Source organism: Hyperoodon ampullatus, assembly GCF_949752795.1.
Source record: "Hyperoodon ampullatus genome assembly, chromosome: 5".
In the NCBI taxonomy this organism is placed as follows: Eukaryota; Metazoa; Chordata; class Mammalia; order Artiodactyla; family Ziphiidae; genus Hyperoodon; species Hyperoodon ampullatus.
Genome location: NC_136918.1, coordinates 66,548,688 through 66,620,776, shown reverse-complemented (window position 1 = coordinate 66,620,776; position 72,089 = coordinate 66,548,688).

Below are 72,089 nucleotides of genomic sequence, written 5' to 3'. Positions count from 1 at the left end.
TTTTTCCTGTAGTTGATTTCTGATCTCATAGCATTGTGGTCGGAAAAGATGCTTTATACAATTTCAATTTTCCTAAGTTTACACAGGCTTGATATGTGACCCAAGATGTGATCTATCCTGCAGAATATTCCGTGTGCACTTGAGAAGAAAGTGTAGTCTGCTGTTCAGATAGAATATCCTATAAATATCTATTAAATCTATCTGGTCTATTGTGTCATTTAAGACCTACCTTGAAAACTTGTACTTTCTTTACAAGCAGAATATGTTTCTGTATTTTTGAGGTATATACAATAGTAATGAATACTGCTAAGGAGGGAAAATCCTGTGACCAATATCTTTGCAGTGTCTAAAAATATGCAAATACTCTCTGGAACAAAGTTGTTGCTTGGGTGTATTGCTATAAGTAAAATTATTTCCCATCTGCATGACAGTTGAATTTTGGTGGCTGTTTTTCCCCACCCAATCAATAACTTTGACCTTTTTTCCCCTGAAATAAGCCCCCACTATGTAAAAAGTTATATTGGCTCTATGATATAACTGTGAAATCTTAGGCTGGCTTCTAAGGCTGGGCTGAATTTCCTCATATTTCTCAAAGTAGGATTGACAAATGACACTCCTGACATTCATATCTTTGTGTTTAAACAAAGTGGGGACTAACTTGAAAGTGAAGCTCTGTAATGACTAGTATACACTTTATTATTGTTTCTGATTGTTATATATAAAAGATAAAAAGAATCTATTAGTTTTATTTTTTCCTTCTTTTTTATACCACAAATTTACTAGTTCAAGTAAGTGCCAGGCACTTACAAAGCTCCAAATGATGCTTTTACAATTTATAAAATGCTTTCATGTATATTATAACCTTTAATATTCCAGATATTCATGAAGTAATAATGAATACCAATGACACCAAAAAGTATATAGCTAATTAAATAATTATTTGGCTTAATTTTCTATTTTTATTTGTAGTTTTATTTGCTTCTTAATTGTTTATTGCATCCTGGCTAATTTTCACATCTGAACACCTTCTGGGTTGCATATTTGGACATGACTGCGGTCAATTTTAGAGTTGACAATTTAAAGATTGATATAAAAATGAATAGGATTTCCTCAAGAAGAGGATTAGGATTTTGCCTGAGGAAAATTGGTATTTTCTCAGTCTGTGATTTCACTGGTGAAGCCTAGAAAGTAATTCTAGGCTCCTGAATATATTTCTATATAATTCTTGCTCTAGGGAATAAGAAGACTTTTGTGGGTCCAGATGGATTGTACAGCTGATGCACTGATGTGCACCTTCAAGGAAGTAGAAGGGTAGCTGTGGAAAGTGCCCTGTGAACTGTGGTAGAGACAGAGACCCCCAAAACAAGGCCAGAGACACGGGGTTGGGGCCGGTTGGGCAGACTGCAATATTCCACAACAATGCATTTTACTTCTCTGAAGAATTTGCATTTTTATATCTAAAATTAAGAACAGGAGAAAATGTGATAAATTTTTTTTTCCTTGAAACTGTGAAGGAAGCATCTCCTAAATATGAAAATCATAACAAAGCATACTTTTGCAACAGATAATAATCCAATAAGGAAAAGAGCTTGGATTGCTGGTAATGCTGATAGTTTGGCTTTACTATACTAAATATTCAGATAGGGATATTTATTTCTTTATAGTGGATAAAGGAATGCATTTGTATGTGTTGTTTCCTTGAGTTCATAAACAAAATATACAAAATGTGACTGTTTTCAAAATATACGTTGGATTGTGGAGGAGTGTTAAATTTATTTCTTTATTTTTCAAAGCTGGAAATGTGCCTATGGACACCTTGAGTGCCAGTGGAAGAGAACAGTGCTATTTCAATGCCAGGGGCCATCTCTGATGACTGTTAACTTATGAGACACAAACTAACTAGGTGTATTATTTTTCAGTGGAGGGGAGGAAAAATGAATAGCCTAGAACTTCTGTAACCCTCTAGTGCCTTGGCACAATGAGAGCTCCCCACTGGAGAGACGATGGTTTAATGCAAGTGGCTAAGCATCACATGATGCTAATGAATTAAAACATTTGGGATTATCTGCTCTAAGTTAATTATAAGAGCAAACCTCGTGTTTCCATAAGAAACGTTTATATGTGTTTCTCTCTTCCTAAATTTTATGACAAGGTGTGCAATAAAAAGGATGTCTGCTAGCACATGGGCAGACACAAGGAGACACGGGAAGAGGATACTACAACACAGGTGATAATAGAGACAAAACATCTCTGTCTTATCAGACACAAGAAAGGGTTCGCACAAACAATAAAACTGTTTTAGAAAATATCTGTCACAATTAAGCAATCATAACTATTACCTATAATATTATTTTCTCTTAGAAACAGATCCCTAATGCAAAACACTTTTTTTGATACATACACTTAATAACCAATACATGTCATCCATAGTTTTTATATACAGTTTTGATACAGGAGAAGTGACACTAAATCTAGAAATTTAATTCTGACCTGAGCTAAGTCAAGTTTTTCTCAACAGAAGATTCTGGGGGAAGTGTAAATAATAAAAACCAATAAATAAAAAGATGATGTGGATTAATCAGATCTGGAGAAGGAGTAGGAAGTATTCAGGATGGTTGTAGCCCATAGATAGCAGGAAAATTAAAAATGGAAATACAATACCAGAAAGAGAATATAAAAAAGAGAACATTGTGACCTCATCTATATTAAATTTTTTAACTTAAAATGAAAATAATCTGAGGGAGGTGTATTTTGCCAGGTGTAGTTTGTGGCAGTGTGGAATACAAAGGAATATTTTGTTTTTTGATATGTGAAAGAGATATAATCATAGATGTCCATGTGAACAGAAAAATAATTAAAAATAGAAAATTCTGTTTTCCCTATGCAAGTTGAAAAATTTTTCCCTAGGCCTTTTGTAGTGGACACTTTGAAATTCCAAATCTCTATGCCTGTAAAGCTTTAACTTTATTTCTGCTTATGATTCACTTTAAATGTTTGGCTGACTTATTGGACCTGTAAAGAGTAGCAACTTTTATTTGGGTATCACATTTCATTTCTTAAAATGATTTTGCTTAAAATGATTCATTTCTTCCCATGCATCTCATTAGACTTACTTGTGATTAAACTTAAAGGAATATATGCTATGTTTATGCAACTTCAATAGAAAAAAATATTTGTGGGCTTGCCTTAAATTAAGTGAAGTAAGGTGAAGCATGAATGGGACATTAATGAGGTCATTAGCATTTCTGGGAATAATGCATTTTCAGTCAATATAGGAATGATTATTTATGGTTGGGTTTATCCATGAGGTAAAAGAAGCCAGGGTATCTATTTCAATGGAGGTTATAACTGCCTTAATTTAAAAGTTTAAAATAAAAAGAAAATACAGCAATGATCTGTATTGAAGGTAAATTTATGGTAGACATGAAATTATTTGGAACAATAATGTGGTTATGTTGGAAGGCAGTTTAACTTTTTCCCTCATATTTTCTTTTTGAGTTAATTAGGTATAAAAAGTCATGTGCTAGTGCTTACATTTTAGACTTTAGACAATATATTGGACTTAAACTAGAGACTGTTACTAGTGTTTTATTTAGTTTTGTAGCAAAAACAAACTTTAAAATGATAGTGTGTTTAGAAGTATTTTTTGTAAACCTACGTTTTTAGGGTTCAATTCCTAGAGTTTTGGAGATGTAACTTTGATCTAGAAAGATGTTACTTCTTTTTTTTCCAGAAAAATGTTATTTGTTGAATTTGACTGATTCATCATAAAACTGATAAGGAAAATGGGGTTTGTAAGCACATGATCTGTATAATGCCTCAAATTACACTTAATTCTATAAGAAATGTTGGGCCTTTTTTTTTCTTAGAATATAACAAATTTAATTAAGGTTCTTGTTAAATCTTAGCCTCTTATGGATAAAAAGAGAATGAGAAACTCCAATTACATAAAAGGGTATTTGAGTAAGCTTCAAAGAAGTGATTCTAACAGGGTCAGCAATGGCTGTGGAGTTGGCAGATGTCTGGTCCCTCCCCTAAAAGTCAGCCTGAATCACTAATATTCATGATTTAATTGTGTCTAGGAGCTTTTTGGGTAGATACCTCAAGGAGGAGTAGTAATTAACAGTTGGGGCGACTGGAGGGGGAATTCAGTTGGAGGAATTTGAATAAGGTGAAGTAAGTTGGAGGAATTTGAATAAGGTGAAGTAAGGCTCCCAGACACCCAGGCACCAGGTTAACAAAGCACCAGCTAGTGATGACCTAATTGCAATGTGTGCAGGTTAAGTTTCAAAGTTTCTGGCAAAAAGAAGTAAAAAGCAACTAGTAACCATCTGTTGACTTGACTAGATGAAGTGCTCTATGAGGGTAGTGGCCATGCCATTTACTGCTATGTACCCAGCAGTGCCTGGCACAGAGATGTGTTCAGTAAATGTTGAATGAAGGAGAGAAATACCAGATAAATGAAGCATCAAGTATGGTTAACAAATCTACTTTGCTGAGTGCATTCTGGGAAAAATAGGCCTAAAATTAGTGATTTGGGATTTGAGTCCTACCAGTAGCAAAATCAGGCTAATAACATATTAAAGAAAAAAACACTGAACCAATTCAATGCTGTAATTATTCTGGACCAGAGCTCAATTAAGCTCTTTAGAGTTGCCCTACTCCAAGTGGGGTCTGCAGACCAGCTCTGGTGTGCAGTGAGAGTGAGTGTTTGGAGAGCTTTAGAGCCATTTGAGCAATTTTATGTAACTTGGATCTAATAATGAAAAAAGTTGGGTTTGTATTTTACATATATCTATTTTTAATTATTTTTCGAGTAATTAATTTTTATTTAAATTTACAGTTATGTCAGTCCATGACAGATTTGGGGAAAAAACCCAACAAAAGTGTTCCTTCATAACTGATCATTAAAGAAACAAACTCTGAAATCATTATGCTATTTCCCCGTACTATTTGCAATTAAAAAATCCTAAACGTTAAAATAAATTTTTTTTTGAAATGGTACAAAACTTAAATTCTTCCTAGGTGTTCTCCTCTCTCTATGTCTCTCTGGGTCCCAAGGACATGCTCTGTCTGCCTCTTGGTTAACCTAGCCCTGCAAGGTGATCCCTGAATATATAGGAACAGAACTACTAGTGACTTGTAATATTCTATCTGACTGTATTATATTTGTTAGCCACTGAAGCAGTTCAAAAACAACTGAATCCATGTGGGTGTCTGTTCTGTCTGTAAGTAGGAGGTGCTTTCTCCTTCTGCAGGGGTCCTGAATTCAGGGCATATTGGGGTTAGTCTTTTTTTTTTTTTTTTTTACATCTTTATTGGAGTATAAATGCTTTACAATGGTGTGTCAGTTTCTGCTTTATAACAAAGTGAATCAGTTATGCACATACACATGTTCCCATATCTCTTCCTTCTTGCATCTCCCTCGCTCCCACCCTCCCTATCCCACCCCTCCAGGTGGTCACAAAACATAGAGCTGATCTCCCTGTGCTATGCGGCTGCTTCCCACTAGCTATCTATTTTACGTTTGGTAGTGTATATATGTCCATGCCACTCTCTCATTTTGTCACAGCTTACCCTTCCCCCTCCCCATATCCTCAAGTCCATTCTCAAGTAGGTCTGTGTCTTTATTCCCGTCTTACAACTAGGTTCTTCATGACTTTTTTTTTTCTTATCATCAATAGATGCAGAGAAACTTTTTACCACATTTTACCACAATGCATGAATTATAGGGGTCCCAGAAGAAGAAGAGAAAAAAGAAAGGGACTGAGAAAATATTTGAAGAGATTATAGTTGAAAACTTCCCTAATATGGGAAAGGAAATAGTTAATCAAGTCCAGGAAGCACAGAGAGTCTCATACAGGACAAACCCAAGGAGAAACATGCCAAGACACATATTAATCAAACTATCAAAAATTAAATACAAAGAAAACATACTAAAAGCAGCAAGGGAAAAACAACAAATAACACACAAGGGAATCCCCATAAGGTTAACAGCTGATCTTTCAGCAGGAACTCTGCAAGCCAGAAGGGAGTGGCAGGACATAATTAAAGTGATGAAGGAGAAAAAGCTACAACCAACATTACTCTACCCAGCAAGGGTCTCATTCAGATTTGATGGAGAAATTAAAACCTCTACAGTCAAGCAAAAGCTGAGAGAGTTCAGCATCACAAAACCAGCTTTACTACAAATGCTAAAGGAACTTCTCTAGGCAAGAAACACAAGAGAAGGAAAAGACCTACAATAACAAACCCAAAACAAGTTAATGGGAATAGGAACATACATATGGATAATTACCTTAAATGTAAATGGATTAAATGCTCCCACCAAAAGACACAGATTGGCTGAATGGATACAAAAACAAGACCTGTATATGTGCTGTCTACAAGAGACCCACTTCAGACCTAGGGACACATACACACTGAAAGTGAGGGGACGGAAAAACATATTCCATGCAAATGGAAACCAAAAGAAAGCTGGAGTAGCAATTCTCATATCAGAAAAAATAGACTTTAAAATAAAGACTACTACAAGAGACAAAGAAGGACACTACATAATGATCAAGGGATCAATCCAAGAAGAAGATATAATAACTGTAAATATTTATGCACCCAACATAGCAGCACCTCAATACATAAGGCAAATACTAACAGCCATAAAAGGGGAAATTGACAGTAACACAATCATAGTAGGGGACTTTAACACCCCACTTTCACCAAAGGACAGATCATCCAAAATGAAAATAAATAAGGAAACACAAGCTTTAAATGATACTTTAAACAAAATGGACTTAATTGATATTGATAGGACATTCCATCCAAAAACAACAAAATACATATTTTTCTCAAGTGCTCATGGAACATTTTCCAGGATAAATCATACCTTGTGTCACAAATCTAGCCTTGGAAATGTAAGAGAACTGAAATTGTATCAAGTATCTTTTCGGACCACAATGCTATGAGACTACATATCAATTACAGGAAAAGATCTGTAAAAAAATGCAAACACATGGATGCTAAACACTACACTACTAATAATGAAGTGATCACGAAGAAATCAAAAAGGAAATAAAAAAATACTTAGAAACAAATGACAATGGAGACACAATGACCCAAAAGCTATGGGAAACAGCAAAAGCAGGTATAAGAGGGAACTTTATAGCAATACAATCCCACCTTAAGAAGCAGGAAACAGCTCGAGTAAACAACCTGACCTTGCACCTAAAGCAATTAGAGAAAGAAGAACAAAAAAACCCCAAAGTTAACAGAAGGAAAGAAATCATAAAAATCAGATCAGAAATAAATGAAAAAGAAATGAAGGAAATGATAACAAAGATCAATAAAACCAAAAGCTGGTTCTTTGAGAAGATAAACACAATTGATAAACCATTAGCCAGACTCATGAAGAAAAAGAGGGAGAGGACTCAAATCAATAAAATTAGAAATGAAAAAGGAGATGTACAATGAACACCACAGAAATACAAAGCATCATAAGAGACTTCTACAAGCAACCCAATGCCAATAAAATGGACAACCTGGAAGAAATGGACACATTCTTAGAAAGGTATAACCTTCCAAGACTGAACCAGGAAGAAATAGAAAATATGAACAGACTAATCACAAGTAATGAAACTGAAACTGTGATTAAAAATCTTCCAACAAACAAAAGTACAGGACCAGATGGCTTCAAAGGTGAATTCTATCAAATATTTAGAAAAGAGTTTACGTCTATCCTTCTGAAACTCTTCCAAAAAATTGAGAGGAAGGAACACTCCCAAATTCATTCTATGAGGCCAACATCACCCTGATACCAACACCAGACAGATACTACCAAAAAAAAAATTACAGACCAATATCAATGATGAATATAGATGCAAAAATCCTCAACAAAATACTGGCAAACAGAATCCAACAACACATTAAAAGGATCATACACCATGATCAAGTGGGATTTATCCCAGGAATGCAAGGATTCTTCAATATATGCAAATCAATCAATGTGATACACCATATTAACAAATTGAATAAAAACCATATGATCATTTCAATAGATGCAGAAAAAAGTTTTGACAACACTCAACACCCATTTATGATAAAAAAATCTTCAGGAAGTGGGCATAGAAGGAACCTACCTCAACATAATAAAGGCCATACATGACAAACCCACAGCCAACATCATTCTTAATGGTGAAAAACTGAAAACATTTCCTCTAAGATCAGGAAAAAGACAAGGGTGCCTATTCTCACCACTATTATTCAACATAATTTTGGAAGTTCTAGCCATGACAATCAGAGGGGAAAAGAGAAATAAAAAGAATACAAATTGGAAAGGAGAAGTAAAACTGTCACTGTTTGCAGTTGACATGATACATAGATAATCCTAAAGATACCATCAGAAAACTACTAGAGCTAATCAATGAATTTGGTAAAGTTGCAAGATACCAAATTAATGTACAGAAATCTCTGGCATTCCTATACACTAACAATGAAAACTCAGAAAGAGAAATTAAGGAAACAACCTCATTCACCATTGCAACAAAAAGAATAAAATACCTAGGAATAAACCTACCTAAGGAGGTAAAAGACCTGTATTCAGAAAACTATAAGACACTGATGAAAGAAATCAAAGATGACACAAAGAGATGGAGGGATATACCATGTTCTTGGATTGGAAGAATCAATATTGTGAAAATGACTATGCTACCCAAAGCAATCTACAGATTCAATGCAATGCCTATCAAATTACCAATGGCATTTTTTACAGAACTAGAACAAAAAATCTTAAAAGTTGTGTGGAGACACAAAAGACCCTGAATAGCAAAAGCAGTCTTGAGGGAAATAAACAGAGCTGGAGGAATCAGACTCCCAGACTTCAGACTATACTACAAAGCTACAGTAATCTAGACAATATGGTATTGGCACAAAAATAGAAATATAGATCAATGGAACAGGATAGAAAGCCCAGAGATAAACCCATGTACCTATGGTAAACTAATCTATGATAAAGGTGGCAAGGATATACAATGGAGAAATGACAGTCTCTTCAATAAATGGTGCTGGGAAAACTGGACAGCTACATGTGAAAGAATGAAATTAGAACACTCCCTAACACCATACACAAAAATAAACTCAAAATGGATTATAGACCTAAATGTAAGACTGGACACTATAAAACTCTTAGAGGAAAACAGAGGAAGAACACTCTGTGACATAAATCACAGCAAGATCTTTTTTGTTCCACCTCCTAGAGTAATGGAAATAAAAAGAAAAATAAACAAATGGGACCTAATGAAACTTAAAAGCTCTTGCAAAGCAAAGGAAACTATAAACAAGATGAAAAGACAACCCTCAGAATGGAGAAAATATTTGCAAATGAATCAATGGACAAAGGATTAATCACCAAAATATATATACAGCTCATGCAGCTCAATATTAAAAAACAAAAAATCCAATCAAAAAATGGGCAGAAGACCTAAATAGACATTTCTCCAAAGGAGACATACAGATGGCCAAGAAGCACATGAAAAGCTGCTCAACATCACTAATTATTAGAGAAATGCAAATCAAAACTACAATGAGGTATCACCTCACACCAGTTAGAATGGACATCATCAGAAAATCTACAAACAACAAATGCTGGAGAGGGTATGGATCAAAGGGAACCCTCTTGCACTGTTGGTGCGAGTGTAAGTTGATACAGCCACTATGGAGAACAGTATGGAGGTTCCTTAAAAAACTAAAAATTAAATTACAATATGACCCTGCAATCCCACTATGGGGAATATACCCAGAGAAAAGCATAATTGAAAAAGACACGTGCACCCCAATGTTCATTGTAGCACTATTTACAATAGCCAGGTCATGGAAGCAACCTAAATGCCCATCAACAGACAAATGGATAAAGATATGGTACATGTAGACAATGGAATATTACTCAGCCATAAAAAAGGAATGAAATTTGGTCATTTGTGGAGACGTGGATGGATCTGGAGACTGTCATACAGAGTCAAGTAAGTCGGAAAGAGAAAAACAAATATTGTATATTAACACATATATTTGCAACCTAGAAAAATGGTACAGATGAACTGGTTTGCAGGGCAGAAATAGTGACACAGATGTAGAGAACAAATGTATGGACACCAACGGGGGGAGTGGCGGGGGGTGGTGGTGGTGGAATGAATTGGGAGATTGGGATTGACATATATACACTAATGTGTATAAAATAGATAACTAATAAGAACCTGTTGTATAAAAAAATAAATAAAATTCAAAAATTCAAAAAACAAATCATGATTAGCACTCCAAAGTTAGCTTATCAGAGTATCTTATAGAATGTTGTTTCTAGGGTTTTCTTTGTGTTTGCCCACTCCAAAAGGTAGATAGGAAATTGTCTGAATTAACTACAATACCAGTGGTGAATAGATAGAAGCTACAGCTTCTCTTGTTTTGAAAATACAAGGTCAAAGTCATACATTTATAAATTAATTTTACTTTGTGCCAATCCAAATTTAATATTAGAGAACTCAAGCAAGTCAGGGAAGTACTGTGTTGCCATGGATCATCAAACATATTCCATTATTGAGCTCACTCAGGGGAAGGGTATATTTCATTGTTTGTTCTTTCCAGAAGTTGGCGACTCAAGGGAGTTACCATCCTACATTAAATCAAAAACCTCTAAATACCTTCATCGTAATGAAAAAAGTCTTTCACAATGGGCAGTTTGAAAGATGTAAAAGTTATTCTCTGTCACTGAGATTTTATGGGGAAAGCTGGTTCTAAGCACTACCTTTCTAAGCTTTCTAATAAATCAACACTATTGAAAACATTTAAAGTGTCAGTGGGGCATAGAAATTATCCCCATAGAAAATTATGACTTTTTTTTTTGCTTTTCTATTGCTTTGAGAACACTTTACAATATTGCCAATGCCTGCTACTCCTCTAAACCCTATAGCAGATGCGAACAGCATCACATATTGGAAAACATATATGGAAAGTTGGAAAACATAAGAAAGTCTTATAGAACAAAATGCATTAATGTTTCCTAGCTGCATTGGGATTTATAGTAAATCACCAGGAATCATATTCTGTGGGATTTAAAAGAGACTTAGAATCTCTTGATTTAAAAAGACATAAAGAGGAGCAGCTATGGGGATTTATAGAGTTTTCAAATTTGCTAATACTGAAAAGTGTTGTTATTCTAGAAAGTCTTTATTAAGCAAAATAAATAACACCTTTTATCTTTCCAGAGGGAAACTTTAACTTCTACGAGGAAAGTACTATGTAAGGAATAAATGTTGCTTTCACATTCCATTCAATCAAAGAAGCTGGCTAATGACACGCTAAAGTTTGATTCTTTTAAGAGGCCCATTGGTGAGGGCTTATTTATCCTTGTTTGATATATGAGTTAATCTTGGAACAAACAAAGATTGGTAGGTAAACCTATATCAATTTACGGAGTAATTAATCCACAAACACCTTGTAGTGAAATATTAAAGTGTTTTGATATTTCTGAACCTTAGGATAGGTTAAGATTCCCGGGGGGAAGCTAGTTTCGTATTTCTAAAGTGCTTTAATTATGCACTTGATTCTAAACAAAGACCTGAGAGAACATTTCTTTTTTTTTTTTTTTTTTTTTTTTTTTGCAGTACATGGGCCTCTCACTGCTGTGGCCTCTCCCGTTGCGGAGCACAGGCTCCGGACGTGCAGGCTCAGCGGCCATGGCTCACGGGCCCAGCCGCTCCGCGGCATGTGGGATCTTCCTGGACCAGGGCACGAACCCGTGTCTCCTGCATCGGCAGGCGGACTCTCAACCACTGCGCCACCAGGGAAGCCCCTGAGAGAACATTTCTATTTTTTCATTAAATTACTGAGTTGGGAGAGAATTTAGACCATTAGGTTCAACTTCCTAATTTTACACATGAGAAAACTGGAACCATGGCTTGGCCAAGGTTAGAGGGTGCAAGGTAATTATCTCATGCGGAAAACACTGATGGTTAAATTTGATCTAACCGAAAGTGGCTTATGTGAAGTTCCCCCCAATTTTAGCCTATTGTTTGGAAAATGAAAAGTTTAGTTTGGGAAAAAGAGGCTTTAGAATTTAATGGTGTAATATGTATAAATTTGATAGTGTCATACCAGATATGTACAAAATAGAACTCTGTTCTTTTCGAATAATTTATTTTCCTCTTTGAGTCTTCATTACGGCTCATCAGCAGAAGATTGAAAAATTATTTTTTAACTGAAGCATCGTTGATTTACAGTATTATATTAGTTTCAGGTGTACAACATAGTATTTCAAAGTTTTTAAAATATTTTAACATCTTTATTGGAGTATAACTGCTATACAATGGTGTGTTAGTTTCTGCTTTATAACAAAGTGAATCAGTTATACATATACATATGTTCCCATATCTCTTCCTTCTTGCGTCTCCTTCCCTCCTACCCTCCCTATCCCACCCCTCTAGGTGGTCACAAAGCACCAAGCTGATCTCCCAGTGCTATGCGGCTGCTTCACACTAGCTATCTATTTTACGTTTGGTAGTGTATATATGTCCATGCCACACTCTCACTTTGTCACACCTTACCCTTCCGCCTCCCCATATCCTCAAGTCCATGCTCTAGGAGGTCTGTGTCTTTATTCCCATCTTACCCCTAGGTTCTTCATGACATTTTTTTTCTTAGATTCCATATATATGTGTTAGCATACGGTATTTGTTTTTCTCCTTCTGACTTACTTTACTCTCTATGACAGACTCTAGGTCTATCTAACTCACTACAAATAACTCAATTTCGTTTCTTTTTATGGCTGAGTAATATTCCATTGTATATATGTGCCACATCTACTTTATCCATTCATCAGGTGATGGACACTTAGGTTGCTTCCATGTCCTGGATATTGTAAATAAGCTGCAATGAACATTTTGGTATATGACTCTTTTTGAATTATGGTTTTCTAAGGGTATATGCCCAGTAATGGGATTGCTGGGTCATATGGTAGTTCTATTTGTGTTTTTTAAGGAACCTCCATACTGTTCTCCATAGTGGCTGTATCAATATACATTCCCACCAACAGTGCAACAGGGTTCCCTTTTCTCCACACCCTCTCCAACATTTATTGTTTCTAGATTTTTTGATGATGGCCATTCTGACCAGTGTTAGATGATATCTCATTGTAGTTTTGATTTGCAATTCTCTAATGATTAATGATGTTGAGCATTCTTTCATGTGTTTGTTGGCAATCTTTATATCTTCTTTGGAGAAATGTCTACTAAGGTCTTCTGCCCATTTTTGGATTGGGTTGTTTGTTTTTTTTTGATATTGAGCTGCATGAGGTGCTTGTAAATTTTAGAGATTAGTCCATTGTCAGTTGTTTCATTTGCAAATATTTTCTCCCATTCTGAGGGTTGTCTTTTGGTCTTGTTCACGGTTTCCTTGGTTGTGCAAAAGTTTTGCAGTTTCATTAGGTACAATTTGTTTATTTTTATTTTTATTTCCATTTCTCTAGGAGGTGGGTCAAAAAGGATCTTGCTGTGATTTATGTCATAGAATGTTCTGCCTATGTGTTCCTCTAAGAGTTTGATAGTGTCTGGCCTTAAATTTAGGTCTTTAATCCATTTTGAGCTTGTTTTTGTGTATGGTGTTAGGGAGTGTTCTAATTTCATTCTTTTACACGTCCCTGTCCAGTTTTCCCAGCACCACTTATTGAAGAGGCTGTCTTTTCTCCACTGTATATTCTTGCCTCCTTTATCAAAGATAAGGTGACCATATGTACGTGGGTTTATCTCTGGGCTTTCTATCCTATTCCATTGATCTATATTTCTGTTTTTGTGCCAGTACCATACTGTCTTGATTACTGTAGCTTTATAGTATAGTCTGAAGTCAGGGAACCTGATTCCTCCAGCTCTGTTTTTCGTTCTCAAGATTGCTTTGGCTATTCGGGGTCTTTTGTGTTTCCATACAAATTGTGAAATTTTTTGTTCTAGTTCTGTGAAAATTGCCAGTGGTAATTTGATAGGGATTGCATGGAATCAGTAGATTGCTTTGGGTAGTAGAGTCATTTTCACAATGTTGATTCTTCCAATCCAAGAACATGGTATATCTCTCCATCTGTTGGTATCATCATTAATTTCTTTCATCAGTGTCTTTTAATTTTCTGCATACAGGTCTTTTGTCTCCTTAGGTAGGTTTATTCCTAGATATTTTACTCTTTTGTTGCAATGGTAAATGGGAGTGTTTTCTTAATTTCACTTTCAGATTTTTCATCATTAGTGTATGAGTGCCAGAGATTTCTGTGCATTGATTTTGTATCCTGCTATTTTACCAAATTCATTGACTAACTCTAGTAGTTTTCTGTTAGCATCTTTAGGATTCTCTATGTATAGTATCATGTCACCTACAAACAGTGACAGCTTTACTTCTTCTTTTCCAATTTGGATTCCCTTTATTTCCTTTTCTTCTCTGATTGCTGTGGCTAAAACTTCCCATACTATGTTGAATAAGAGTGGTGAGAGTGGGCAACCTTGTCTTGTTCCTCATCTTACTGGAAATGGTTTCAGTTTTTCACGATTGAAGACAATGCTGGCTGTGGTTTTGTCATATATGGTCTTTATTATGGTGAGGAAAGTTCCGTCTATACCTACTTTCTGCAGGGTTTTTCTCATAAATGGGTGTTGAATTTTGTCGAAAGCTTTCTCTGCATCTATTGAGATTATCATATGGTTTTTCTCCTTCAATTTGTTAATATGGTGTATCATGTTGACTGATTTGCATATATCGAAGAATCCTTGCATTCCTGGAATAAACCCCACGTGATCATGGTGGATGATCCTTTTAATGTCCTGTTGGATTGTTTGCTAGTATTGTGTTGAGCATTTTTGCATCTATGTTCCTCAGTGATATTGGCCTGTAGTTTTCTTTCTTTGTGACATCTTAGTCTGGTTGTGGTATCACGGTGATGGTGGCCTCCTAGAATGAGTTTGGGAGTGTTCCTCTCTCGGCTATATTTTGGAAGAGTTTGAGAAGTACAGGTGTTAGCTCTTCTCTAAATGTTTGATAGAATTCGCCTGTGAAGCCATCTGGTCTTGGGCTTTTTTTTTGTTGGAAGATTTTTAATCACAGTTCAATTTCAGTGCTTGTGATTGGTCTGTTTAGATTTTCTATTTCTTCCTGGTTCAGTCTCGGCACGTTGTGCATTTCTAAGAATTTGTCCAATTCTTCCATGTTGTTTATTTTATTGGCATAGAGTTTCTTGTAGTAATCTCTCATGATCTTTTGTATTTCTGCAGTGTCAGTTGTTACTTCTCCTTTTTCATTTCTAATTCTATTGATGTGAGTCTTCTCCCTTTTTTTCTTGCTGAGTCTGGCTAATGGTTTACCAATTTTGTTTATCTTCTCAAAGAACCAGCTTTTAGTTTTATTGATCTTTGCTATTCTTTCCTTCGTTTCTTTTTCCTTTATTTCTGATCTGATCTTTATGCTTTCTTTCCTTGTGCTAACTTTGGGTTTTTTTTATTCTTGTTTCTCTAATTGCTTTAGGTGCAAAGTTAGGTTGTTTATTTGAGATGTTTCCTGTTTCTTAAGGTAGGATTGTATTGCTATAAACTTCCCTCTTAGTACTGCTTTTGCTTCATCCCATAGGTTTTGGGTCATCGTGTCTCCATTTTCATTTGTTTCTAAGTATTTTTTGATTTCCTCTTTGATTTCTTCAGTGATCACTTCGTTATTAAGTAGTGTATTGTTTAGCCTCCCTGTGTTTGTATATTTTACAGATCTTTTCCTGTAATTGATATCTAGTCTCATAGCATTGTGGTCGGAAAAGATACTTGATACAATTTCAATTTTCTTAAATTTACGAAGGCTTGATTTGTGACCCAAGATATGATCTATCCTGGAGAATGTTCCATGAACACTTGAGAAAAATGTGTATTCTGTTGTTTTTGGATGGAATGTCCTATAAATATCAATTAAGTCCATCTTGGTTAATATATCATGTAAAGCTTGTGTTTCCTTATTATTTTCATTTTGGATGATCTGTCCATTGGTGAAAGTGGGATGTTAAAGTCCCCTACTATGATTGTGTTACTGTCAATTTCCGTTTTTATGGCTGTTAGTATTTGCCTTATGTATTGAGGTGCTCCTATGTTGGGTGAATAAATATTTACAATTGTTATATCTTCTTCTTGGATCGATCCCTTGATCATTATGTAGTGTCCTTCTTTGTCTCTTGTAATTGTCTTTATTTTAAAGTCTGTTTTGTCTGATATGAGAATTGTTACTCCAACTTTCTTTTGGTTTGCATTTGCATGGAATATCTTTTTCCATCCCCTCACTTTCAGTCTGTATGTGTCTCTAGGTCTGAAGTCGGTCTCTTGTAGACAGCATTTATATGGGTCTTGTTTTTGTATCCATTCAGCCAGTCTGTGTCTTTTGGCGGGAGCATTTCATCCATTTACATTTAAGGTAATTATCGATATGTATGTTCCTATTCCCATTTTCTTAATTCTTTTTTGTTTGTTATTGTAGGTCTTTTCCTTCTCTTGTGTTTCTTGCCTAGAGAAGTTCCTTTAGCATTTGTTGTAAAGCTGGTTTTGTGTTGCTGAACTCTCTCAGCTTTTGCTTGTCTGTGAAGGTTTTAATTTCTCCATCAAATCTGAATGAGATCCTTGCTGAGTAGATATTTTTGTTGTAGGTTTTTCTCTTTCATCTCTTTAAATATGTCCTGTCAGTCCTTTCTGGCTTGCAGAGTTTCTGCTGAAAGATCAGCTGTTAACCTTATGGAGATTCCCTTGTGTGTTATTTGTTGTTTTTCCCTTGCTGCTTTTAATATCTTTTCTTTGTATTTAATTTTTGATAGTTTGATTAATATGTGTCTTGGCATGTTTCTCCTTGGATTTATCCTGTATGGAACTCTCTGTGCCTCCTGGACTTGATTAACTATTTCCTTTCCCATATTAGGGAAGTTTTCAACTATAATCTCTTCAAATATTTTCTCAGTCCCTTTCTTTTTCTCTTCTTCTTCTGGGACCCCTATAATTCGAATGTTGGTGTGTTTAATATTGTCCCAGAGGTCTCTGAGACTGTCCTCAGTTCTTTTCATTCTTTTTTCTTTATTCTGCTCTGCAGTAGTTATTTCCACTATTTTATCTTTCAGGTCACTAATCCGTTCTTCTGCCTCAGTTATTCTGCTATTGATCCCTTCTAGAGTATTTTTTTTTTTTTTTTTTTTTTTTTTTTTTTTTGCGGTATGTGGGCTTCTCACTGTTGTGGCCTCTCCCGTTGCGGAGCACAGGCTCCGGACACACAGGCCCAGCGGCCATGGCTCACGGGCCCAGCCGCTCCGCGGCATGTGGGATCTTCCCAGACCGGGGCACGAACCCATCTCCCCTGCATCGGCAGGCGGACTCTCAACCACTGCGCCACCAGGGAAGCCCTAGAGTATTTTTAATTTCATTTATTTTGTTGTTCATTGTTGCTTTTTTCCTCTTTAGTTCTTCTAGGTCCTTGTTAAATGTTTCTTGCATTTTCTCTATTCTATTTCCAAGATTTTGGATCATCTTTACTATCATTATTCTGAATTCTTTTTCAGCTAGACTGCCTATTTCCTCTTCATTTATTAGGTCTGATGGGTGTGTATTTTGCTCCTTCATCTGCTGTGTGTTTTTGTGTCTTCTCATTTTGCCTATCTTACTGTGTTTGGGGTTTCCTTTTTGCAGGCTGCAGGTTCGTAGTTCCTGTTGTTTTTGGTGTCTTTCCCCAGTGGCTAAAGTTGGTTCAGTTGGTTGTGTAGGCTTCCTGGTGGAGGGGACTAGTGCCTCTGTTCTGTTGTATGAGGCTGGATCTTGTCTTTCTGGTGGGCAGGTCCGCATCTGGTGGTGTGCTTTGGGGTGTCTGTGGCCTTATCATGATTTTAGGCAGCCTCTCTGATAATGGGTGGCGTTGTGTTCCTGTCTTGCTAGTTGTTTGCCATCGGGTGTCCAGCACTGTAGCTTGCTGGTCATTGAGTGAAGCTGGGTCTTGGTGTTGAGATGGAGATCTCTGGGAGATTTTCGCCACTTGATATTACATGTAGGTGGGAGATCTCTTGTGGACTAGTGTCCTTAAGTTGGCTCTCCCACATCAGAGGCACAGCACTGACTCCTGGCTGCAGCACCAAGAGCCTTTCATCCACACAGCTCAGAATAAAAGGTAGAAAAAGTAGAAAGAAAGAAAGAAGGAGGATAAAATAAAATAAGGTAAAATAAAATAAAGTTATTAAAATAAAAAATAATTTTTAAGAAAAAAATATTTTTAACGTTAAGAAAAAAAAACAACCAAAAATTAAACAAACAAAAACGGACAGTCTGAACTCTAGGACAAATGGTGAAAGCAAAGCTATACAGACAAAATCTCACACAGAAGCATACACATACACACTCACAAAAAGAGGAAAAGGGGAAAAAATAATATATCTTGCTCCCAAAGTCCACCTCCTCAGTTAGGGATGATTTGTTGTCTATTCAGGTATTCCACAGATGCAGGGTACATCAAGTTGATTGTGGAGCTTTAATCCACTGCTCCTGAGGCTGCTGGGAGAGATTTCCCTTTCCCTTCTTTGTTCGCACAGCTCCCGGTTTCAGCTTTGGATTTGGCCCCGCCTCTGCGTTTAGGTCACCTGAGGGTGTCTGTTCTTCGCTCAGACAGGATGGGGTTAAAGGAGCCGCTGATTCGGGGGCTCCGGCTCACTCAGGCTGGGGGGAGGGAGGGGTACGGAGTGCGGGGCGAGCCTGCGGCGGCAGAGGCCAGCAGGACGTTACACCAGCCTGAGGCACGCCATGCATTCTCCCGGGGGAAGTTGTCCCTGGATCACGGGACCCTGGCAGTGGCGGGCTGCATAGGCTCTTGGGTGGGGAGGTGTGGATAGTGACCTGTGCTCACACACAGGCTTCTTGGTGGTGGCAGCAGCGGCCTTAGCATCTCATGCCCATCTCTGGGGTCCTTGCTGATAGCCGTGGCTCGCGCCAGTCTCTGGAGCTCCTTTAAGCGGCGCTCTTAATCCCCTCTCCTCGCACACCAGGAAACAAAAAGGCAAGAAAAAGTCTCTTGCCTCTTCGTCTGTTCCAGAGTTTTCCCCGGACTCCCTCCCGGCTAGCCGTGGTGCACTAACCCGCTGCAGGCTGTGTTCACACCGCCAACCCTAGTCTTCTCCCTGCGATCCGACCGAAGCCCGAGCCTCAGCTCCCAGCCCCCGCCCGCCCTAGCGGGCGAGCAGACAAGCTTCTCGGGCTGGTGAGTGCTGGTCGGCTCTGATCCTCTGTGTGGGAGTCTCTCCACTTTGCCCTCTGCACCCCTGTGGCTGTGCTCTCCTCTGTGGCTCCGAAGCTTCCCCCCTCTGCCACCCGCAGTCTCCACCCACGAAGGGGCTTCCTAGTGTGTGGAAACCTTTCCTCCACGGCTCCCTCCCACTGGTGCAGGTCCCGTCCCTATCCTTTTGTCTCTGTTTATTCTTTTTTCTTTTGCCCTACCCAGGTACGTGGGGTAGTTTCTTGCCTTTTGGGAGGTCTGAGGTTTTCTGCCAGCCTTCAGTGGGTGTTCTGTAGGAGTTGTTCCACGTGTAGATGTATTTCTGATGTCTCTGTGGGGAGGAGGGTCATCTCCGTGTCTTACTCTTCTGCCATCTTCTCCAGAATCTCCCCGTTTCAAAGGTTTTATAGATCTTATTCCACTTAAAGTTATAAAAAGAAGATTGAAATTTTAGTTTTTATTTATCTTTAATTTAAAAAAAATTATTGGAGTATAGTTGATTTACAATGTTGTGTTACTTTCTACTGTGGAGCAAGGTGAATCAGTTATACATATGCATATATCCACTCTTTTTTAGATTCTATCCCCATGTGGTCATTACATGGTATTTAGTAGAGTTCCCTGTGCTATACAGTAGGTCCTTATTAGTTATCTATTTTATGTATAGTAGTGTGTATATGCCAATCCCAATCTCCCAATTTATCCCTCCCCACCTTTCCCCCTTGGTAACCAGAAGATTGTTTTCTACATCTGTGATTCTATTTCTGTTCAATATTTTTATTTCTATATATTCCAATCCCTTCCAGCTTAAAACTGAATTGTTCTCAGGTCCATCAGATTCAAATATGTTTTTAGAGTCCAGTTTGGGTATAGTTGACTCAGTCACCGCTGTGTTCCCAGCACTTCAGTTGAACCGTCTTTCTGTCTGTCTCTGAGCCTCCATCCCTCCTTCCTCATCCTCCCCCAGCATCAATGACATCTGTAGTCTGTAGGAAGACACCTGCCGTGAGGAGAGGATTGGCCTGGATGTTCTTGTCCAAATCCTGGCTTTTGGTACAGACCATATCTCACCACTAGCACCCTAGAAGGTGACTCTTTTGGTTACCCTATTCATAAGGTGCTTTAGCTAATTGTGAGATACCCAATGCTTCTAGGATATCCATGTGACAGCCAGTGCTTGTGTGATTCATGGCTTCTTGTGGGGCTCAGTGCCTCCATTATTCATGCACTCAGTCACCACTTAAAGAAGATTCTCTGGCCACAGAAAACCACCCCTGCTGGATCCTTTCCACATCTGAAATGGAAAGAGAGCAGACCCAGGCAGCACACAGGCCCTTTCTTTCCTTACCTCTTCCTGTTTAGTTGTGTCACACTGCCCTTTCTCTATGGTTCTCCTTTCTTAGTGCCCAGCACCAAAGGGACCATCTGTGGGTTTTATCCCTTAGCCAACTCCTATGGGAACAAGGAAACCAGTGGAATTTCCAAACCCTTAATCTTCAGGTCTCCCAAATTTTATGGCTAGACTTTTTGAATGCCACCTTCTATTGGGTAAGGATAAACACCTTCTTTCTCCAAATTCTCCAGGTTCAAACATCCATTTATCTCACTTTTTTAAAAAATTGAAGTATCATTAATTTACAATGTTGTGTTGTTGCAAGTATACATCAAAGTGATTAAGTTATACAAATATATATATATTCTTTTTCATATTCTTTTCCCTTATAGGTTATTACAAGATACTGAACATAGCTCCCTGTGCTATACAGTAGGTTCTTGTTGTTTACCTATTTTATATATAGTAGCATGTATATGTTAATCCCAAACTCCTAATTTATTTCCCCTCACCCCTCCCCAGCTATCCCCTTTGGTAACTGTAAGTTTGCTTTCTATGTCTCTGACTCTATTTCTCTTATGTAAATAAGTTCATTTGTATCATTTTTTAAGATTCCACATATAAGTGATATCATATGGTATTTGTCTTTCTCTGTCTGACTTACTTCACTTAATATGATAATCACTAGGTCCATCCATGTTGCTGCAAATGGCATTATTTCATTCTTTTTTGTGTCCATTTATCTCTTGAGTTGGTTAAGACCAAAGGATTAGTACTGACTCATTTGCATCTTTGATGGATTTAGGGCCTAACACTCAGTGCTAAAATCATATCTGAATTTATGTATTTTGGAATGTGTTATTTTATTAAAATTTTTTTGTAGACAGCAGTTTCTGAAGTAATCTATATCCTTTTAGTTTAGCCACCAGAGGAAGGAATAAGTCAACAGGGATCCTGGGAGAATAAAAGGAGATTTTACTGATATTTATCCCTAGTTTCCTGTGGCTTTGGATGATCTAGTACATATCAGCAGAGAAAGAGTAACGATCTCATATAATTGCAAAGATTTTGTGGCCTGCACACTTAATACCAGTCATTGATTAAGCAGTTTGGAAGACAGTGGGGAGAACCTAGAATTTTTCACTTTATTTCATGGAACAACTTTGAAAGATGAAAAATAGGTAGGTTTAGACATTAAGGGAGCGTTTTTCAAACACTAGCAAAACTACATTAAAAGTGGATCTTGTCCCAATAAAAGGATGGCTGACTCACCAGAATGATGCCTTTGACAAATCATGGCCAGCATTTAGTGAGCTCTTACTATTGGCCAAGCCCTGTTCTACTTTATGTGTATAAATAATTTAGTCCTCACAGCTCTTTGAGGTAGCTTTGTTATATTACCCCTTGTCAGTTTACTGATGAGGTGATTAAGGCCCAGTGGGGTTAAGGAACTTGCTCAAGTATGTCAGCTGGAAAGTGTCAGAGCTGGGATTATGAACCCACGTGTCTGTGCACCTAACCACTCCACCATACTATTGGCTTCTCAAAGATACCATTAAATCTAACCATCAGGATTCCTTATACCAACCTGAAAGTTAGGTGTCAAGAAGGCAGCATGTCATCCTACAGTGTGGTTTTCTTTGCTGGGCTGGACTGAGTTGCCCCATGTTTCTCCTATCTCAAGAGGGTGGTGATGCTGTCATCTGCCTTCCCTGGGTATATTTTGAAATATGATTCTGGAGCTCATGCAGAGTTAATTCAGCAGGGTGGGCTGGAGTTCTGAGATCTGCATACTTACAGTGGTTCCCAGATTGTTCTGATGTAATGCAGGTTTCTTTCTGGATCTTGGTCTTTTCTCTGAGTGCTGAGTCTCTAGTTTTGATCCTTATGCAATGCTTTCCCACACATTTCAGGCAGAGGGAACAGAAGTGCAAAGGCTCTGGGGTGGGGTGGGAATAAGATTTGCATGTTTAAAGATCAGGAAAAAGGCCAGTGTGGTTGGGACTTGGTGAGAAGTGGGAGAGGAATAGAAAATGTGACCATAGGGGTCAGACCACATAGGGCCTCTAGGCTATGGTATGGGGTTTGCATTTAATGCCACATAAAATGGAACACTATGGAGACTTAAATGAAGGGCTGATGTGGTCAAATTTAACGTCTCAACCATCACATGAAATTCAAGCAGGTTTTTCAAAGTAAAACGTTTTCACTAGGCTCTCCATCTAAGAGGAGATAGGCATCTGGGCTGCTTTTCTGAAGATAATTGTTTCTTTAGATATTTCTTTCCACAAAGTTATTTTTATCTCATGTTTTACATGTAATATCATAGGTCATTCTGCTGAAAAATTGAGACAGCTATTTCTTAATTCTTTTTGCTTGGTTTTTAACATAAATTTTAAAATTCTCTGCATTAAAATCCACGTTCTCGAATTTACTGTATTAGTTTTTTATTCATGCTGTAACAAATTACTGTAAATGTAGTGGTTTAAAATAGCACAAATTTATTTTCTTGCAGTTCTTTAGGTCAGAAGTCTGACACAGGTCTCACTGGGCTAAGATGAAGGTGTCAACAGGATTGCGTTCCTTTCTGGGGGGCTTCAGGGGAAATTCTTTTCCAGCTTCTGGAGGCCACCCGTTCCTTGGCTCCTGGCCCCCTTCCTCCACCATCAAAACCAGCAATGTTCATCTCTCTGATTGTTCTTCTGTAGTCACATCTCCCTTTGACCACTGCTGGTAAAGTTTCTCTGCTTTTAAGCATCCATGTGATTAAGCAACACTCAGATAATCCAGAATAATCTCCCTTTATCTCAAGGTCCTTAACTTAACCACATTGGCAAAATCCCATTTGCCTTGAAAGGTAACACATTCACTGGTTTTAGGGATTAGGATGTGGACATCTTCAGGTGTGGCATTATTCTCTCTACCACACTGTTGCTTCTTTTAGAAGGAAATTGCTTTTAGATTGAAATTTTTGTAAAAAATTCAGTGCAACATAAAAGTTAGAAGCTGGTTTGAATCTGGCATTCTGAATGGTGATTTTTTCAGTGAGGTTTTCTTCTTTTTCTCTATGAAATCAACAAAATATTTCATCATTTTCTGAAGCCTTTACAAGCCCTGTTACGCCTTAAATGTGTACAGAAGCTTCTATATTACACATAAATTGTTTTTCTTTCAATTGTTTCCTCTCCAAGTATTCTTTCCTTTTATTTGTGCATTATCTTGATGTCAAAGCATTTCTCAACTTGACATTTTCTTTCCAAGGTTTTAGGCTTCCAGCCTAAAATAAAAGCACAGACTTTTTATTGCTTTATAGGAGAAACACATCACAAAGTTGTTTTTATTCACTATCTGGTTACTTCACTTTCTGACACCAACATCATTTTAATTTCTAAAAAGTGCAGATGTTTCATATGATGTATAGTTAAAAGAGGTCATAGATAAAGAATTAAAATTTTATTGGTGTTCTTGGCTAAGTGTCGGCTTTAAAAATGAATAGATTTATGTTCATCTGATTTAAACATATACAGACATACACATGTATATATTTTATGAACTTTCACTTGTAATCTTTTCTCATTGTCTTATCACCTGGCAGCTGATTACCTATTAAATAGACTGCCAGGTACTTAGAATTCTACTGAAAGTTTAAATACAAGTGGAAAGGATTTGAAGCATATTATCATCAACCAATATATTATAATCATCAATCCTTTTGTTGTTATCTATTTCCCAAGACTGTACAAGCCTGTTCTATCAGAGTTCTTATTAACTCTTCCACATAAGGATTTGCATTTAGCGTTATAGCTTTTTAAGCAAATTTTAAACTTGAGAATTACATGATAGTACATGTGCATGTCTATTCCACTTAGTAGGAAGGACCAAAAAAACTTCACAGGTTTTGTCATTTAATTTGCTCTGTCCCCACATTTTTGTAAATGTTATGGCTGTTCCTTGACAAGTCTCTAATTTTTCAAACAGAATGATTATTCACAAGAGGATTTCAATTTTTAGCCCTTGGCTTTTAATTATTTTTTCTTCTTAAATATGCAGCTTAAACTGTGAAAATGCCAGTTTGAACTTCACCTACTCAAATTCAAATATCAACCAAAGTTTCCTTAACGCTCGTGGTATTTCATCTTTGCTAAAATCTCTACTTCTTTTATGTCACATTCGGGAAACTCTGCCCTGCCTACTCTTCAGCTCGAGGGGTAGGAGAGTCTAGTTTCTGCATCATTTTGGAGACATTTTTTTCATCCCAGTTTTTCTGCTTTTGTTTCCAAATTTTGAATTATGGTTAAGTTCCCTTGCAGATTGGTGATATATTCTGAATCCCCCAGGAGGTAGGGTGTGTGTCGGGGAGAGCTGATAAATGACCGTAGATTGGCATCATCATTAGTGGGGCCACTGGGGAAGCTGGGTTATAGGAGTGGCTTTTAGAAAATCTGTTTTCTTAATCTCTGGATTAAAACATATGAATCTTTTGAAAGGTATATTTCAATATAAACTAACCTAATTTAGGAAAATATCCAGGACTGTAAAATAGTTACGTGGTAAATTTGATATGATGTTACTTCTCAGTTTGTGAAAATATTCAGGTCAACTTACACCAATTTGAAAATACTGTATTTGCTGACAAATGGCACAATATATCATAGGCCTAAAAATTGGTTTATAAAACAATCTAAACATTGCATGCAGAGTCAAGACACTTTAAGGATGTGCTTGAGGGAATGCACACCTCCATTTCATGGGAAAATAAAGAACTCAGTGCTAAGGAAATTAATGTTATGCTAGAAAGTTCCCTATCTGAAATATGTATACACGTTGTGAAGGGGAAAAGAAAGCCATCTGTCTAACACATGACTTCTAAGTATTGGAAACCAAAGTCTAGACTATAATGGATATAACTCAATATTTAAATTCTTCCATTAACAATCTTAAGGTAATTAATTCTTAAATATGTGAGAATTGATTGGGTGAAGGAAAGTGTAATTTGCTACCGAGTATTTCAAGTTGAATACAACATGGCCTGTGCTTTCATGGCCATTTAATTGGAGAGAAAAAGCATGCATGGAAGTAATTACTGAACTTGATAGAGAGTGTTCATGGCCTTAAAAAAGGTAGAGCTCAAATATTGTGGGACTTTAGAGGATAAACAGTTACTTTTAACTGATTCTGGAAAAACTTAGTGGAATTGGTATTTGAAATGGGCTATGAAGGTTATTTACAAATCTGGGCATTCAGAAGGAACAGTACAGGGGAGGCTTGGAGGGTGGAGAGTAGAGGATGTAGTTCAGCAGAAAGTGTGGAAGGACAGAGTGAAAAATAGGACACGTGGCCCAAACTGACGCTCCTTCTGCATCCCATCTGAAGACATATTTTCATTGGCTTGAAAAGTATCAACTTTTCTTTTGAATTAGTTCCCTAAATTTAAAAACCAGGAGGTTTTATATAAGAATATCGATTTCTGGCTTCTCTTGAGACATTAGGCACACATTGTTCCCTGGCAGGGATCAGCTGGAACGGAAGAGCAGCCTCTTCATATGGTGCTCATGGCCTCCATTGGTTTTTCTGCCCAAACAGCTGCCTCGCCTCTGTTGGGTTTGAGGTCACACTACCAAGTAAAGACTAGATCGTGAGATTCTTATATGAACGAATTAGAAAATTTAACTTTTTTGGTTCAAAATCGTTTTTTTTTTTTTTTTTTGCGGTACGCAGGCCTCTCACTGTTGTGGCCTCTCCCGTTGCGGAGCACAGGCTCCGGACGTGCAGGCTCAGTGGCTATGGCTCACGGGCCCAGCCACTCTGCGGCATGTGGGATCTTCCCGGACCGGGGCAAGAACCTGTGTACCCTGCATAAGCAGGCGGACTCTCAACCACTGCGCCACCAGGGAAACCCCAAAATGGTTTTTGAGCAAAGGAATGTCATAACCAGATTCTATTTCCGATAGATCTATCCAGGAGCTCTATTTTAGGTGGATTTGAAAAGTGAGAAATTAGAGGTGGAGAGAAAAATTAGAAACTACACAATAAAGTAGGTGAGATACAATGAGGGTGAAACTAGGAGAGGGGCCAGGTAAAGAATTATGAAAGTGGAATTTGTAAGATTTTGTGACTGTTCATCTATGTGAGGTTTGAGACAGGGAAGAATTCAAGGGTCTTACTTGTCTCCACCTCTCTTGCCCACATAGTGCCTACGTAGTGTTGATTTGTATTTAAGGGACATCAGAGCAAACAACCCTATGAAACTTTGGGGTTTATTTATTATAAATATGCTAAGGATTTTGTTCACATATTATGTAGAATCTCTTCACAATTACCCACAGAGGAATTTTTTCTCTGGTCTTGGTACTAGAAATGTGAATGTATATATTGAAGAGCTGTGTGGTTTTCTTTGTATGGACACTGTGAACTGTGTCACTACTTGTACCCATCCTTTCTCTTTGGCTAATATAGGAAGCTCAGAGCCAAATATGTGACTGTATTAATTTTACTACAAGTACTTTGTGTGCTAACTTTATTCTTGGCTCTATCTTAAGTTTTTTTTTTTTAACTTTAAACATACTTTTTTAAAAAAAAATTTTTTTTTTAAATTAAAAGAATTTCCTTCTCTTTGTTTTATTTTTTTTACTACTAATTCTAAAGGTATTTATGTAATTATCATGGAATTTTAAGTTGCCTTATATCTTTTTACAGAATAATCTAGAGTAAAAATGATATATTATAATCACATTAATTAAGCTCATGTTTAAATTAAGCCTGAATTTCCCCTTTTATGGCTTTATAAAGATTAAATAGGAAAGTATCTGGATTTGATAAAAAGTAAAATAAGGAAATATTTTATGAGGATTCTCAAGGTTTGAAAATCTAGGGCAAATTCATTGACTCAAAGACAAGCCAAGAAATGTTACTCAGAAATGGGAAAATATTACAGATATGTTATCAAGTTCGTACCTGGTTAGAAAAAAAATTCTTATTTCATTTATAAGAGACTATCTAAAAATATGCACATTCTAACATCAAGGTGGTATTCATTCTGATTTGTATATAATTCTATCCTGGAGTTATGTCTGAAAAAATTTTCCAGACTTGGGGGAAAAAAAACCCCCAAAACTGTCTTTGCCTGTGACTCAAAAGTGGATTAAGGACTCTAACCCACTGAAACATCTTGCTAATAAGTAGATACTAGTCTGGTAGTTCTATTCCTTGAATTTTTTTGCTTGGGTTTTCAAACAATTACCTATGTTCTTTCAGCATATTTTTGACATTCTGAAACTACTGACACAAGCAAGAGATGCTTCTTATCCTTAGAATGGAAAGAGGTTGAGACTATGATGAAAACATTCATGGCAAAACATTTATGTAGACTGAAAAAATGCAACATGCATTTTTGGTTTATATAAGCAAAGTAATTTCACTTTTAAAGACTGGAAAAAGTGTTATTGCCTATTTTATTTGAAATTCATACCTCTGATATTATTACAGATTGGAGAGAAAAGCATTAGACTGGGAGTCAGGCTTATTCCAGATCAACCTTCAATGGGCTCAATGACTTTAGGCAACTTGGTTAATCTATCTGCAATTTACTTTCTTAATTTCTAGAATGGCACAGTGTCTTTGAACTAGGTGATCTCTTCCAATTCTAACATTGTATAACTTTCATCTCTATTATCCATATGTGGCTAAAAGATTCATGCAGAACAAGTCCTCTCTATGCATAAAGAGGTCCTTTTGGTTTGAGGCTTTCATCTTTTAAGAGCTTCCTTTTGGTTTTACATGTCTCTTTGCTTTGTGCCTGCCTATTTTAAATTTGACTCTATCATTGACAGCTCATAAAGTGAGTGGAAATAGATCATGCTGAGGAGAAGGAAGATTGATTAAAGAGAAAGATCAATAAGGCTGAAGAAGAAGAGGAATGTGTTGAAGCTGAGAAAATAGTTAATCAAGAGAGTCGGAAGAGAGGGTTGAGGATCATAGCCTCGAAACCTTTTTGATTTGGGAAATATTTCTGTATTTTATCCCTTTATTTAGAATTAACTATTTGAATAAATTCCCTCAGACCATTTCTATGTGTCAAGGACCATGGGTCATAGGTGTTTGGCTCATTTTATTTTCTTTTTGCTTATTTTATGTCTCTTATTGACTTCTGAAAACAAATTTGTCTACTCTCAATTCAGCGAATCTGTTCATATTTGAATCTATTCTTGTTAAATTTTTAGAGCTGATTCCATTTTAAGAGTCATGATTAATACCTCACTTAGCTTCTGGAACATACCCTCTCTTGTTTCTCATTCGACCTCCCTGACAGGGCTTTTCCCTCTCCTTTGCTGGTTCCTTCTCATCTTTGGGAAGGACTTTAAACGTTGAACTGCCCCAGGACTCCCTCCTAAGGCCTTGTACCATCTTCATCTGCTCTGATCTTTAGGTGGTCTCATCCAGTCTTCTTGTATTACATACCATCTATATGCTGAAAACTCTTAATTGTCAGAACTCTCATAGAGACCCTGAGAGAAGCTTGCTAACTATACAAAACTGGTTTGTTAAACTTGCTAAGCAAGGGGCTTGACAAAACCTCAAGGGCTTCTCAAAAGGAGGACATAAGGAAGGGCACTTAGAAGGCTTTAAGGGCTGGAGTTAGTCATCTGGTAGTTTTAAGACGGAAGCAAGTGTGTCTGGGCAGGGGTTGGTCAGAATTGAGTGAGCTGCTATTCAAATGCCTCCTTGTCAGAAAGGTCTTCCTTGATTATCCTACGTAAAATAGAGCAACTCTATTCCAACTTTATATTCACTCAAACTGCTTTATGATTCATAACACTTCTCACAGTTTGGCATATTTTATATCGATTTCCTTTTTAAATTTTTATTCAAAGAGAAAGACACAAAAATTATAATCATCCTCATCAGTTTACTCAGTCCCATGTAATTAATTTTTCTTTCATCTTGATCTTTTGTTAGCACTTTTATGAGTTCATCAGTTTTCCATTACAGTTCTGAAAATGCTTATTCATTGAGTCCAGCAGTATAGTCAGTTAACAGAAACCTGTACTTGTCAGAGTCTTTTCCATGAATTCCTTGAAAATGAAACACTTTTATAGGAACATATTTGCAAAAGCATCAGAGTACACCCAGAACTGTCTGTAAATGACAAAAGACTTAAAAATGACCACAGTTAAAGATTTGATGAAAGTTCATAATAATGCAATTGACAAGGATATTTAGTTATTTCTGATATATACATTTTAAAGTAATAACTAGAATTATGACTTATAACATTATACCAGAACATATAAGATTTTCAGAAATTTCATGTAATATCTGAAACATTTATATTAACATATTTCCATACAAATAACCCAATGAAAGTTTAGTATTGGTTGTTTTGTTTGTTTTTTATACTGCAGGTTCTTATTAGTCATTCATTTTATACACATCAGTGTATACATGTCAATCCCAGTCACCCAATTCAGCACACTACCATTCCCACCCCACCGTGGTTTTCTCCCCTTGGTGTCCATACATCTGCTCTCTACATCTGTGTCTCAACTTCTGCCCTGCAAACCGGTTCATCTGTACCATTTTTCTAGGTTCCAAATACATGCATTAATATATGATAATTGTTTTTCTCTTTCTGACTTACTTCACTCTGTATGACAGTCTCTAGATCCATCCACATCTCAACAAATGACTCAATTTCATTCCTTTTTATGGCTGAGTAATATTACATTGTATATATGTACCGCAGCTTCTTTATCATTCATCTGTCAGTGGGGATTTAGGTTGCTTCCATGAGCTGGCTATTGTAAATAGTGCTGCAATGAACATTGGGGTGAATGTGTTTTTTTAAATTATGGTTTTCGCTGGGTATATGCCCAGTAGTGGGATTGCTGGATCATACAGCAAATCTATTTTTAGTTTTTTAAGGAACCTCCATACTGTTCTCCATAGTGGCTGTATCAATTTATATTCCCACCAACAGTGCAAGAGGGTTCCCTTTTCTCCACACCCTCTCCAGCATTTGTTGTTTGTAGATTTTCCGATGATGCCCATTCTAACTGGTGTGAGGTGATACCGCATTGTAGTTTTGATTTGCATTTCTCTAATAATTACTGATGTTGAGCAGCTTTTCATGTGCTTCTTGGCCATCTGTATGTCTTCTTTGGAGAAATGTCTATTTAGGTCTTCTGCCCATTTTTGGATTGGGTTGTTTCTTTAATATTGAGCTGCATGAGCTGTTAATATATTTTGGAGATTAATCCTTTGTCCATTGATTTGTTTGCAAATATTTTCTCCCATTCTGAGGGTTGTCTTTTTATCTTGTTTATGGTTTCCTTTGCTGTGAAAAAGTCTGAAGTTTCATTAGGTCCCATTTGTTTATTTTTGTTTTTATTTTCATTACTCTAGGAGGTGGATCAAAAAAGATCTTGCTGTGATTTATATCAAAGAGTGTTCTTCCTATGTTTTCCTCTAAGAGTTTTATAGTATCCGGTCTTACATTTAGGTCTTGAATCCATTTTGAGTTTATTTTTGTGTATGGTGTTAGGAAGTGTTTTAATTTCATTCTTTTACATGTAGCTGTTCAGTTTTTCCCAGCACCACTTACTGAAGAGACTGTCTTTTCTCCATTGTATACCTTTGCCTCCTTCATCATAGATTAGTTGACCATAGGTGCATGGGTTTATCTCTGGGCTTTCTATCTTGTTCCATTGATCTGTATTTCTGTTTTTGTGCCAGTACCATATTGTCTTGATTACTCTAGCTTTGTAGTATAACCTGAAGTCAGGGAGTCTGATTCCTCCAGCTCCGTTTTTTTCCCTCAATACTGGTTTGACTATTTGGGGTCTTCTGTGTCTCCATACAAATTTTAAGATGATTTGTTCTAGTTCCATAAAAATGCCATTGGTAATTTGATAGGGATTGCATTGAATCTGTAGATTGCTTTGGGTAGTATAGTCATTTTCACAATATTGATTCCTCCAGTCCACAAACATGGTATATCTCTCCATCTGTTGGTATCATCTTTAATTTCTTTCATCAGTGTCTTACAGTTTTATGCATACAGGTCTTTTGTCTCCCTAGGTAGGTTTATTCCTAGGTATTTTATTCTTTTTGTTGCAAAGGTAAATGGGAGTGTTTCCATAATTTCTCTTTCAGATTTTTCATCATTAGTGTAAGGAATGCAAGAGACTTCTGTGCATTAATTTTGTATCCTGCAACTTTACCAAATTCATTGACTAGCTATAGTAGTTTTCTGGTGATATTTTTAGGGTTCTCTATGTATAGTATCATGTCATCTGCAAACAGTGACAGTTTTACTTCTTCTTTTCCAATTAGTATTCCTTTTATTTCTTTTTCTTCTCTGATTGCCATGGCTAGGACTTGCAAAACTATGTTGAATAATAATGGTGAGAGTGGACATCCTTGTCTCATTCCTGGTCTTAGAGTAAATGCTTTCAGTTTTTCACCATTGAGAATGATGTGTGCTGTAGGATTGTCATAGATGGCCTTTATTATTTTGAGGTAGGGTCCTCTATGCCCACTTTCTAGAGAGTTTTTTTTTTTTATCATAAATGGGTGTTGAATGTTGTCAAAAGCTTTTTCTGCATCTATTGAGATGATCATATGGTTTTTATTCTTCAGTTTGTTAATATGGTGTATCACATTGATTGATTTGTGTATATTGAAGAATTCTTGCATCCCTGGGATAAATTCCACTTAGGTCATGGTGTATGATCCTTTTAATGTGTTGTTGGATTCTGTTTCCTAGTACTTTGTTAGGGATTTTGCATCTATATTCATCAGTGATATTGGTCTCTAATTTTCTTTTTTTGTAGCATGTTTGTCTGGTTTTTGTATCAGGATGATGGTGGCCTCATAGAATGAGTTTGGGAGTGTTCCTTCCTCTGTAATTTTTTAGAAGAGTTTGAGAATGATGGGTGTTAGCTCTTCTCTAAATGTTTGATTGAATTCACCTGTGAAGCCATCTGATCCTGGACTTTTGTTTGTTGGAAGATTTTTAATCACAGTTTCAATTTCAGTGCTTGTGATTGGTCTGTTCATATTTTCTCTTTCTTCCTGATTCAGTCTTGGAATGTTATAACTTTCTAAGAATTTGTCCCTTCCTTCCAGGTTGTCCAGTTTATTGGCATAGAGTTGCTTGTAGTAGTCTCTTAGGATGCTTTGTATTTCTGCGGTGTCTGTTGTGACTTCTCCTTTTTTCATTTCTAGTTTTATTGATTTGAGTCCTCTCCCTCATTTTCTTCTTGGGTCTGGCTAATGGTTTATCAATTTTGTTTATCTTTTCAAGAACCAGCTTTCAGTTTTATTGATCTTTGCTATTGTTTTCTTTGTTTCTATTTCATTTATTTGTGCTCTGATCTTTATGATTTCTTTCCTTCTGCTAACTTTGGGTTTTGTTTGTTCTTCTTTCTCAAGTTCCTTTAGGTGTGAGGTTAGATTGTTTCCTTTAGATTTTTCTTATTTCTTGAGGTAGACTTGTATAGCTATAAACTTCCCTCTTAGAACAGCATTTGCTCCATCCCATAGGTTTTGGATCGTCGTGTTTTCATTGTCATTTGTCTCTAGGTATTTTTGATTTCCTCTTTGATTTCTTCAGTGATCTCTTTGTTCTTTAGTAATGTATTGTTTAGCATCCATGTGTTTGTGGTTTGTTTTCATTTTTTTCCCTGTAATTGATTTCTAATCTCATAGCGTTGTGGTCAGAAAAGATGGTTGACATTATTTCAATTTTCTTAAATTTACTGAGGCTTGATTTGTGACCCAAGATGTGATCCATCCTGGAGAATGTTCCATGTGCACTGAGAAGAAAGTGTAATCTGCTGTTTTTGGATGGAATGTCCTATAAATATTAATTAAATCTATCTGGTCTATTGTGTCATTTAAAGCTTCTGTTTCCTTATTTATTTTCATTTTGGGTGATCTGTCCATTGGTGTAAGTGAGGTGTTAAAGTCCACCAGTATTATTGTGTTACTGCCGATTTCCTCTTTTATAGCTGTTAGCGGTTGCCTTATGTATTGAGGTGTTCCTATGTTTGGTACATATATATTTATAATTGTTATATCTTCTTCTTGGATTGATCCCTTGATCATTATGTAGTGTCCTTCCTTGTCTCTTGTAACATTCTTTATTTTAAAGTCTGTTTTTTCTGATATGAGTATCGCTACTCCAGCTTTCTTTTGATTTCCATTTGCATGGGATATCTTTTTCCATCCCCTCACTTTCAGTCTGTATGTGTCCCTAGGTCTGAAGTGGGTCTCTTATAGACAACATATATATGCATCTTGTTTTTGTATCCATTCAGCAAGCCTGTGTCTTTTGGTTGGAGCATTTAATCCATTCACGTTTAAGGTAATTATTGATATGTATGTTCCTATGACCATTTTCTTAATTGTTTTGGGTTTGTTTTTGTAGGTCCTTTTCTTCTCTTGTGTTTCCCACTTAGAGAAGTTCCTTTAACATTTGTTGTAGAGCTGGTTTGGTGGTGCTGAATTTTCTTAGCTTCTGCTTGTCTGTAAAGCTTTTGATTTCTCCATTGAATCTGAATGAGATCCTTGCCGGGTAGAGTCATCTTGGCTGTAGGTCCTTCCCTTTCATCACTTTAAGTATATCATGCCACTCCCTTATGGCTTGTAGAGTTTCTGCTTTGAAATTAGTTGTTAACCTTATGGGTGTTCTCTTTTATGTTATTTGTCATTTTCCCCTTGCTGCTTTCAATAGTTTTTCTTTGTCTTTATTTTTTGCCAATTTGATTACTGTGTGTCTCGGCGTGTTTCTCCCTGGGTTTATCCTGTATGGGACTTGCTGTGCTTCCTGGACTTGAGTGGCTATTTCCTTTCCCATGTTAGGGAAGTTTTCGACTATAATCTCTTCAAATATCTTCTCTGTTCCTTTCTCTCTCTCTTCTCCTTCTGGGACCCTATAATGCGAATGTTGTTGTGTTTAATGTTGTCCCAGAGGTCTCTTAGGCTGTCTTCATTTCTTTTTATTCTTTTTTCTTTAGTCTGTCCCACAGCAGTGAATTCCACCATTCTGTCTTCCAAATCACTTATCCGTTCTTGTGTCTCAGATATTCTGCTATTGATTCCTTCTAGTGTTGTTTTCATTTCAGTTCTTGTATTGTTCATCTCTGTTTGTTTGTTCTTTAATTCTTCTAGGTCTTTGTTAAACATTTCTTGCATCTTCTTGATGTTTACCTCCATTCTTTTTCTGAGGTCCTGTGTCATCTTCACTATCATTATTCTGAATTCTTTTTCTGGAAGGTTGCCTATCTCCACTTCATTTAATTGTTTTTCTGGGGTTTTATCTTGTTTCTTCACCTGGTATATAGCCCTCTGCCTTTTCATCTTGTCTATCTTTCTGTGAATGTGGTTTTTGTTCCACAGGCTGCAGGATTGTAGTTCTTCTTGCTTCTGCTGTTTGTCCTCTGGTCTCACTTTCCTTTTTATTCTTGGACTTCTCCCACTGTTATGTAAAGCTCCACTAGGGCAGAGTTCTCACCTGTCTGGCTCACCACCAGATCCCTAGCACTTAGAACAAAGCCTGGCACCTAATAAGTATTTAGTGTTCCTTTGTGGAAGAAATGAATAAATGCTGCTCTTAATTAATGCTGGTGTAATGACTACCTTTAAACTTTTAATTATTTAGTAATTATTTCTCAGTTTAAATATGTAACTAGATTTGAAGCCATTTGTTTTTAAATTTATTTTATTTATTTATTTATTTATTTTTGGCTGTGTTGGGTCTTCGTTGCTGCATGCGGGCTTTCTCTAGTTGCGGTGAGTGGGGGCTACTCTTTGTTGCGGTGCGCGGGCTTCTCATTGCAGTGGCTTCTCTCATTGTGGAGCACGGGCTCTAGGCATGCGGGCTTCAGTAGTTGTGGCTCACGGGCTCTAAAGCACAGGCTCAGTAGCTGTGGCACACGCGCTTAGTTGCTCCGCAGCATGTGGGATCTTTCCGGACCAGGGATCGAACCCATGTCCCCTGCATTGGCAGGCGGATTCTCAACCACTGCGCCACCGGGGAAGCCCTGAAGCCATTTTTAATGCTGCAAACATTTGGTCCCCAGCAGAGGCTCATCTTTTAAGCTTGTCTTGGTTTGTGGCTAGGGTGTCCCTTTACAGATGGTGACAGTTCCAAGTGAATAGTCCAAGATAGTGGTTAGTGGACATGAGGGATGCGCCCTCTTGTTTTTCTATTTTTATGAAACTCGGTATAAAAAAGGGAGCAAATGGCGTTTCTTTTGATCTTCTAATTTTCTTTCCTTTCCCCATTTCTATTTGCCTCCATCCCACAAATCACCTCTCTTGCTCTTTTTTCTTTTTTTCTTTTTTTGTAAGGAAGCTTAGCTCTTTTTACTTACCCCTCGAGAAACAATTCAATCTAATTTTAATATGGTGGAAAACAAATGAATCACTGATTTTGATTTCTGCCAAACTTTCCAGAAGTCTCTCAAAGCCATGTTTCATGGTCAGTATTTATTTGCATAAACTTACAAGTTTTTAAATAGATAAGCAATGGGGTGTGTGCCACGAGTGCTCTGATTTGAGAATGAACAACGTGTGTGAGGATAAATTTCATTGTATATGGTGTGTCCATGTGATGATTTGTGTGGGTCTTCTGAAGCAAGATCTTGGGTCAGGAGATCTGATGACAGCTAGAATTGTACCTGAGGCTTTGAAGAAGCTTAGGATGTGCATCTTCCTTTTTTTTTTTTTTTTTGGTTAATTTTCTTTTAATTTTTATCAATGTAATACACAGGTTAAAATTTTTTTAAAAATACCAAGAGGCTTATAATGTTTAAAGTAGCAACAGCAGCTGCCCCTGCTGCACTTGCCACTCTTCTGGCAAGTCTCAGTCCCCAGTGATAGCTGTTTTGAATGCTTAACAGATTTTTTTCTAGTATTTAATTTTACTTGTAAAAGTAATATGCTTATATCGTTGTTTCTTGATGTATCAATGATAGATTCTACCTTTTGACTTTCTGTTATGTTAGGTAAGCATTTAGCTCTCCTACATCACCCTTCCAAATCTCTTCCCTTAACCATCTGATACAGTTATAGCATAATAAAACAATAATCATTTACATTAACATAATTCTGCCAATATTATTCTCTCAAAGCCAAGTAGTATATTATGATTACATTTCCTTTCTTCAACTTTTTGCTTCTCCTATAGTTACCGCTTATCTAATTCATTTTTTCCCCTGTAGTTAACAATTATTTAATTTACTTCTTGATGGTTATCTTTAATTTTTCAAATGCTTTACCAGATCTCTCATTAGAGCCATAGAGTTGAATAATTCCAAGAAGTATCATTCACCCTGGAGTTGTGTAATATTGTGGTATTGTAAGCCTATAAGTAGTTTTTCTCCTAGTCCCCTGCTGCATTTCCATATAAATTTTAGAATCAGCTTGTAAGTTTCTACAAAAGAAATCTAGCTAGAATTTGTTTGGGTTTGCATTAAATCTATAAATCACTTTGAGAAGTGCTGACATGCTGACATCTTAATATTTAGCCTTCCAGTCCCTGAACAAGGTATGTCTCTCCATTAATTATGTCTTCTTTATTTTTTCTCTGTATTGTTTTGTAATTTTCAGCATAGAGGTCTTACACATCTTTTGCCAGATTTATCTCTAATGATATTTACATGATATTGTTTTAAAATTTCAATTTCTACTTGTTTGAGATACAATATAGAAATACAGTTAACTTTCCTGGCATCCTGCAACTTGCTAAACTCACTTATTAGATTATAAGAATGTACTTATTATAAGAGCATTTTTGTAGATTTCATTGAATTTTACATGTAGATGATCAATGTTGTCTGTGAATAGAGGCAATTTTTAAATTCCCAATCTGGATGCCTTTTATTTCCCTTTCTTACCTTATTGCACTGTCTAGAACAGCTAGTGTGTTGACTAGAAGTAGTGAGAGTGAACATCCTTGTGTTGTTCCTAATCTTGGGGGTGGAGCATTCAGTCTTTCATCATTAAGTATGTTGGTGATAGGTTTTTTCATAGATATCCTCAGTATGCTAGAGCTATTATGAGGAATGGATGTTGGATTTTATTTTATTTTATTTTATTTTTTGCTGTACGCGGGCCTCTCACTGCTGTGGCCTCCCCCGTTGCAGAGCACAGGCTCCGGACACACAGGCTCCGCGGCCATGGCTCGTGGGCCCAGCCGCTCCGCGGCATGTGGGACCTTCCGGGATCGGGGCACGAACCCGTGTCCCCTGCATCGGCAGGCAGACTCTCAACCACTGCGCCACCAGGGAAGCCCGGATGTTGGATTTTATAAAATGCTTTCTCAGTATCTACTGAGATTATAATATGTTTTTTCTTTTTGGTTCTTTAGTATGATGAAATACACTGATTGGTTTTAAAATGTTAAACCAAGCTTATACTCTTGGGCTAAACACCACTTAGTCATAATAATTTATACTTTTTAATATATCATTGATTTAATTTTCTAAATTTCTGTTTAGAATTTTTGCATATAATTTCATGAAAAATATGGTCTGTATTTTTTTTTTCTTGTTATGTCTCTATTAGGTTTTAGGATAAGGGTAATTCTGGCCTCATAGAATGAATTAGAAAGTATTATCTTCTCTTCAGTTTTGTAGAAAATTTTGTGCAGCATTGGATTTTTTTTCCTTAAATATGCTTCCAAGTTCATTATTTCATCAGTGAAGTAATCTGGATCTGGAATTTTCTTCATGATACAAATTTTAATTAGAAAATTAAATTTCCTTAATAGATTTGGTACTGACATTATCTAGTTCTTCATGGTGATCTTTGGTACTTTGAGACATTCAAGGAATTTTCCATTTCACTTACGTTTTTAAATTTACTCGCGTAAAGTTATTCATAATATTACATTGTTAGTCTTTTACTATATGGATAATTTATAGTGATGTCACCTATCTCATCGCTGATATTGGCAATTTGTGTCTTATCTCCTTTTATTCTGATCAGTCTGGCTAGACGTCTGTGAATTCTATTGATCTTAAAGTGTATTTCCTATAGGCAGCATAAATTAGATCTTGCCTCATTTAACCAATATGACAATCTCTGACTTTTAATTGGTGACATTTATATTTAATATGATTATTGATATGGTTAGATTTAAGTTTATCACCTTATGATTTGTTTTCTATTGTTTTATTTGTTCTTTTTCCCTTTTCCTCTTTTTGTTTCTTTAGATTTAATTGAGTATTTTTCATGATTCTATTTTACCCCTTTTTGACTTATTAGTTATAACTTTTAAAATTTTTGTTATTTTAGCGCTTGCTTTAGGGTTTATAGTATATTACAATGTACTGTCAAGCGATAGTATATGGTGTATACTGTGTATACTGTACTGTACAGTACAAGATCCTTACGATGATGTACTTCCAGTTCTCCCCTTCTGACCTTTGTGCAATTGTTGTCACATATTTTACTGTTATGTTTATTATAAACTCCACCATGCATTATTATTCTTTTTGTTTAAATGCTTAATTATCTTTAAAAGAGACTTAAGTAATAAGATTTAGACATATATTTACCCAGATAGTTCACATTTCCTGTGTTCTTCATTCTTTTGTGTAGATCCAGCTTTTCATTTAGTATCATTTCCCTCTACCTGAAGGAATTGCTTTAATAATTTTTGTAATTGGGTCTGCTGGTAATGAATTCTTTCAGCTTTCATATATCTGAAAATGTCATTATTTTGCCTTCATTTTTGATAGATAATTTTGCTGGATGTGGAATTAGTCTTCTAACATCTAGTGTTGTCTATTAAGAAATCTGTTTATATTTTAATTCTTGTTAAATGTTCCTCTGGAAGCTTTTAGGATCATGTCTTTATCTCTGATGCCTGGAAAATTTAGAGTGATGGACCTTAGTATCTCTCTTCTTGTAAGGGGAATTTCCTGACCTTTCTATCTAGAGACTAGCAACCTTTAATTGTGGGAAATTTATTTCCTTCACAATTTTCACTCTTCTAATATTTCTCTTCTTTCTCTCCTACAAGTATTAATTCAATGTTAGCTTCCTTGATTGACTGTCTGTGACTTATCACTTCCCCTCTTAAAAAGAAAAAAAAAGTTTGAGTGTATTTGTGACTTACTTTTTCCTGGGCAATTTAATTTCTAGCAGTTTTCTAAATTTTGTATTCCTTTGTTTATGGATTTTTTTTGCTGTTATCGTTTTAATGTTCAGGAGTTCTTTCTGACTTTAAAATTTTCTTTTAAACATTCTTTTCTCATTTTTCTTTTTTGTACCATGCTTTTCTTTTCTTTTCTTTTTATCTTTCTATTTTAATATATTCTATTTGTTTATGTTTAGAACTTTTCATTGTCTGTTTTGTCAGCATGGATGCTTTTTTACTGTTTGCTTATCCCTTTCATTTTAGTGTCTTTCCTAAATTATCAGTGATCCTTGCTTGGCTGTCCTTTCATATTTAAGAGTGAGACACTACAAAGTGAAAGGTTATCATTTGAGTATTTGAGGGGCATGTCTTCATGGCAAGGAGCTCTTTGGAGAAGCACTTTACTTTACTTGGGCACACCTACTTGTCCATGTGGAAAGATATATTCATATATTTTCCCCAAGGCAATTTCTTTTCTCTAGAAAAGAATCTTTCAATTTTCTTCATGGGAAGAATAGTCTGGTTACAAGTTTGCGGGAAACTAAAAGGGGCATCGGGGGCCTCCCATGATTCATATGCAGACTTCTTTTCAGTCTCATGTTTCATTTTTCCCTTTACTGTATCTGATGTCCTTAAGTCCCAAACTTCTTCCTTTTTTTTTTCTTCTGAGAATAAAGCTGCAAGCTCTTGTCTGAGATGGTCTGGGTTGTAAAAGTCAGCTTGTATGGGGGTGTTATCTAACCCCATGGGATGGAGAGGAACACTGGAGGTCTGAGCTCCACATGCAGTTGTCAACCAATTCTGTACTGTAGCCCTTAGTCCCTTCCACTCCTCTGTGGTACCCAGAGTCACAGTACTGCTTTCTCAGAAGCAAATCGGCTTGCTTCTTAGAGGTATCTCCTGCAGGTGCTTTAGGCTGTAGCTTCCTCTATGCACTGAATCAGTTTCTACTCTTCCATTCTCTTGAATATTCTTTATTTTTTTATTAGAGTATAATTGCTTTACAAAGTTCTGTTAGTTTCTGCTGTACAGTGAAGTGAATTTATATGTATACATATATCCCCTCCCTCCAGGGCCTCCCTCCCCCACCATCCCACCCATCTAGGTCATCACAGAGCACCAAGCTGAGTTCCCTATGCTATATAGCAAGTTCCAACTAGCTATCTATTTTACACAGGTAGGGTATTTATGTCAAACTTAATTTCCCAATTCGTCCCACCCTCCCCTTCCCTGCTGTGTCCACACATCTGTTCTCTACTTCTGCCTTTCTATTTCTGCTCCTCAAATAAGTTCATCTGTACCATTTTTCTAGATTCCACATATATATGTTAATATACGATATTTGTTTTTCCCTTTCTGACTTACTTCACTCTGTATGACAGACTCTATTCCATCCACATCTCCACAAATGACCTAATTTCATTTTTTTTTATGGCTGAGTAATATTCCATTATATATATGTACCACATCTTCTTTATCCATTCACCTGTTGATGGACACTTAAGTTGTTTCCATGTCCTGGCTGTTGTAAATAGTGCTGCCATGAATGTTGGAGTACATGTGTCTTTTTGAGTTATGGCTTTCTCAGGGTATATGCCCAGTACTGGGATTGTGGGTCATATGGTAGTTCTATTTTTAGTTTTTTAAGGAACCTCTGTACTGTTCTCCACAGTGGCTATATCAATTTACATTCCCACGTTCTCCAGAATAGATCACACTTTGGGTCACAAATCAAGCCTTGGAAAATTTAAGAAAATTGAAATCATATCAAACATCTTTTCCAACCACAACACTATGAGATTAGAAATCAATTACAGGAAGAAAACTGTAAAAAACACAAACACATGGAGGCAAACAGTGTACTGTTAAACCAAGTGATTACTGAAGAAATCAAAGAAGAAATTAAAAAATATCTAGAAACAAATGACAATGAGAATACAATTATCCAAAACCTATGGGATGCAACAAAGCAGTTCTAAGAGGGAAGTTTATAGCAATTCAAGCTCACCTCAAGAAACAAGAAAAATCTCAAATCAACAATCTAACTGTACACTTAAAACAACTAGAGAAAGGAGGGCAAAGAAAACCCAAAGTTAGTAGAAGGAAAGAAATCATAAAGATCAGAGCAGAAATAAATGAAATGGAAATGAAGAAAACACTAGCAAAGATCAATACAACTAAAAGTTGGTTCTTTGAGAAGATAAACAAAATGGATAAACCTTTAGCCAGACTCATCATGAAAAAAAGGGAGAGGACCCAAATCAATAATATTAGAAATGAAAAAGGAGAAATTACAACTGACACCACAGAAATACAAAGGATCATAAAAGACTACTACAAGCAGCTCTATGACAACAAAATGGACGACCTGGAAGAAATGGACAAATTCTTGGAAAGGTACAGCTTTATAAGACTGAACCAGGAAGAATTGGAAAATATATACAGACCAATCACAAGTAATGAAATTGAAACTGTAATTAAAAATTTTCCAACAAACAAAAGTCCAGGACCAGATGGCTTCACAAGCAAATTCTATCAAACATTTAGAGAACAGTTAACATCCATCTTTCTCAAACTCTTCCAAAAAATTGCAGAGGGAGGAACAATCCTAAACTCATTCTATGAGACTACCATCACCTGATACCAAAACCAGACAAAAATATCAGAAAAAAAGAAAATTACAGACCAATATCACTGATGAACATAGATGCAAAAATCCTCAACAAAATACTAGCAAACTGAATCCAACAACACATTAAAAGGATCATACACCAATGATCAAGTGGGATTTACCCCAGGGATACAAGGATTCTTCAGTATATGCAAAAAAAAATCAATGTGATACATCATATTAACAAATTAAAGAATAAAATCTATTGAATATTCTTATCTGCTATCTCTGCACTGCTGTTCTGATTATCCCCGTCGGTTCATAGTTGTAGGTTTTTTTTTTTTTTTTAAAGAATCATGTTCAAGCCTTCACTGGCATTTTGATTGTTTTTTTTTAAAGACTGCACTAGAGCTGAGTTAGGTTTAAATTGCCATAAAGACTTATGGCTATGTTTTAAAGGAATCCAGTCCAAGAAGGGGCAGAGAAGAGGTTTTCTTCATCCTCTACTGCATGTTAGGTTTTGTACAATGCATTTAAACCTTCTTTGTATGTTAGGCAGCTTATCTCCCTTTTAAAAGTAAGGAAACAAAGGCTTGTTAGTAAACCTTCTCCAGGCTATATAAGAAAGAACCCAGCTTTATAAGTGATGCAGTTTCAGATCATTCTCTATATACTAGTGCTTCTCTACTCCTAGGTTAACATGTTGGCCCAGTTTGTCTGGGACCATCCTTGTTTTGTCATGGAAAGTCCACATGCCTGGAAACTCCTCAGTCTGAGGCAAAATGCGATGTTTCTGGTTGCACGTTAAAATCACAACAGAGGTTTAAAAAAAAAAAACAAATTCCTGGGTCTCACCTTCCCAAGAATCTGATTTAATGACTCTGAGATGGGACCAGAATTACTTGATTCAAATGTTCAAAACACTACCTTACACCATGCTGCCACTCAGGAAGTCAATAGCCTGAATTCCACCATCTTTTAATCCCTAGCTATTATGTAAACCATTAAGTCCAGGGGTTATCAGTATATATAGCATGACAAAGGAGTAGCCTCTAGACAGGTGTTGTTGGCCAAACTGGCCTGCTGTCAATTTTTGTAAATAAAGTTTTATTGTAATACAGCCACACCCATCACATTGTCTATGGCTACTTTCTTGTTATTGCTATAGCTTCAGAATTGAGTAGTTTGATACTATTGTTTCCATAAATCCTGAAATATTTACACACTGGTGTTTTACATAAAAGATTTTCTGACTCCTGCTCAACCCTAACATGACTCAAAACCCAACCCAACCCAACCCAAACCAAACCAAACGAGGCCCACCATATTATAAGTGCCACTGGGCACTCAGCAAAAGAATTCTGGTTCTAAGGCCTGAGGTGGAAAGGGAGTTGTGAAATGCCTTTCAGATTTAATGTGTGCACGTATAACCTGGGGATCTGGTTAAAATTCAGATTCTGTTTCAGTAATGTGGGGTGGGACCAAAACCCTGCATTTCTAACAAACTTGCAGATGGCGCTAATGTTCCTTCTCCAGGGACCACAGTTGGAGAAGCACGGATGTAGGGGACTGGCTGCTTATCACAGTAAAGGGTGAGGTCATCTAAAGCCACACGGCAACTGATTGCCACAATAAAAAAAGCTACTGCCTATTGACTATGTCTATGATCCAGGTAAGACAAATGAGGAAGAACACCTTAGTGTGGGAAAGAAGCAGGTCTTTAATGTCACTTTAGAACAGTGGCTCTCACAGTGTGTAGCAGCGACGTCACCATCAGCATCAAGATGCAGCATCTTAGGTGATCAGCTTCATATCCAACTCTGGACTGGGAAATCCTGGGGAGGCACAGGTTGCTGTGCTTAAGGTGGGATAAGTCAAATAATGAAAATTTCCCTATCTGCCAGGGACAGATTCCCTCTGATACTCTGAAAGAGGATAACGGGATTGGGAATGCCATGCAGACCTGAGGTACCACAAGTTTCTGAATAAATCAAAGAAACTGCAACCCTACACAGAGTAAAATAATACTTTTTTAACCAAAAGAAAAGAAAGCTCTGGATACCTAATTTTGCACTTGAATCTGTTTTGTTGTTGTTGATTTTACTTTAAGTTGATGGTATCCCCTATATCATTATTTAAAAAATTAAATTACGAATATGTAATTAGAGTAGAAAATTAGAAATAAAAATATTAAATTGAAATCAACAGTAATCATATAAAATGCCAGGATAAACATGCCTATTTTCCCAAGCCTTTACCTAAACTGGTTATTACACATTTTGAAAACAAATTCAGTAAATGAAAAACAGTATCTCATTTTTTTAATTGACATTATTTCAACATGGGAATATTGTTTATAAAAGTAACATGCACCCATTTAAAAACAATCAAACAATTCAGGAGTATATGCCATAGAAATTTAGTTGCTTTAAATCCTAACAACTTGGTGTATAAAGACTGATAGGTGTATAAATACCTATTTACATAACTAGACTCATTATTTTGTAGCTTGCTATGTTTAAGCCAATTACTTTTTTTAAAAACATCTTTATTGGAGTATAATTGCTTCACATGGTGTGTTAGTTTCTGCTTTATAACAAAGTGAATCAGTTATACATTTACATATGTTCCCATATCTCTTCCCTCTTGCATCTCCCTCCCTCCCACCCTCACTATCCCACCCCTCTAGGTGGTCAAAAAGCACCGAGCTGATCTCCCTGTGCTATGCGGCTGCTTCCCACTAGTTATCTATTTTACATTTGGTAGTGTATATACGTCCATGCCAGTCTCTCACTTTGTCACAGCTTACCCTTCCCCCTCCCCATATCCTCAAGTCCATTCTCTAGTAGGTCTGTGTCTTTATTCCCATCTTGCCCCTAGGTTCTTCATGACATTTTGTTTTCTTAAATTCCTTATATATGTGTTAGCATACGGTATTTGTCTTTTTCTTTCTGACTTCACCCTGTATGACAGACTCTAGGTCCATCCACCTCATTACAAATAGCTCAAGTTCGTTTCTTTTTATGGCTGAGTAATATGGCATTGTATATATGTGCCACATCTTCTTTATCCATTCATCTGATGATGGACACTTAGGTTGTTTCCATCTCCTGGCTATTGTAAATAGAGCTGCAATGGACATTTTGGTACATGACACTTTTTGAATTCTGGTTTTCTCAGGGTATATGCCCAGTAGTGGGATTGCTGGGTCATATGGTAGTTCTATTTGTAGTTTTTTAAGGAACCTCCATACTGTTCTCCATAGTGGCTTTACCCATTCACATTCCCACCAGCAGCGTAAGAGTATTCTCTTTTCTCCACACCCTCTCCAGCATTTATTGTTTCTAGATTTCTTGATGATGGCCATTCTGACTGGTGTGAGATGATATCTCATTGTAGTTTTGATTTGCATTTCTCTAATAATTAATGCTGTTGACCAGTCTTTCATGTGTTTGTTTGCAGTCTGTATGTCTTCTTTGGAGAAATGTCTATTTAGGTCTTCTGCCCATTTTTGGATTGGGTTGTTTGTTTTTTTGCTGTTGAGCTGCTTGTAAGTTTTGGAGATTAATCCTTTGTCAGTTGCTTCATTTGCAAATATTTTCTCCCATTCTGAGGGTTGTCTTTTGGTCTTGTTTATGGTTTCCTTTGCTGTGCAAAAGCTTTGAAGTTTCATTAGGTCCCATGTGTTTATTTTTGTTTTTATTTCCATTTCTGTAGGAGGTGGGTCAAAAAGGATCTTGCTGTGATTTATGTAATAGAGTGTTCTGCCTATGTTTTCCTCTAAGAGTTTGATAGTTTCTGGCCTTACATTTAGGTCTTTAATCCATTTTGAGCTTATTTTTGTGTATGGTGTTAGGGAGTGTTCTAATCTCATACTTTGACATGTACCTGTCCAGTTTTCCCAGCACCAGTTATTGAAGAGGCTGTCCTTTTTCCACTGTACATTCCTGCCTCATTTATCAAAGAGAAGTTGACCATATGTGCGTGGGTTTATCTCTGGGCTTTCTATCCTGTTCCATTGATCTATGTTTCTGTTTTTGTGCCAGTACCATACTGTCTTGATTACTGTAGTTTTGTAGCATAATCTGAAGTCAGGGAGCCTAATTCCTCCAGCTCTGTTTTTCGTTCTCAATATTGGTTTAAGCCAATTACTTTTTCATCAGATAGACCTGGATTTGAGTAGCTGTGCCATACATTGGCTGGGTAAACTTGGAAAGTTATGTAAATTCTCTCATGCTTTGTAAAATGCACCAATCATATAGATGTGTATATTGTATGTATAAATATATATGTATATATATAATATATGCCTATGCCCCAAATTATCTTTTGCATTTCTAGTTTTTTTTTGACATGCATTCTTTCTAACTTTTATGTGATCAAATCAATTCAATTATTTTTAATTATTTTCTTTAAGGTTTGGTGTTCTGTTTTCCATACATTTTTAGTACAGAATATACACTATTAATGTTTATGTTGCTGTTTTGATAAAGAATTTTTTTAGTTTTTGGAAGAGTCAAACTTCCTGGAATTTTAAGTTCGGCCTAAGGAGACTTGATTTTCATCCTTTTATTACCAGAAGGATATACACAGCAATACAGCTGATATGTTTTCAGATTATAGATCTGAGGTCCTTGAAGTCCTGCTAGAGCTCCAAGGTGGGTCCTTGACAGATGTAACTTGGCAATTCTCACAGAAGCTTATAAGTAACTGGTGTATTTTTCAGAATTTAAGACATACCATGTCCTGATTCCAAGCACACTTAATCCAAAAGTATTTAGAAAACACTTTGCTGTAAGGAAATGTGGATTTGTTGACAGCCTCGTGATCTGGTTGCCTCCTGGAGAAATACTATGGTTATTTTAAACGGGACTGTGATGCTGAAATGGTGGAAGCAAGGAAAGATGCCTTGATCTTCACCACCAATTTCAGGCCAAGAGACTAAAAGTGAAGGATGCTGCTGAATGTCTGAGTCAGAGCGAAGCAGCACTTATCTGTACCACAGCTTTTATCTGTCATCTTTTATTGGCCAAGCGAAGATGCTGCAAATGAAAGCATTTGGAGGCACTGTAATGATAGGCCATCAACAGTACGGTTGAACTTGCTTTAACCTTGGTGGTTTCTTGCTATTCCTTTGACAGTCAAGGTATTTGACACCATGTCCTTTAGTTATTTGAAGTTACCTTAATACCACCTTGTTAAACTTTTCCTTTCATTGCTAGTAAAACATTTTCTTTTTTTTAAGGTATGTGTTTTGGTATAGAATTCTGAGGAGACGTTTTGTTGCTGTGTGCATAATGATGTTCTTTAGTATATCCAAGAGAGTTTTTGATGTTGGAATATGCAATGACTCAAGTTTCTCTCTAGCAGCTTGAAAGAGTGATGATGAGGTGCTCTGTTTTTTTACTCTGTTTATATGCCCCTTCCAGGTATATAATTTCATTTAAAAGTTGATGTTGTTCTTCTAGATTTTCTATCCAATAATGAAATGCAAAGCAATGATTATACCCCTAAGAACAACTTTAAGTTTTCTGAGAACTGTGTTAAAGACTTTGCAGCGAACTCTGAAGGTATCATTTTGGGAATTTAACACAATATACTTCAAAGCCAAATAAAAAGGAAGGTTCTGAATTAAAAAGTGTGGATGATGATCTATAATCTGGCACTAAATCAGTTGAGATGTAGTGGCAAAAAAAATTGCAAGAAGAAAGTGAAGATTCTGGTTGCCTGTAGCTTTTATGAGTAGAGCTCAACTCCAGTTTAAAATTATAGGAAGAATTACTTAGACCACAAAGACAGAAGGAAAAATGGTGTTTGAAGATGAGAAGATCAAGCAAGTAAAATACTAAAAATAATAGTAACAGTAACTAACACTTATAGAGCGTGGTGTCAGGCACCATGATAAGCACTTTATGTGCATGGTGCCATTTAATCCTCACAACAACCCTGTGAAGTTGGCACTGTTGCTATCCTCACTTGACAAATGAGAGAATTAAGATTTAGTTAAGTAATTTCCCCAAGGCCACAAGCTGGGAAATTGTGGAGCAGGTTCTCAAACTTAAGTCTGTCATACTTTTAGAGCTATTAAGAGATTTTTATATCAGCTACGCTATTTTTTACTTTGAAAGATCTGATCTCCCCTCCATTTTGTCATTTTGCTTGGATGTTGATCGTCTTTCTTTCCTCTCAGAATCACTCCTCTACTTCTGAATCAATGGACTTAACTGGCAAAGCAGCCTAGATAACAGTTAAGAGGCTCTTGCATTAGATCATGTGAATTCAAATCACAATACCTGTACCAACAAGCTGTGAGACTATAAATCATGTATAAATCATGTATTTAACTTCTCTTTGCTTTTTTTATTTAACATCTGTAAATTGGGATAATATTAGTGCCTATCCTACAAGGTTTTTATGACTTAAATAAGACAGTATGTGTAAAATCACTTGGTACATATCTGAGCATATAATAAGTACTTAGTTTATATTATTTTTACTGGGACCCAATAGTACATATGAAAACATTCTCTAACAAGATCCTATGAAGAATCATAGGCCCAGCTGGTAGGAGAATGAAGTAAAACATTTACCTCCAGGCTCCTTTGGATCTTATGAGCAGTTCACTCAGAGTTGGGGAAGAGGAGATGAAATAAAATCTTATCAGTGACTAAATACAATCTATAACTGCTGTAGAAAAATCAATTTCTGTGTATTTTATACCATTGGTGATGGACTAAGTACTAAAGAGTTCTTACTAAATTTAGACATTGATTAACATCATTAAATAGGCAGCAAAAGCTCAGGCTCACTCTGCATGGAAAGGATTTATAAAGAATGCTTTTTTTATATCAATCAAACAGTGCTTATTAAAGCAGGAAAAAAGTGTTGTTAAAGGTGCTAAAATAGAAGGCTTTTTTTCCCTTTCTTCTGCAGCCTCTCTTTCTTTCTCTCTCTCTTGAGATGTGTTTTTTATTTGCTACTAAATAAAAGAATCTTTAATTTTAAATTAAAAAAAAGGAATTCTGAGGAGAACCTTATCTACTAAATTATTCTATAAAAATAACATATATATTACCTAATTCCTAATAAAATTTTCTACACCTGCTGCTTGCCACTTGACATTTTCACCAACATGAGCATTATTAAGTTTCTGTTAAGTTTTAAGGGAATTCATGTGACCTACAGATAGCCTTGAATGTTAATAACTTTGTTTAAATGCACATTGCAAACTTACAAGGAAAGCAAATCAAAGTAAAAACTATTTCTCTTGTCAATTGAGATGCACACAAATCTTTGACAATGGTTTTAGTGTACAAGGAAACAAGAATCACTGAAATCATGACTAAGCAAAAGCTACTAATAAACCAGAACACTTAGTGGTAATGAAAACATTCTCACTTGAGGTACTTGTAGCTTGCAAGTTATTAAAGCCAAACCATTACCCTTTATTATCTACTCAAACTTTTATTATCTGTTCAATATACTGCATTAGGGTTTGTGGAAAGAGTGGACATATTTTATAGTTTCATAAATTCTTCTGGTTTTACTTGTCAGTATTTACTATTTTGAGATACCATATTTTTATTAGCCTAGTGCAATTAGCTTTCAACAGCATCTTTAAATTATTATCTGTGCTGCAATAAAAAAAGTAAGAGTTTATTATTACTGTCTACTCTCTCTATTAAATCTACTCAACATTTAAATACACGACACTGACATATTCTGTAAAGAAGAAAATAAATCTTCACTTACACCATATCTAATGGATATGATTTTGTGATTCTTAACAATCTTTGTGTGTTTGATATATATAATTTGACTTTGGGGGTTATTTATTTATGCTTGTGAAATCTTAACCAACATTATCTCTCAGACCTTCCCGAACTAGGACTTGTAAAGAAGTAAAAAAGAAAAATCATTCATAACAATGAGCACAGTGAGTTAGCTGAGGAGGTCAGTCAGTTACGGCCTGTGGGCCTCATCTACTCTCCTGCCTGTGAGCACAGCCACGCTCATTTGTGTACGTATTGTTTATGGTTGCTTCTGTGCTACTTTGGGAGAGTCGACAGAGAAGTTGTGACAGTGATCTATGGTCCACAAAGCCAAAAATATTAACTATCTAAATTACAGAAAAAGTTTGCCACTCCCTTAGTTTGATTACTTTTTTGGAGGAGAGTTTACTTGGCCACCAAAGATTATACTTTTGATGTGCTAGGTTCTATTTATTTTTAAAAAATTGGTATTTATTTTTCTGTTTTTGAATGGCCAATACATGAATATGGTGTAAAGTTTAATACGTACAAAGGGAAGGTACAGTGAAAAGGAAGCCTCTCCTCCACTCTGGTTTTCTGTTTCCCTTCTGAAAGACCACCATTGTTATCTGTTTCTTGCTGTGTCTTTTCAGAAATATTCTGTCTACATAGACTTATATGATTGTGATCATACTTTTTTTTTTTTTTTTTTTTTTTTTTTTTGCAGTACGCGGGCCTCTCACTGCCGTGGCCTCTCCCGTTGCGGAGCACAGGCTCCGGACGCGCAGGCTCAGCAGCCATGGCCCACGGGCCCAGCCGCTCCACGGCACGCGGGATCCTCCCAGACCAGAGCACGAACCCGTGTCCCCTGCATCGGCAGGCAGACCCTCAACCACTGCGCCACCAGGGAAGCCCATGATTGTGATCATACTTTTGAACAGATAACAATATATACATTCTTTTCTGCATTTTGCTTTTTGAAAAAAATCTTAACTACCTTAGAGATTGTTCTACAATTGTACACATAGAGCTGCCTTTTATTTTAAATAACTCATAGTATTCCATTATATTGTTTAATTATAATTTAGTTAGCACCTTATTAAGGGACATTTTGTTTATGGCAGTTTTTGCAATTATAAAATTCTGCAAAATTTCTTTTGGTCTATATATTTTTATGTTCATATATATATGTGCAAATATATCTCTAGGATAATTTGCTGGAAGTGCATTCCACACCTCAAGCATATGTGTGCTCAAATAACAAATGTTGGCAAGGATGTGGAGAAAAGGGAACCCTCCCACACGGCTGGTAGTAATGTAAATTGGTAGAGCCACTGTGGAAAACAGTATGGAGGATTCTCAAAAAACTAAAAAGAGAACTACCATATGACCCAGCAATTCCATTCCTGGGTATATATTTGAAAAAAGAAAAAACACTAATTCGAAAAGACATATGCACCACAAAGTTCATAGCAGGATTATTTACAATTTCCAAGATATGGAAGCAATCTATGCCCATCAACAGATGAATGGATTAAGAAGGTGTGGTATATATATATGTATATATATATATATATATATATATATACATACACATACATATATACATACATACAATGGAATACTACTCAGCCATAAAAGATGAAATATTGCCATTTGCACTGACCTGGATGGACTTGGAGGGCATTATGCTAAGTGAAATAAGTCAGACAGAGGAAGACAAATACTGTGTGATATTACTTGCATGTGGAATCTAAAAAAACCACAAACAAATGAATATAACATAAAAGAAACGAACTCACAGATGTAGAGAACAAACTAGTGATTACGAGTGGGGAGAGGGAAGGGCAACACAGGAGTAGGAGTGTAAGAGGTACAAACTATTAGGTATAAAATAAGCTACAAGGGTATATCATACAACAAGGGGAATATAGTCAATATATTATAATAACTATAAATGGAGTATAACCTTTATAAATTGTGACTATATTGTACACCTGTAAATTGTGTAATATTGTATATCAATATATTTCAATAAAAATAAATATAAATTAAAAAAGGATATGTGTGCTTGAATTTTTTTTTGATAAATGTTGCCATATTGCCCTCTACAGAGTAGGTACCGACTTACAGCCCTGCCTAACAAAGTATTATATAAGAACACCTTTTACTACATCCACATGCCAGCATAGAGTCTTCTCAAACTTTTTGATATTTTTTTTCTGGTAGAGAAAAAAATGTATCTTGTTGTAGTTTTAATTTACATTTATGTTGTTATGAGTGAGGTTTAGCACATTTTAATGTATTACCAGCCATTTGTTTTTTCTTTTCTGTGAACAGTTAATGTTGTTTAATTTATTATTATTAAAAGAATTTCCTTTTCCTGTTACGAGCCTCTTTCTCTTCCCTCTGGCTTTAACAAACAAACGCACACTTTCCTGGAAGTCGAGAGGGTTGGCCACTCTCAGCTCTGTCACTTGAAGGGGACTGCTTCTGAGCTTCTGAACTGGGGAGTGTTGTTTCTTACTTCCTGTCATAATTTTGTTACTGTATAAAACACACAACCTTCCTTTTAGGGACCTACAATTTAACACAGCTCTATCTCTATCTATTGCACATTATGAGTCAATATGAAAGAGAGGATAGCTTTCAATATACAGCAGTAAATTTAAACATTTTTGTCATGGAAATATTTTTTTAACAAAAGTCTTTTACACATATCTAAATATATAAAACAAATTTGTTTGAAAAACAGATTTTAGATGAAACCACTTACAGTCTTATCAAGTTGAATATCATAAACTCTTTATCACCTCTAAAGAGCTCAAATAAATCCTTGTAGGAGAATGAGGGCTTGGTTGCCAGAAGCAGCAGTGAGGAGGTTTTCACATATAAGTACCGTGGCCAGAATCTGATGAGTGACCTGATTGAATCCCCAGATCTAATCTGACACCTGGAGAACCCATTTATCTCAGCTTAATTATCAAGGAAAAATAATCAAGCTTTCTAGATCTGAAGTAACTTAATGATTATGAACAGATTATGCTGATTAATTTTGGTAAAAAAAATAGTGTGCTCAGATCAACCAATGTAAAACTAAAATAATCATTTATCTTCTAAGTATTCTGTTCATTAGGTCTGATCATCCAATTATATAGGTGTACAATTTGCAACTAATTCATATTGGAGGATTTACCATGGATGTTCTTGGCTGAAAGTTAGCTACTATATTTACAGTTGGGTCTAATGGAACAGGATGAGTCTCTAACTGGGCTAGCCTTGTTCTCAGGCTCGTATGCTTCAAGGTGAATATGGAACTTCTTTCTGGAGTGTCAATTTTTCTTGAAAAAAATTTTATTAATTATAAAATCATATACTTAATACAGTTAATTTAATTAATGTAAAATTATGTGTGTGTGTGTATAAAGAATAGAGAAAGCAATTGTGAAAATGTTAAACAAGTGTGTATCTAGGTAATGCATTTCCAACTGGAGCAATATCCTTCTTGGGAGGCCAAAAAACCAGTCCTTTTAGCTATAAAGTATAGGTATACACGCAGTACATAAACAGATGCATAATGTATCTGTAGTATTAAACCTTTAGGTGTGGGTTGGCAATTAGGAAAAAGTGTCTAAGTTTGCCCTAGGAGTATGCTATTGAAAAAAAGTTTTAGAAACAGTTCTAGGTGAAGGGCATATTCCTGTTTATTGTACTATTCTTGCAACTTTTCTGAAGGTTTGAAATGGGAGGCTCTGATATTGATGAAAATTTGTTTCCATCCTTCTTCTTCACTAGATAACACTGGGTATGATCTAGATATAATTTATAATTAAAGGTGGGTAAACATTTTAAAAAATGGCTTTAATGGTTTTGTTGTAAGCATAAATAGCAAAACTCCCTATTGACCAATAGTTGCTGGTTGATTTGAGAGCCTAGAGAGAGAAAAAATGACACAAGGGCAAAACTGGAATATTGGGTGCTTAAGATGGGCAATATGGTGCATGTTCCCTGCAATTGAACCAAAAGAGCCATACCATGTAATGCTCACATAGTGGCATTCAGAGTAAAGGAGCAGAGTGTGAGTTCCCTGGACGTCTACAGATGCTCTACGCTATTTCTTCTGAAATAGTTTTGCTTTTTTTGAACCAAGTGTTTAAACTTTCGATTATGCACTAAAATATTAATTCCTACAGATCAGTTCAACTTGCTGCAATTGCACCCGAACATTTTGCCTACATTTATACTACTATGTCAAAGATTCTATTTTTTATTAAGCTGGTTCCTGATTGACATGATTATCTCCCAAATCTGTATCTGTGAGTGTGTGTACTGTGGTTTTAAAGTCATTCTTCATTTACTTTCTTAAATTACAATTGTTTAAAATCAATTCTTCAACTGGTGACAACATTTGGTGAGGAAAAAGAAATACTTTGAAGTACAGATTAAAGCCATTAAAAATAAAACAGATAATGGGAGAAAATTCACAGCAGCCAGAAATCAGCAAGTGTGAAACAAACCTGACATTGTTTCTAAAACTCCTCATAATTAAGCTTGGGAATAATTAATATGTTAGCATTAGGCCAACTGTAACTACTGAATAAAGTGTCAGATAAAAAAGTAGAATATATTTAAAATTTAAATATGGGATTATCATCACAGAAACACAGGTGAGCCTAAGCCTTGGTATCTCTTATTTATAAAAAAGAAAATAAATCTCCTCTTTAGTGGCAAATGTATGAGTTTATTACTCTTGCAGTAACATTTACAAACCATGAAAACTTAGAAGAAAAACATTCTCAAAGGAGAAATATCCTGCCAGAAAGACTATAATAAAAAGTCCAAATAGCAAAAGAAAGGTATTTTAAAAATTCTTCTAGTCAGTTTCAGCTTCACCTTGAAAGGTGACACGCCTGTGATTGGAATCACTATGTGATGGAAATGGCTGAATCTATTTTGGATCAAAACCAGGCAGCCAAGCTAACAAAAATAGTCCCTTATGAAGCATTGCCTACTTTAATATGTTCAAAAGTCATGCTTTCAACACTGATTGAGAGACAGAGGTTCACTTGGTTGGATAAAAGCATGGATAATAATAGTTTGACTTTTAAAATTTGGCTGTGTTTGCTATATTTATAACAATGTCTATGAAGAGAGGTTATTTTGTAAAGTTCAATAAGGGAACTTTAAATGTTCAGTAAGGGATTTTTAATAAAAACTGTCCAGACATGTGCACAGATGGGCCCCATCTATAAAAGGAAGGGATGCTTTAGGAACCTTCAATACACTGAAGGCCACCTCTTCATTTACACCCTACCTCAGACAGTCTGCCTCCTGACGTTTTCCTTGTGAACCAGGGTTGGGGAAAAGGAGGTGGGAGGGACAAAATTATATTTTAGGGAAATAGTTATTTGAATGCTAAACTTTGTGGATAACTTTATAATGAAAGGGATAATGTAGAAGGCTTTCTGTATCATACTGTGGAAGGGACTTGTCAAAATTCAAGGTTCATGTTTTTCCTCCGGTAAAAAAAAGACGTTAAGACAAGTGTAAAGGTTGGATGGCTAAAGTGAGTGAATCTACTACTTATTTAATTTAGTGTGGCTGAATCCACTCAACCAACAATTGTGAAGAAAGGCTGTTTTGCTGCAATAATAAAAGAGATTTGAGAGTTAGACGCAGACAGTTAATTATGGGAACTATGAGTTAGTTGAGATCCTAGAGCTGTAGAGAGAATTAATAGAGTTAATGAACATAAAATTAAATGCCTAGCACAAAGTAGGTATTCCAAAAATATAGGTAGTTCATTTTATGCATGTTAAAAATGAAACATTAGTGAAGTAAAGGGCATAATTATTCAACTTCAGTAAAAATATCATTGCATGAGTGTTTTTTGGAGATAAAAGAACATCCGTGGACCTGAGTGACCTGACTTCTTAGAAGATATAGATATCAAAATTTTTACTACTGGTAGCTGAAAAATTGTGTGGCATACAACCGTTGGTGTGCTGGAGGTACTGTCTCTGGCTCACAAGAATCAATTGTAACGTTTTCAGAAACTTTCGCAAGCTTGTTGACATCCCATTGGTAGCTTGAAATCATCCATGGTGGGAATACTTATCCCACAGAAATTGTCAAAAGCAAGATCTTAGGACATTTTTCTCTTTCCTTTTAGAAGGTGGTTGATAAACATTTACAAGTACACCACTGTATACAGCCTCAAATTCTAGACTTTCCTCCTTTGTGATTGACTTGGCATTTAGCAGTTAAAAAAAGTATTATTTTTATTCTCATATTTTTAAATAGGAGTTTTTAAAATGTAATGATGTCAAGCAGGAGAAAAGAGATTGAATGCTAAATTAATATGTGTTGCCTCTTGTATTAATGTATCCCATTTTTCTAAAATTGATACATATGACTGTGTATACATTAATAAGAAAGATGGTAAAATAGGTAACCAACAAGGACCTACTGTAAAATAAATAAATAAGAACGATGGACTTATTTTTCCTGATGGTAAATAATTTAAAATCTTCTTTTCTTAAAATGAAACAAACATGAATTTATTATAGGGTAAAAACTATATTTATAAATTCTTAAACTAAAATGAGATAATTCAAAAAATTTTTGCATTATGGATGAGCTCATTCTAGTTTTGTCTTTGTAACTGTTGAGAAGGCTTGATTATTCTTTTTTGCTATTAGATAGTTTTCCAAAAAAATACTTAACAAAAACAGATATACATCAAATAAGGAAATCACCTAAAACCCAAATATGTAAGAATATAGTGTGAAAGTAAATTTTGTTTACATATACTCACAAACACACACACCAAATGGCCTTCTTTATGAGGACCTGCAATTTCCTATTGCAGCTGTAACAAATTGTCATAAACTGAGTCTCTTAAAAAAATGTTATTATCTTACAGTTTGAAGTTCAGAAGTGTAAAATTAGTTACCTTGAGCAAAAACCAAGGTGTTGGCAGGTGTTGCATTCCTTCTGTAGGCTCTAGAGGAGAATCCATTTTCTTGCCTTTTCCAGCTTCTAGAATTCACTGCATTCCTTGGTTAGTGGCTCCTCCCTCTGTCTTCAAATGCAGCAATGTACTAATATTTTCAAATCTCTTCCCCCACTGCTCCCGCCTCTGATCTCTGCTTCCATTGTCCCACTGCCTTCTCTGACTCTGTCTTCCTCCCTCTTTTCCTTTATAAAGACACTTGTGATTGCATTGTAGTCACCCAGATAATCCAGGATAATCCTGCCATCTCAAGATCCTTAATTTGGTCCCATCAGCAAAGTCCCTTTTGCCATATAAGGTAACATATTCACAGGTTCTGGAGAATCTTTGGATGGCCATTATTCTCTCTAACACAGTCTACCCTCTGCCCCCCAAAGATTCATGTTTGTCCCAGTTGCTAAGTATATTTATGCCATTCCAATTTCCCAAAAGTCTAAATGCATTATAGCATCAACTCAAGACCAAAATCTTATCTAAACCTCATTAATGCAATGTCTAATTTTGTAAGTAAGGAGTTTCTTTTTATGAGGGCGATGTAAGTCAGAGTATATTAAGTAGGGGAGTGATATGATCTTATTTGCATTTTGAAAAAATGTCCCTGGTTGTAGTATAGGGAATAGATTTCATGTGTGTGTGTGTATATGCATGCACATGCTTGTGTGAAGGGTACGAGAGAGGGGGTGCTCAAAAGTGGACATTGGAAAGTCAGTTAGGAGGCCCTTATAGGAGTCCTAGTAAGACTAGAAGGTGGCTTGGATCAGGATGGCATCAATGAGAAGGGAGAGAACAAGTAGATCTGGGTTATTTTTTGGAGTTAGAACTGCAAGAACCCATGGGAAGACCACAAACTGTGGGAGGGCTGGGATGAGACCGAAATCCAGGAATCTTCCTAGGCTTTTCGCATTAGGATTTGGGTGGAGCCACTTACTGAAATGAAAAAGACTAGGGAAATATTGGATATGGGGTCTGTCGGGGGGGGGTATGCAAATATTTTTCTTTTGAGCATATGTTACATTTGTGAAATATATTAAGCATTTAGAGGGAAATATCAAGCAATCTGTGGAATATGAGTCTGTAACTCAGTGGCAAGGCCAGGACTAGAGATCTGTATTTAAAAAAATTTTTTTGACGTATACTTGATTTACAATGTTGTGTTTAATATCTGCTGTACAGCAAAGTGACTCAGTTATACATAAGTATATTCTTTTTCATATTCTTTTCCATTAGGGTTTATCACAGGATATTGAATACAGTTGCCTGTGCTATACAGGAGGACCTTGTTGTTTATCCATCCTATATATGTAACAGTTTGCATCTGCTAATGCCAAACTCCCAGTCCTTCCCTCCCCCAACCCCTCCTCCCCCTTGGCAACCACAAGTCTGTTCTCTATGTCTGTGAGTCTGTTTCTGTTTCATAGATATGTTCACCTGTGTCGCATTTTAGATTCTGCATATAAGTTATATCATATGGTATTTGTCTTTGTCTGACTTACTTCACTTAGTATGATAATCTGTAGGTCCATCCATGTTGCTGAAATGGCATTATTTCATTTTTTTTAATGGCTGAGTAATGTTCCATCATATATATATATATATATATATATATATATATGTATATATGTATATATATATATATATATATATATATATATATATATATATCTCACATCTTCTTTATCCATTCGTCTGTTGATGGACATTTAGGTTGTTTTCACATCTTGGCTATTGCAAATAGTGATGCTATGAACATAGGCGTGCATGTATCTTTTTGAATTATAGTTTTGTCTGGATATATGCCTAGGAGTGGGATTGCTGGATCATGCTGCAACTCTATTTTTAGTCTTTTGAGGAAGCTCCATACTGCTTTCCATACTGCCTGCACCTGGAGATCTGTATTTAGGAATATTTGGCCTATAGAAAACCATGGAACTGGATAGAATCATTTCCAGAGAGGGGGTGGATAAAGCATGCTTAGGCATTCTGATCATTTTCTAACCAGAGAGGCAAAGTTAGAGTTTTGGGTTTGAGTTGAGACAGTGATGAGAGATCCCTTAGTTGGTGACAAGAATTTCTCAGGAAACACATTTTATCCCAGTTTAAAGAGTTTTAATGAAAAAATTATGCTTTGTTTATAATTGGGCAATTTCCCTCTATGTACAGAAATTCGTGGCTGGCTGTCTTCATGGGTAATGATTCTCAAACTTTTAAAGCCATGGACCTTTTGGGAAAGTCAAAGGGACCTTTAGTCCCCTAACCTTACAACTGTTACTTTCCAGTGGATGATAACTTCATGAAAACAAATGACTAGAAAGAAACAAAATAGAGAAGTTTCAGGAAACCTGTTGATAGCAACTTATGTAAAGTACTTATTAAGTTTAGCACTATTTTATGGAACAATATAATTAAAACAACCTACTATCTTTTAGTAAATTGAATGCTAAAAATCCTCTAGCAAATGGTTAATTCACTTTATAAGGTTCTAATAATTAAGAGGTTATTTGTAAGTAGTCCAAACACCTTTTATGCTTGTTATTCATCTGTAAGCACCTAAAAATGGATTTAAGATTTTAACTAGAGAATCACTGGTCAAAGGAAAGGCACTGGACTGCCAGGCTGTTCATCATCTCTCATTTATGACGTTCCTTGCATTGTAGGGTCCATGGCAGTACTTTCTTTTATAATGTCCATCCTCTGGGCAAATGCTACTTGTAATGAAAATTCCTTCTTTTGATTTCATAATCTCTTAATGATAGTTGAAGTTGGTAGGTTCTATGTTGTAAGCACGCAGTTGTAAATTTGCTCTGTTTGAATGGTAAGACTTTTGTTGGTTTTGGTGGAGTACTTGAGGGATTTGTAGATTACAGATGTATGGCCCATGAATCCCTGGTCTCTTTAAAGCTCTACTTTTGTTTCAACAACCTGGTGTTGAAACACCATTCCTCATTCCTCCTGTTGATGTGGGATGCGATGGAGGAGTCACTGTTCCTCTCTGGAGGCTGCTAGTGGGATGTTTAGACTTCCCCTCTGGCATCCTTGTGTGCCAAGCTCTGCCCAGGCCTTTCTGGGATTGAGACTTTACATTTTGCTCCCCTGTGAAAAGCATTTAAGGGGTTAAGGGCTTAAGGGTTTAGGGGAGGTGACATTAAGACTTGCTTTTTAGAAATGTATCTGGTGAGTCTGTGTTCTTTATATAGTTTCAACTTCATAAAAAGAAAAATAAATTGTTCTTCGTTCCATTTTGTAACTAGGATATTGCCTTCAAATAGATGAAACCTCTCCCCGACCACAAAGCTGAGGTTCCAAAACAAAACCCTATACAGAAAAATTCAAGATTGGGTAATTTACATTGCCAGAAGGGAAAGGAGGATAGGGAGACCAAGGTCACAGGAGAACAAATGAAAGCTCTTATGTTTGCTATGTTTATTAAAATAAATCTAATGCAATAAAGGAACTCAGGATTACAGGCAATTCAAACATACTAAATTAGTAAGAACTGGAACTGTTCAATATTCTATACGTTATTTTTGTTCTTATAAATTGATAGGAATTCCTTCTTCCATGATTTTAATGAGATCTTTATATGTGAATTTCTGTGTTGCAAAAAATATGTGTATTAAATGGCACTGAAACGTGTGTGATGTGGCTTGTAATTGTTCTGTTTCTGAATGACTCAGTTTTTTTTTTCATTTTCACCAAGAACTTTATTGAACAACATATTCATCCTTTTGTTCCACTACCTTCTGCCATATTTCAGGCAACTTCATAATTCTGTCTTCCCAAAACTTTTTTTTTTTTTGCTTTATAACAAATTTAATCAGTTATACATATACATATGTTCCCATATCCCCTCCCTTTTGCATCTCCCTCCCACCCTACATATCCCACCCCTCCAGGCGGTCACAAAGCACCGAGCTGATCTCCCTGTGCTATGCGGCTGCTTCCCACTAGCTATCTATCTTACGTTTGGTAGTGTATATATGTCCATGCCGCTCTTTCACTTTGTCACAGCTTACCCTTCCCCCTCCCCATATCCTCAAGTCCATTCTCTAGTAGGTCTGTGTCTTTATTCCTGTCTTACCCCTATGTTCTTCATGACATTTTTTTTTCTTAAATTCCATAAACATGTGTCAGCATACAGTATTTGTCTTTCTCTTTCTGACTTACTTCACTCTGTATGACAGACTCTAGGTCAATCCACCTCATTACAAATAGCTCAATTTCATTTCTTTTTATGGCTGAGTAATATTCCATTGTATATATGTGCCACATCTTCTTTACCCATTCATCTGATGATGGACACTTAGGTTGTTTCCATCTCCGGGCTATTATAAATAGGGCTGCTATGAACATTTTGGTACATGTCTCTTTTTGAATTATGGTTTTCTCAGGGTATATGCCCAGTAGTGGGATTGCTGGGTCATATGGTAGTTCTATTTGTAGTTTTTTAAGGAACCTCCATACCGTTCTCCATAGTGGCTGTACCAATTCACATTCCCACCAGCAGTGCAAGGGTGTTCCCTTTTTTCCACACCCTCTCCAGCATTTATTGTTTCTAGATTTTTTGATGATGGCCATTCTGACTGGTGTGAGATGATATCTCATTGTAGTTTTGATTTGCATTTCTCTAATGAGTAAAGATGTTGAGCATCCTTTCATGTGTTTGTTGGCAGTCTGTATATCTTCTGTGGAGAAATGTCTATTTAGGTCTTCTGCCCATTTTTGGATAGGGTTGTTTGTTTTCTTGTTATTGAGCTGCATGAGCTGCTTATAAATTTTGGAGATTAATCCTTTGTCAGTTGCTTCATTTGCAAATATTTTCTCCCATTCTGAGGGTTGTCTTTTGGTCTTGTTTATGGTTTCCTTTGCTGTGCAAAAGCTTTGAAGTTTCATTAGGTCCCATGTGTTTATTTTTGTCTTTATTTCCATTTCTCCAGGAGGTGGGTCAAAAAGGATCTTGCTGTGATTTATGTCATAGAGTGTTCTGCCTATGTTTTCCTCTAAGAGTTTGATAGTGTCTGGACTTACATTTAGGTCTTTAATCCATTTTGAGCTTATTTTTGTGTATGGTGTTAGGGAGTGATCTAGTCTCATACTTTTAAATGTCCCTGTCCCGTTTTCCCGGCACCACTTATTGAAGAGACTGTCCTTTCTCCACTGTACATTCCTGCCTCCTTTATCAAAGATAAGGTGACCATATGTCCGTGGGTTTATCTCTGATCTTTCTACCCTATTCCATTGATCTATCTTTCTGTTTTTCTGCCAGTACCATACTGCTTTGATTACTGTAGCTTTGTAGTATAGTCTGATGTCAGGGAGCCTGATTCCTCCAGCTCCATTTTTCGTTCTCAAGATTGCTTTGGCTATTCGGGGTCTTTTGTGTTTCCATACAAATTGTGAAATTTTTTGTTCTAGTTCTGTGAAAAATGCCAGTGGTAGTTTGATAAGGATTGCATTGAATCTGTAGATTGCTTTGGGTAGTAGACTCATTTTCACAATGTTGATTCTTCCAATCCAAGAACATGGTACATCTCTCCATCTATTTGTATCATCTTTAATTTCTTTCATCAGTGTCTTATAATTTTCTGCATACAGGTCTTTTGTCTCCTTAGGTAGGTTTATTCCTAGATATTTTATTCTTTTTGTTGCAATGGTAAATGGGATTGTTTCCTTGATTTCACTTTCAGATTTTTCATCATTAGTATATAGGAATGCCACAGATTTCTGTGCATTAATTTTGTATCATGCAACTTTACCAAATTCATTGATTAGCTCTATTAGTTTTCTGCTAGCATCTGTAGGATTCTCTATGTATAGTATCATGTCATTTGCAAACAGTGACACCTTTACTTCCTCTTTTCCGATTTGGATTCCTTTTATTTCCTTTTCTTCTCTGATTGTTGTAGATAGAACTTCCCATACTATGTTGAATAAGAGTGGTGAGAGTGGGCAACCTTGTCTTGTTCCTGATCTTAGTGGAAATGGTTTCAGTTTTTCACCATTGAGGACAGTGCTGGCTGTGCGTTTGTCATATATGGCCTTTATTATGTTGAGGAAAGTTCCCTCTATGCCTACTTTCTTCAGGGGTTTTATCATAAATGGGTGTTGAATTTTGTCGAAAGCTTTCTCTGCATCTATTGAGATGATCATATGGTTTTTCTCCTTCAATTTGTTAATATGGTGTATCACGTTGATTGATTTGCGTATATTGAAGAATCCTTGCATTCCTGGAATAAACCCCACTTGATCATGGTGTATGATCCTTCTAATGTGCTGTTGGATTCTGTTTGCTAGTATTTTGTTGAGGATTTTTGCATCTATGTTCATCAGTGATATTGGCCTGTAGTTTTCTTTCTTTGTGACATCCTTGTCTGGTTTTGGTATCAAGGTGATGGTGGCCTCGTAGAATGAGTTTGGGAGTGTTCCTCCCTCTGCTATATTTTGGAAGAGTTTGAGAAGGATAGGTGTTAGCTCTTCTCTAAATGCTTGATAGAATTCGCCTGTGAAGCCATCTGGTCCTGGGCTTTTGTTTGTTGGAAGATTTTTTATCACAGTTTCAATTTCAGTGCTTGTGATTGGTCTGTTCATATTTTCTATTTCTTCCTGATTCAGTCTTGGCAGGTGGTGCATTTCTAAGAATTTGTCCATTTCTTCCAGGTTGTCCATTTTATTGGCATAGAGTTGCTTGTAGTAATCTCTCATGATCTTTTGTATTTCTGCAGTGTCAGTTGTTACTTCTCCTTTTTCATTTCTAATTCTATTGATTTGAGTCTTCTCCCTTTTTTTCTTGATGAGTCTGGCTAATGGTTTATCAATTTTGTTTATCTTCTCAAAGAACCAGCTTTTAGTTTTATTGATCTTTGCTATCGTTTCCTTCATTTCTTTTTCATTTATTTCTGATCTGATTTTTATGATTTCTTTCCTTCTGCTAACTTTGGGATGTTTTTGTTCTTCTTTCTCTAATTGCTTTAGGTGCAAGGTTAGGTTGTTTATTCGAGATGTTTCCTGTTTCTTAAGGTGGGATTGTATTTCTATAAACTTCCCTCTTAGAACTGCTTTTGCTGCATCCCATAGGTTTTGGGTCGTCGTGTCTCCATTGTCATTTGTTTCTAGGTATTTTTTAATTTCCTCTTTGATTTCTTCAGTGATCACTTCGTTATTAAGTAGTGTATTGTTTAGCCTCCATGTGTTTGTATTTTTTACAGATCTTTTCCTGTAATTGATATCTAGTCTCATAGCATTGTGGTCGGAAAAGATACTTGATAAAATTTCAATTTTCTTAAATTTACGAAGGCTTGATTTGTGACCCAAGATATGATCTATCCTGGAGAATGTTCCATGAGCACTTGAGAAAAATGTGTATTCTGTTGTTTTTGGATGGAATGCCCTATAAATATCAATTAAGTCCATCTTGTTTAATGTATCATTTAAAGCTTGTGTTTCCTTATTTATTTTCATTTTGGATGATCTGTCCATTGGTTAAAGTGGGGTGTTAAAGTCCCCTACTATGATTGTGTTACTGTCGATTTCTCCTTTTATGGCTGTTAGTATTTGCCTTATGTATTGAGGTGCTCCTATGTTGGGTGCATAAATATATACAATTGTTATATCTTCTTCTTGGATCAATCCCTTGATCATTATGTAGTGTCCTTCTTTGTCTCTTCTAGTAGTCTTTATTTTAAAGTCTATTTTTTTCTGATATGAGAATTGCTACTCCAGCTTTCTTTTGGTTTCCGTTTGCATGGAATATGTTTTTCCATCCCCTTACTTTCAGTCTGTATGTGTCTCTAGGTCTGAAGTGGGTCTCTTGTAGACAGCATATATATGGGTCTTGTTTTTGTATCCATTCAGCCAATCTGTGTCTTTTGGTGGGAGCATTTAGTCCATTTACATTTAAGGTAATTATCGATATGTATGTTCCTATTCCCATTTTCTTAATTGTTTTGGGTTCGTTATTGTAGGTCTTTTCCTTCTGTTGTGTTTCTTGCCTAGAGAAGTTCCTTTAGCACTTGTTGTAAAGCTGGTTTGGTGGTGCTGAACTCTCTCAGCTTTTGCTTGTCTGTAAACGTTTTAATTTCTCCATCAAATCTGAATGAGATCCTTGCTGGGTAGAGTAATCTTGGTTGCAGCTTTTTCTCCTTCATCACTTTAATTATGTCCTGCCACTCCCTTCTGGCTTGTAGAGTTTCTGCTGAGAGATCAGCTGTTATCCTGATGGGGATTCCCTTGTGTGTTATTTGTTGTTTTTCCCTTGCTGCTTTTAATATGATTTCTTTGTGTTTAATTTTTGACAGTTTGATTAATATGTGCTTGGCATATTTCTCCTTGGATTTATTCTGTATGGGACTCTCTGTGCCTTCTGGACTTGATTAACTATTTCCTTTCCCATATTAGGGAAGTTTTCAACTATAATCTCTTCAAATATTTTCTCAGTCCCTTTCTTTTTCTCTTCTTCTTCTGGAACCCCTATAATTCGAATGTTGGTGCGTTTAATGTTGTCCCAGAGGTCTCTGAGACTGTCCTCTGTTCTTTTCATTCTTTTTTCTTTATTTTGCTCTGCAGCAGTTATTTCCACTATTTTATCTTCCACCTCACTTATCCGTTCTTCTGCCTCAATTATTCTGCTATTGATCCCATCTAGAGTATTTTTTATTTCATTTATTGTGTTTTTAATTGATGCTTGATTCATCTTTAGTTCTTCTAGGTCCTTGTTAACTGTTTCTTGCATTTTGTCTATTCTATTTCCAAGATTTTGGATCTTGGAAATAGAATCTTGGATCATCTTTACCATCATTATTCTGAATTCTTTTTCAGATAGACTGCCTATTACCTCTTCATTTGTTAGGTCTGGTGGGTTTTTATCTTGCTCCTTCTCCTGCTGTGTGTTTTTCTGTCTTCTCATTTTGCTTATGTTACTGTGTTTGGGGTCTCCTTTTTGCAGGCTGCAGGTTCGTAGTTCCCGTTGTTTTTGGTGTCTGTCCCCAGTGGCTAAGGTTGGTTTAGTGGGTTGTGTAGGCTTCCTGGTGGAGGGGACTAGTGCCTGTGTTCTGGTGGATGAGGCTGGATCTTGTCTTTCTGGTGGGCAGGTCCACGTCTGGTGGTGTGTTTTGGGGTGTCTGCGGACTTTTTATGATTTTAGGCCACCTCTCTGCTAATGGGTGGTGTTGTGTTCCTGTCTTGCTAGTTGTTTGGCATAGGGTGTCCAGCACTGTAGCTTGCTGGTCGTTGAGTGAAGCTGGGTGCTGGTGTTGAGATGGAGATCTCTGGAAGATTTTCGCCGTTTTATATTATGTGGAGCTGGGAGGTCTCTTGTGGACCAGTGTCCTGAAGTTGGCTCTCCCACCTCAGAGGCACAGCAGTGACTCCTGGCTCCTCAATTTGGGATGATTTGTTGTCTATTCATGTATTCCACAGATGTAGGGTTCATCAAGTTGATTGTGGAGCTTTAATCCGCTGCTTCTGAGGCTGCTGGGAGAGGTTTCCCTTTCTCTTCTTTGTTCTCACAGCTCCTGGGTCTCAGCTTTGGATTTGGCCCCGCCTCTGCGTGTAGGTCGCCGGAGGGCGTCTGTTCTTTTCTCAGACAGGACAGGGTTAAAGGAGCAGCCTCTTCGGGGACTCTGGCTCACTCAGGCCGGGCGGGAGGGAGGGATATGGAGTGCGAGGCGAGCCTGCAGCGGCAGAGGTCGGCGTGACGTTGCACCAGCCCGAGGCGCGCCGTGCGTTCTCCCAGGGAAGCCGCCCCTGGATCCCGGGACCCCGGCAGTGACGGGCTGCACAGGCTCCCGGAAGGGCGGTGTGGACAGTGACCTGCGCTCGCACACAGGCTTCTTGGCGGCGGCAGCAGCAGCCCCAGCGTCCCACGCCCGTCACTGGGCTCCGCGCTTTCAGCCGCGACTCGCGCCCGTCTGTGGAGCCCCTTTAAGCAGCGCTCTTAATCCCCTCTCCTCGCGCACCAGGAAACCAAGAGGGAAGAAAAAGTCTCTTGCCTCTTCGGCAGCTCCAGAGTTTTCCCAGACTCCCTCCCGGCTAGCTGTGGCACATTAGCCCCCTTCAGGCTGAGTTCTCGCCGCCAGCCCCAGTCCTCTCCCTGCGCTCTGACCGAAACCCGAGCCTCAGCTTTCAGCGCCGCCCGCCCCGGCGGGCGAGCAGACAAGCCTCTCGGGCTGGTGAGTGCCGCTCGGCACCACTCCTCTGTGCGGGAATCTCTCCGCTTTGCCCTACCCAGGTATGTGGGGAGTTTCTTGCCTTTTGGGAGGTCTGGGGTCTTCTGCCAGCGTTCAGTAGGTGTTCTGTAGGAGTTGTTCCACGTGTAGCTGTATTTCTGGTGTATCCGTGGGGAGGAAGGTGATCTTCGCGTCTTACTCTTCCGCCATCTTACCCGTAAGTACTCAGTTTTAATTTCAACTTTCTGGGTCCTTTCATGATCTCAGAGACCAATTATTTAGATGTTGGAGATAGAAAAAAAAGGCTGGAAACTTTATTTAGCATAGCTGCTTGGGGATTTTCTAAGTCCTCTAAGGAAGACACATTCTTAATTCTGTTCATGATCATTTCAGGCTAAACTATGCGACCTGTCATCTCTTTTTTGCACAGGGCTTGGATCACTCACTCCAAATAGAGTGTGGGTACTTTGATGCTTCCAAACCTTCACTGGCAAAGCCCTCCAGCTCTTTCTTCTCTTTTTCTTGACTTTTTTCCTTTCATTTTCCAACTCCCAAATATTTCCAAAGTAAGAGTGCAAGTTTGAGTCCTGGAAAAAAATTCATACTCTTGAGGAAGATATATGGAAATAATTCCACCTAAATTAACAATTCTTAGTTGAAAGGTGAAATAAGTCTTCAGAGTTGAAAAGACACAAATCTGAGGCATGGCTGTGACACTCACTATGTGGCCTTGGGAAGTTATTTAATTTCTCTGTCTGCCAGTTTTTTAAAATAATAATATGTTTTTCAGACAAGAAGTACTAAATTAGTTTTATGCAAAGAATATTTAATATGCTGCCTGGCATATTAATGCTCAATAAGTTATTAATATTGGTTACAATAAATATTACATGTATATATGTGTATGTGTATATAACATTATGTGTTATATAACATTAAGTGAACATTTAGAGGGACACAGTTTCTTCTGCAATGTCATTTTTTTATCTTGAAGACACCTCTGTTTGAATGACACTCTAAGCACTATCACCTTACTTCAAATCAGTTATGAATACATCAGTTATTAATTTAGTTACTGAAATGGCAAGCCAAGGGGGGAGGAAAATGAGCCTCTCTTCATGTTATGGTGGCATCACAGGAGGAGCTGGTTAAAACAAATGTTTAAGGACTGGTGCAAAAAATGAGTTTAGAAGTGGTCAATGTTGGGGTTTAAGGATGTGAAATAATCACACTCCTCCACTCAGCTCTCAAACTATAGGAGAAGATCAGCTCTACTGGTAAAGCAGAATTGCAGAACACTGCATGGGCTCAAGGCCAAACTGAGCTTCCCATTCCTGTCCTTTGATACAGACCACCAGCAGGTCTTCCCTGGCAATGGGGGTGTCCTACATTTCTGCATCTCTATTTGCCATAGGATTGGTGGAAACTAAGAGGAGAGTAATTCTTGAGAGAGAGGGAGAGAGAGCAGATGAATTGCATAAGCAGCAAGCAGGGAACACCTAGTTTATGGATGGAGGCGGAGCAGGGGAAGATGTAGTGATGGTTTTGTTGCTTCCCTCATGGACAATATTAATTGGGAAGATCTTCTGTAGTTGTTTTTTCTCATTTCTGGCTGATGCCAAGATTGTCTTTGGACAATGCTTGACAGAACTAATTTATGAGAATGCTCTACAGTTATTGGTTCTCTAAGATCTGGAGATGAAGAAAACATGCTTCAGTACATTTGTTGGGGTGAAATTTGAGATGGTCAGAGTATGAGGTACAGTGTGGGAATGCAGTTTACCGAAATGTGTTGAGTATGTTAGAGGAACACAGAAGAGTGGGATACATACCTAGAAAGGAGGAGTAGAAGGACTCCTATGACAAACTAGTTATGTTACTTTTGCTGCTTTTTGGGAGCACAGGGCTCAGGAAAAGTGCAACATTGCGACTGTGGAAGAGTCATTACAAAAGGTTTAAGACAGGAGGCATTCACAGAGGGGTGCAATCCTTGAAGGACAATTGTATTTACCTTACAGTGTCACATGTTCTGATCATCTCCTTTCCCTTTCTAATCAAAACAAACAAAACTGATTGCACTTCCCTGGTCTTAAATCCTTCGGTCATTCTCTCATGCTGCTCAGTCACACACCTATCTCTTGGCTCCATTTGAATCCATTCTGTTTTCTGTCAGCATCTTTTCAGGAGACAAAATAATTTTCCACTTTTTTATGCAGGGAAATTTAGCTTGCTTTTTCCAGTGCAAACAGCCAACTCAGCTGTGGGCCTCCCTCTGCTGAGCAAAGATTTGGACAAAGCTCCAAAATGACTATTTGCCAGATCCTCAATAAACTTAACACAGCCTGACACCCTCCACAAATGTGTTGGGGGAGAATAGGAAGGTTTCATTCCTCCACTTACAATTCAATAATCCCAGAAAGAATTTCAAAAGGATTTTCAAAAGGAGTTTTGGTATCAAATAATACTAATGCAAAACTAGAATTTGATTTTCTTTCTTTCAAAATGACAAAATTTTCTTGAATTATTGGTCTGCTCTTAGTAATAGGTTGTAAAAGGTTCTTAACTTCTGCAGAGTTTATCTAGTTAACAAAGATTCTATATCTTACCAGAATAATCTTCTGTGGTTTATGTTGACTTTTTTACTTCCTTGATTATTTAAGAAAACAAAGACTTCTCACATCAAAATTCTCTACAATCATATGTTTATGTTTATTTTAAAATATTTTGTTACTACTTTGAAATGAGTTGCTAAGTATTGTCTTGCAGGTACCCATGATCCAGTTCCTGTCTGAAGTGTTCAAATCTCCTGACAGCTTTTGATTTTTTTCCTTTCCAAAATTGAGTCATATCTCTTGCACCTGAAACTGTCTTTCATATTTCTAAGAGGGGCCTTTGGAAAATCACAAAGGATTTATTCTTTCACCTTGTAAAAAGAATGGTGTTAGAAATTGTTAATTTGCGGGGATATGTTGCTATTGATGAGCTGCATGGGAAGTATTGTCAAATCTGAAGAGATGTTTAACCATCCCTAGGTTATATTTGTATGGTTAAGTGTTATAAAAACAAAATATTTCAGAAATTATATGCTGTATGGGAAGGTCTAGAGATTTGTTAATGCTGTGTCCATGAGATATTTTTATTTATCAGGGTGCTGGTGCTGCTTTGCCTGATATTAGACAACACTATAGGGTTATCATATTTTCATAACATAATTTCAGTTATTAAAAAAAAATATTTCACGTCATAATGTCAGTTATATTTTAAAATACCAGCTTGGTCTAGATTTACTTTTTTTGTTGTGGTACGCAGGCCTCTCACTGTTGTGGCCTCTCCCATTGTGGAGCACAGCCTCCGGACGCACAGGCTCAGTGGCCATGGCTCACGGGCCCAGCTGCTCCGTGGCATGTGGGATCTTCCCGGGCCGGGGCACGAACCCGTGTCCCCTGCCTCAGCAGGCGGACTCTCAACCACTGCGCCACAAGGGAAGCCCTAGATTTACTTTTTAACTTGAATTTAGCGTCTCATATGCCAGTGGCTTTCAATGGGGGATTTACATCACTTACTTAAGGAGTTTTATTAGTGTATGGATCTTAGGAACTACTCCGGACTTAGACAGTCTCTTTATTTGATATTCTTGATATTTTCTTAATATATTCTAACTACATGCTTGATATATTCATAGTAAATTATGTCTCAGGATTAATATATGTTATATCTGAAGATATTTTCCTTTGTAAAGATTATGTTTATCTATTTTTAAAAATTAGGTACAATACCTACTCTTCTTTGAAAATGGGATAATGATTATGTTCACAGATATGTTGTCTAAAACTTTTTAGATGGACTTTTATCTAGTTTTACATGCCATAGAAACAACCAAATTTCTTTTCAATTGCATTAGTCTTATAATGAACTCTCATCAGATCTTTCTCTTTTGAAAACTATCAGTAATATATTAACCAAAGCTATTTTAAATCTTTTGTCATCTAGAAATAGTTTTTTGTTTGTTTTTCTTTAATACTTTCCTAAAAGCACTTGCAATCAGCTATAGGCCAGAGCACTTTGTTTTCAATAAAGGATTGTTTTAGAGGCCCAAGGAAAAGGACTACACACAGTACATTTGGGCATAGGCTTCTTCTTCTTCTTCTTTTTTTTTTTTTTAAGGTCTTAATTCATTTTAATATGTTATACTGAGACTTATCAGGAACATGAATAAGAAAGTAATATTTTTGGTAAAGTTCTTGGACTAAATTCTTTTTATGTTTCATACATAAAGCTAATTGGAATTATTATTATTATTATTTATTATTTTTATTTTTTTGCGGTATGCGGGCCTCTCACTGTTGTGGCCTCTCCCGTTGTGGAGCACAGGCTCCAGATGCACAGGCTCAGCGGCCATGGCTCACGGGCCCAGCCACTCCACGGCATGTGGGATCTTCCCGGACTGGGGCACGAACTCATGTCCCCTGCATCGGCAGGCAGACTCTCAACCACTGCGCCACCAGGGAAGCCCGGAATTATTTTTTAAAGTAATTAATTAATGAATTTTTGGCTGCATTGGGTCTTCATTGCTATGCACAGTCTTTCTTTAGTTATGACAAGCCGGGCTACTCTTTGTTGTGGTGCACAGACTTCTTATTGTGGTGGCTTCTCTTGTTGTGGAGCACGGGCTCTAGGCATGCGGGCTTCAGTAGTTGTAGCGCATGGGCTTAGTTGCTCCACGGCATGTGGGATCTTCCCGGACCAGGGCTTGAACCCGTGTCCTCTGCATTGGCAGGCAAATTCTTAAGC